Raw genomic sequence first — 72089 nt, forward strand, 5'->3', positions numbered from 1 at the left:
CTTGATTGGCCCCTGGAGTATGGCTGGATAGTAAATGATGGGTAAGATTCCTCAAGGGAGGGATAACCTAAGATAGGCACAGTTGTGAAAGACCCATCAGAGAAGGACTTAGGGGACTATAGAGAAGGGGTGATGAACCCTCACCCCTTGGCTTTGTTATAGTCTGCATCCTCATTGTATCTGTAAGAGTCTCCTAATCTCTTGGCTGCCTTGCTTCCCCCACCTGACTTAAGCCTAAAACAATGCCAGAGGTGGGTACAGCCCTGTGCTGGAACAGGTGTTTTCTGGGTAGAGGGGCAATCAGGCCTACAAAAGAATGCACAAAATCCTATGAAACCTGCTTTGCTAAGCATACCCTCAATTTAAATGATAAGGGTCCAAGCATAAAATGAGTTTGTTTCCCAAAGTTTTATGGATCTTTGACATCATTCTATCTATCTGACCCTGACTCAGAATAAGCCCTCATAGTTCTTTGAATGTTATCTATTGTTTGATCATTACTGCCTGACGATGATTGATGAGCTTTATGTATATTCCTTGTATTCCTATGCAAACTAAACCCAATAAAAGCCCACTGAGAAACAGACTCAAGGCCTTTCTCCTCTGAGAGACTGGTCAGCCTTTCCTCCCCAAGCAGATCATGTCTTGGTTGAATTATTCTCGGCTGTGGTGGCCCAGGGGAGCTCTGTGTGTGGAGTCCCCCCAAACTGGATGCTTCAGAAAAAGTTCAGAGAACAGATATGAAGTGTAGGCACACTTTTTTGACTTCTGCTCTCTTTGCCTGGTGGCCCCAGAAGGGAATCACTGTCAAGATCCTCCAATGAGTAGTCACAAGGTTGTGATTTTAGGCAGGGTGAAGGGTGTCCCATCTTGTCTTCTTCACAAGGTACATCTAGGAAGCAGGGTGAAGCTGAGACAGATAGTTGTGATGGGAGTACTTTTCTGTTATTTGTGTCTATCCCTCTCTGGAGTTGGCCATTCCAATGTGGTTTCCCAATATCCCACTCTCCTGACAGTGTAGAAGCAGTAATTTTCATTTTGACCTGTTATTTTATATTCTAAAGTAATGTTTCTTAACCTCATTAATACTGACATTTTGAGTCAAGTAATTCTGCTCTGGGGACTTTACTGTACTTTGTAAGGTATTAAGCATCTACCCATTAGATACCCATAGCACCTGTCCCCTTCCCCAGCTATGGCAACCCAAAATATTCCCAGATATTGCCAAATGTCCCCTGGGGGTTCAAATCAATGCCTGCTGAGAAACCCTCACTTAAAATCATACAGCCTGTTCTACAGTCCTTCTGATCCTCTTGTTTGGTTTTGCATTATATAAAATTTAAAAATGGAAGAAGGTTTCAAATGGTTCTACTAAACAAGAATTTGGAACAAGGATCACAGCAGGGCTCTGTGTCAGGAGACTGAATGAATTTCTAGCTGGTGTGTAGCATGAGAAGTGGCTGTGCACACTATTATCCTAAATCCTCATTGTCCAATTCTTTCAGGAGTCTCTTCCATGCCCACCAATCTCGTGGGGCAGGTCTTGAGGGTAGAAACAAATACAGCAGAAACATCTCCATACAGAATATTTACTCCATCTCATCCTGATGCCCAGGACATTATTTTACAAGGTTTATCATTAGTAGTAGTACTACCCTTCTAGGTACAGTTCTTATATCTTAATAAATCATAAAAGGACTATTTTTTTATTAGACTTCCATCTACCCTTTCCTGTATTGCATTTTGGGAAGACTTTTTATAGCATTGCTTTTCAAATTATAAATTATAATATATACTCATTTTAGAAATTCTGAAAAATATAAAGAAGATTATATTATTACCTATAATCTAACTGGCCACAGACATGCAGTTTTTATGTTTTGATGAATATTTTTAAGTGTTTTCCTTCACAGATTTCTCTGTGTGCATATGCATATGTTTGTGATTATAAACTTTTCAAAACAAAGGTGCCATGTTAGCATGTTTGTAGGTTTTATCCTGCTTACTCGCATAGCTGCATGCAATGTAATATTCCACATTACATTATCATAAAAATATGAATTTTCTTCCTCTAGTGTAAGTTTGTGCTGTTAGGACCAATCTTCTCCATCTTCTCTGTGCCACTCATTTATTCAACAACTATTTATGGCAGATTTTGGCTACTTAGGCACTGACGACACAAAGCTAAGCAAAAAAAAAAAAAGTTGCTGCCCTTGAGGAGCTTTTCACCCTGACACAAATGAAGAAACAAGTGACTTTAATGCCATTTTCATTGCTGCTACTGCCACTAAAGCAGCTGCCTTGCCATTTTTTAAAAATAGGTGTTAAGCTTCTAATTGCAAAAAGGACTTATTTAGGCAGGAAGCTAGAAATCTCAAGCAGACAAGCTGATACAGGCAGACATCTATACATCAGTGAGCTGTTCCCATCCATCAGAGGCCAAAGTCAACTGTGTTTTAGCAGAAGGCAGGGGTCAGTACCTAATGCAGAAGACAGCTGGAGAAGTGAAATGGGCACTGCAGGTCAGTCATCTGCCCAGCCAGATCCCAGAGAGGCTTTGAAGGAGAAGAGTTATAAGAGAAGGACCGACTAATAGCACCAGGTGGTGGAACATATTTTATGCAGAACATTACCTGTTGCTTTAGATTTCAATGTCTGTGAGGATTCTTAAAAATAGAATAGTAGCAGAAGTCATTTGCATCCATTTACTGCTCCCAAGCAGCCCTGCCCATCAGCCATCACAAGCAGAAATGCCTGACTTGGACTCAGATATGTGGGAAGGGTTCTGGGGTCAAAAATACAAAAGTCGAGCAAGTTGTTGAAATCTCACTGCAGTTCTCTGTATCTATGGTTTAAATTAGCTAAACAATAGTGCAATTGGCTCTTGTTGATGATGAAATTTTCTTGCTCAAAGATACCTTAAAAAATATCCTTGACAGGAGTCTTCTATCTGTGGGGAAGAACCACAGATAGAAGACTCCAGTCAAGGCTTCCTTATGTAGATCCCTGGGGTCACATGATCTTGCTTTACATACCTCCTCATACCTGCTCAGCCTACTTGCAAACTCTTACTGTAGGTGTCAGCTGGTTGCCCATCTTCCTGTTAGAATGGCCCCAGTGGAGGCTGCTATTCTTATGGTTCTGAAGTTTTTGTAGACTTCCCTCCCCTCGAGACAAAGGCTGGACTACTGCGTGAACCTCACAGTGCTCACTATAGTAGAAGCCACAGCAGTTCCCGTGCACCAGTTCTGGATCCACAAAGTTCTGGCTTTCTTAGTAGCTGCCCAGAAGGGCTTTGTACCCTAACATAAAGGTGTTGGGAAGATCATAGCCCTGTATCTCCCCAAAGTTTCGTGGACAGAACTTTGGCCTATTATTGCCAGGAAAGGGAAGGGAGTCAGTAGATAAAGTGTAGCTACTCTTCACCTTGACGGATTGTTCTTTGGCATAACTGTTCCATACAGTTTCTGTGTAACTGCTGTCATTGTGTTCTGTTGGGAAGCTGAAGCTGGGTCAGTAATACACCGCTCAATGAATGAATCTTGGTTTTCCTCCCTCTCTCCCTCACTTCCCCGTTTCACTCACTCTGGCTTCCCTAGGAAAGCATACCTCTATAAAGGTGTGAAACATTGAAAAATGTGTGAACACATTTTTTTAAATGTGCTACCAATCATGGTGGGATAGTTACATATAATTCTTAATTTTGAAATTTAATTAATTTCAAAACTTAAATAAGAAATGTACAGTCTATTTTCCTGAACATCAATGGAAAAACAACAGATTTCACCTCAAACCAACAGTGATACTATAACAGAAGTCAGTGGCAGCAATTTGCCTACAAGGTCACAGTGTCAGTGGGGTGGGAAGTACTGGAATTAAAGACTGTCTATCTGTAATTGAAGTCTCTTTAGAGATGTGTGCCATAGGATGCTGTGTTAGGTCAGTGGTATCACTGTTAGGGATAAACATAAGTGTTTATAATGGGAGAGCTCAATACACCAACACATAAATTCTCTGAGGGAGGTGGGTTTTGTGCATTCCCAATTCTTAGCATCTGTGTCTGCAAAATGAGTTATTGAAAAATGAAAAGACAAACCCATCATACTTACCAAAAGATGTACACACCATTTTCTAAACTGCCACCTGGGTATTTCCAGTAGGCTGTATCATGTACCTGTTCAACTATATTTCCCAAAAAGGAAATGGCCTCAAGAGAAAAATGTTCTTAGAAAAAACTCATTATACATATTCAATACTCAATGGGATGTTTTCAAATTTTACTAGACGAAGTAAGTTGAGGATGTTAGCTGTGAGAGACTGCCTGAAGTATGCAATATCAGTATAATCATATTACAATATTTCACTTTTGTTGAATAACTTAAAATGCTTTTCAGAAGCACTAAGTTGAATCCCCAACTCTCAGAATTAGGCCACTGCTCTATCTGTTGGGGACAGACTTCTCAGCACTAACAAATACTCTTATTCTTTGATTAGGTCTAGCCCCAAGGATTATTTTACTGTGACTTTTCTTTGGCATCTTATTTCCTTTGAGTAGTTGTTTGTTATAAAACACCAATGGGCAATGAATAATACATAAAATTTTAAAACTACTCTTTTCAACTCCCTCATTATGACCCACTGTGTTTTTAGAAGCATATGTGTTAGTGGAGAGTTTGCAGTATTCATGACTTGAACTTTGTTTTGGGAACAGAAAGCTAATTGGTTTATCAAAAGGATAGTGAGGTTTAATGAAATAAGTGCTGAAGTCTCCTTTTATTTCTATATACATTCTAATTGCCATTAAATTTGGTCATTTGGAGTAAAATACTCTGAAACTGCATATTTCAAATCCTAATCTTCAAAAATACTTGAATGTCACAGACAAATTGATAGCACTTTAAACCATGCAGCAGAGCTCATTAGTGGTCTTCCTTGGGAGGGGTACTGGCTGCATCTGCCTACTCAGTGCCAGACCAACTTCCAAAGGGGTGTTAGCTGACCTTTCCTTCAACTCACTTGTTCTCGTATGGGTGCTACTTTCTGTAAAATCTCAGAAACTTGAAGTTGCAATGGCTGATATTCTTTTTTAAAAATATATATTTTATTGATTATGCTATTACAGTTGTCCTTCTAACATAGGCAGGGAAATCTCAGATATTCCATGAAGCAATATTTTTACTGATATGTCCTCTAGAGCAAGGGACATAAAAGAAAGAGTAAACAAATGGGACTTTATCAAAACAAAAAGCTTCTGCAAGGCTAAAGAAAATATCAGTAAAATGAAAAGGGAACCAAATGTATGGGAAAATACATTTGCAAATGATACCTTGGACAAGGGTTTGATCTCCAAAATATACAAAGAACTCACATGACTCCACTCCAGGAAGACAAACAATCCAATTAAAAAATTGGCAAAGGACCTGAACAGACACTTCTCCAAGGAGGACATATAGAGGGCCCAGAGACACATGAAAGATGCTCAGCATCAGTAGCCATTACAGAGAATCAAATTAAAACCACAATGAGATACCACTTCACACTGGTCAGAACAGCCATCATAACCAAATCAACAAACAAGTGCTGTCCAGGCCATAGAGAAAAGAGAACTCTAGTACCCTGTTGGTAGGAATGTAGACTGGTGCAGCCACTGTGGAATTTCCTGAGAAAACTGAAAATGGAATAGTCTTTCAACTTGGCAATTCCATTGCTAGGACTATACCCTGAAAATCCTGGAACACTAATTCAAAAGAACCTATGCACCCCAATGTTCATAGCAGAACAATTTACAATAGCCAAGTGCTGAAAGCAACCTAAGAGTCCGTCAGCAAATGAGTGGATCAAAAAACTGGTACATTTACATGATGGAATATTATGCAACAGAAAGAAAGAAGGAGCTCCTACCCTTTGCAACAGCTTGGATGGATCTGGAGACCCTTATACTAAGTGAAATAAGTCAGACAGTGAAAGACAAAGACCATATGATCTCACCTATAAGTGGAACCTAAATAACGAAACAAATAAGCAAGCACAATATAACCAGAGGCATAGAAATTAAGAACAAACTGACAGTAATCAGAGGGGAGGTGGGAAGGGGTAATGTGGGGGAAAGGGGGAAGGGTTTTCAGGAACATGTATAAAGGACACATGGACAAAGCCAAAAGGAAGTAGGATCAAGGGGGGCAAGTGGGGATGGGTGGGGTGGGGAGGAGTGGTGGTGTAAAAATGGAGACAACTGTACTTGAACAACAATAAAAATATGTGAAAATAATAAATAATAAATAAATAATAAATAAAATAAAAACTAATATACAAGTTCTTTTTTAACTTTATTTATTTTTATTTTTATTTTTATTGTTGTTCAAGTTTTCTGCTCTTTACCCCCTTCCCAGCTCCCCAATATATGAGTTCTTAAAAGTACGCTAATCATTAGCTCAGCAACTATTAATACTGTACTCTGAGGATTTTTCTCTCCAATTCTTATTCCAGGCAAAAAGAAAACTCTTTTTTCCTAAAGATTTCATTTATTTATTTTTAGAGATAGGAGAAAGGAGAGAGAAAGAGAGGGAGAGAAACATCATGTGGTTACCTCTCATATGCCCCCTACTGGGGACCTGGCCTATAATCCAGGCATGTGCCCTGACTGAGAGTCAAACTGGTGACCCTTTGCTTTGCAGTCTGGTGCTCAATCCACTGAGCCACAGCAGCCAGAGCTCAAAAAGAAAACTCTTAAAAGTAATACTGACAACTTCAATAAACAGGTCAGGTTGGAACATGGATTACTGTCATTGATGTGTGGATGGTAGTGTACTAGACATTATTTACTATCAGAAAATCAAACCTCGCCAACTTTTAAATGTGAAGATGGTGAAGATGGTGAAGGTTTTATGGTGAAAATGGAGGTTTATGGACTCTACCAAAGGACTACAGAGTTTTGTAATCTTGGCATGAAAATGGCTTGATTACCTATTAATTCAGTTTTATTTCTTTTTATAATTATAGGAATTTATGACCTTTTATAAATGTAAAACCAAAATTTCTGGAATCTATTATATAATAATGGAGTCTAAAAGACAATTTAATATGCTAAGTTTATAGAGCTGGGAGGAAGACTGATTTCTCTGTTGGCTCTGGAGGAAAAATGAACCAAAATAATTTTAAATGGATTATATGAATTTCTCTAAGCAAATCTAGAATGTTCAGCTGCATTTATAGGAAATTCTAAGTGACTCAATGTACCCTGAATGTATCATCTTTAGCAAAGTAGACAGCTTCTCCTAAGAAACTTTGCCTAAATTACAATAAAAGTATAGTTCATTACTTAATTTTGCTTTATTGTATGTGAAACTACTTTTTTAAAAACTTTTTTTATTTTGTTCAAGTACAGCTGTCTCCATTCTCCCCCCACCACTCACCCCTACCCAACCCATCCCCACTTTACACCCTTGATACTACTCCCTTTTGGCTTTGTCCATGTGTCCTTTATACATGTTCCTAAAAACCCTTCCCCCTTCCCCCCACATTACCCCTTCCCACCTCCCCTCTGATTACTGTCAGTTTGTTCTTAATTTCAATGCCTCTGGTTATATTGTGCTTGCTTATTTGTTTCGTTATTTAGGTTCCACTTATAGGTGAAATCATAGGTATTTGTCTTTCAGCAAAGGTTCCACTTATAGGTGAAATCATAGGTATTTGTCTTTGGCTTATTGCACTTAGCTTAATGCTGTACAATTCTATCCATGTGAAGGGTAGGAGCTCTTTCTTTCTTTCTGCTGCATAGTATTCCATCATGTAAATATACCACAGTTTTTTGATCCATTCATTTACTGATGGACACTTAAGTTGCTTCCAGCACTTGGCTATTGAAACTACTTTAGAAAATGCTCCACTCAAAATATACCTCATATTTGTATAATATTCTTTCCATGAATTTTATTTTAAATGATTGCATACTAACATAAATATTTTAGGAGGCTAATCTTAAAGTCCTAATTTTAAGATATGATTAAAACTTGCTCCAATTATTTACAAAACATTATTATCATTAATAATATGCTATATGCATGTTATTTGTATGAATGAAAATACTAAATCTATTAGGAATCATTACCTGAACATTTACTTAATAACAGAAAAGTTATATGCTCTCTTCTGAAGTTATTTGCAGTTTCAGGGGATTTAGATAAATATGCTACCTTATCAAAGGTGAATTCATGGATTAGTTAGAAATTCCTGTATCTATACATAATATTCAAGTTGGAATTTTCATTCACTTCTTTGAGAAACACATTTACAGCAATGATTAAGTTGTGACCTAATAAAAGTGCCAAAATAATTTAGTAATTATGGAAGGTGACTTTCTAATCACTCAGTAGCTCAAAAGAAATGGAAAATAGAAAAATAAAAATTGTTCATGTTAGTGTCATCAAAGATAATCATTATATCTTTTACAAAGTAATATGTGTGTGTGTGTGTATTAGTTTTTATCTACACAAAGCCTGTTCTTGTTTGTAATAGTGTTGTGTTCAAATATAAAACAAAATTCCATTCTACATTATACTTATGCTATACATGTATTTCTATATAATTTTAATTCAGTAATGGTGGCATGAAGATGTCTGGTAATTCCTCCTGCAGAGAATAGTTTTAAAATATTAATTTCTAGAATTTGTCATCTGTATATCCTCTTCAGTACAAAGTCTTTCATGTCTTTTGCCCATTTCCTGATTATATGTTATTATTATCTGTATGTTCTAGATTGAGTACATTAGGAAATACAAATTAAAACCCCAATAAGCTATCACTGCACAAATTTAAAGAATGGCTAAAATAAAGAATGGTGTCAACATCAAATGTTGATAAGGATGTGTAGGAACTGGATCACTCATGCTGTTGGGAATGGGAAATGGTACAGTAACTCTGGAAATATGTTTGGCAGCTTATTTTGAAACTAAACAAGAAATTACCATATGACCCAACAAGTAAAGACTTGGGAATTTATCCCAGAGAAATGAAAATCAATGGTTTCACACAACATCAAAAACTACCACCACCACCACCACCACCACCACCACCACCACCACCACTATCTATACACAGATGTTCACAGTGGCTGGATCCATGTAAGTTAAAAACTGGAAACAACTCATGTGATTTTCAACAGGGGACTGGTTAAAGAACTGTGGCATATTTATTTTATGGAATACTACTGGACAATAAGAAGAAAATAACTACTGATATATACCAAAACTTGGATGAATATCAGGAATTATGCTAAATGGTAGGTTCAGTGGTGGGAGGTGAAGATGGGGGCCGTGGTGGGGTGAAAATGGAGACAACTCTACTTGAACAACATTTTAAAAAAGCCAATCTTAGAAGATTACATAATGTGTAATTCTATTTGCATAATATTTTGAATTGACAATATTCTAGAAATTGAATACAGACTAGTGAATGTCAAGGGTTAAGAGAGGGAGGTCGATGTGTTTATAAAAGGGCAACACAAAGGATCCTTCTGGTTATGAAGCTGTTGGGTATCGGGACTGTGGAAGTGGGAACAAAAACTTACACTTATGATAAAATTTATAGAATGAAATACAAACACACATGAATAAAAGTAAAATCGAGGAAATGTGAATAAAATCAATGTAGTACATCAGTGTCAATATATGATTCCCCTGAAATGGGACTGTACAGGGTTCCTATCAAACCTTTTATAAGACAAAATGATATTAATGCAAAGAAGCAATTACCTTAGGACTCAGGTTGCTAACAGATACACAAAATAAACTGAGATAAAGCACATATACTCACAGACCTAGTTCAAAACTATGGTGGCTTGAAGCTGACATGCTGAGTGTACTTCCAGGGGAAGGAGCTTGGCGGGGCCACTTTCTGTGCTTGGGCTGCAAATAGCCTCTGTGACAGCTCACTGCAAAATGAATGCTGACAGTTTTACTTATAACCTTCTTTCATAAAAGGAAAAATCCTCTTTGGACTTCTGTCAATGAAAGCAGGAACTAATATAGGCCCTTCATAAAAGTGAAGTGCTATAAAGTGGACTTTTGAAAATTGGGGGTGGGAGATATTTGTATCCTTATATCATACTACAGTTTTTTTTAAATGTTACTATTGAGTAAGTATACATGGGATCTTTCTTTTATATTCCTTACAACTTCATGTAAATTACCATTATCTCATTTAAAACAGCCCCAACCTCTTTTACCAATGAGGAGGTAAATGGGCAGATGATGGAGTCTAGAGGACAGAAATGTTCAACCTTTAAAGAGGACACTTTGGAAGTGAAAGAGCTGCAGGAGTCTTATATCCAAGATCTGAGTATAAACTTATCCCAAAGCTGTTGCTGAACACAAAACTATATATACTTGGAATAAAGGAGCCCAGGAAAAAAATGAACTAGACTCCAGAGGGTTAGCTGCCATTAAAATTCAGAACTACTGATGCTGCTGAGGTTTGTGAGTTTGCTGCATTTTTGATTGACTGTGCTCTCCAAATCACATCAAGTGACAGAAAGTAAAATCCTTCCTGGTCTTTCTTTTATCAGAGGTAGGAAGTTAAGGCTGGAAAAAAATAATTTGAAATTTAGAGAAACCCCCCCTAGAAACAAAAGAACCAATGAGATAGTGAACCCTAAATTCTGAATGTAAATTATTCTGAAATCTTTGCCTGAAAGCTAAACTATGCAGACATAAGGGGACAGTCAGGGATAAGCCAAATAAGCAGCTAACTGGAAGCCAAAGAAAACTGATCATGTACCCGTGGCTGATCACAGCAGGGAGGACTATTTCATAGTTTGATTCTGGGCAAGTAAATCATCTACTATAATGACACTAAAAAAATAAAACAAACTAAGAATCCTCAGAATATTCCAGAATCACTACAAGGTATAATCTACATATAGTTTCAAACCAAAAATTACTAGATATATGAAGAAGTAGGAAAGTGTTTCTCTGTAGGACTATAAGTGATAATCAGTAGAAACTAATACTAAAGGACACTGATGATGTACTGATACTGATGATGTACTAATGTACTGATACTGATGATGTACTGAGCAAATATTTCAGGTGAAATATTAAATATATTCAGATAATTAAAGGAAAATATAATGATAATGAGTAAATAGGAAATTTCAACAAAGAAAAGTAAACTATAAGAAAACATCAAATAGAAACACCTCACTGTGTGAGCTCAACAAAAAATCTGAAATAGCAGAAGAAAAAATCAGTGAAATTAAGTTATATCTTTAGAAATGACCAAATATGACCATGGAGAAAAATATTTAGCAAAAATAAACAGTCAGAGAGAACTCTAAGGCAATCTTGAAATGTCTAATAAATGTGCAAATGCTGTTCCACAGGCAAAGGGAGGGAAAACGACAAAAAACTATTTGAAAAAAAAAGGTCAAACCTTTAAAATTTTCTAAGGAAAAGTCATTAACTTAGAGATCTAAGTTCAATGAAGCTGATAAGATACATACATACACACACACACACTAATCCAATCTCAGTATACCATATTAAAACATCTGAAACACAAGAAATATAGAAAAAATCTTGAAAGCAGCAAGAGAAAAACAAATACACATCACATGGAGTGAACTAACAATATGATCAACAGCTGAATTATTACCACTACTTACATAGACCAGAAAAGATTGGGCTTATATATTAAAAATGCTGAATAATTTAAACAAACAAACAAAGATCTGGTAGCCAAGAAATCTATTCCCAGTGCAAGTAGTCTACAAATACAAAAATAAAATATAATTTCTTGACAAAAACTACAAAATGCATTGCTACTATACTGGCACTATAAGAAATACCAAAGTAACTTTACACTCAAATGAAATGACAATAGACAGTTAACATGGATATTCAGAAAGAAACAAATAGCACTGGAAGAGATGCATATGTGGTGAATATAAAAGATTATACAGGTAGCCTTGGCTGGGTGGCTCAGCTGGTTGGAGCATTGGCCTGTACACCAAGAGGTTGTGGGTTCGATCCCTTGTCAGAGCACATACCTAGGCTGTATGTTCAATCCCTGATCAGGGCACATATAGGAGGCAACCCATTCATGTTTCTCTCTAACATTAGTGTTTCTCTCTCTCTCCCTTCCTGTCTCTCTAAAATCCATATTCTCTGGTGAGGATTTTCATAAAAAGTTTATATGAGTAATTTTTATTTCTCTTCTCAAATTTAAAAAAGGCAGTGTAGGGTTTATAAGGCACATTGATATAGATGACAAAAAAGCAGAAAAGAGGTAAACAGTTATACTGTTTCAAGATTCTGTATTGTAATACAAATAATATTAAATATAAGTAGATTGTTACAGATTAATAATGCATGTTATTCCTCAGCAACCACTAAAAATAATGCAAAGAAATATAGTAAACTCTAATAAAAAATTAAATGACATGCTAAAATATTTTTATAAAGCCAAAGAAAAGAAGAGATAAATAAAAGACATAAGACAAATAGGAAATAAATAGCTCAATGGCAGACACAAATCCTGTCATATAATAATCTCATTAATGATAAATAGATGAACTATTCTAATTAAAAGACAAAGATTTTTGGATTGGATTTAGAAATAAGATCCAACTCTATGCTGTCTATAAAAGATTACTTTAAATGCAGATATATAAATAAATTGGGAATAAAAGGGTAGAAAATGATACAGTATTAAAATAGTAAGCATAAGAAGAAAAGGGTGGTTAAGTTAGAGTATTAGTAGAGACAAGGAAGTATTATATCCAAAATACTCTCAATACAACAGTGATACAAAACAATAATAGAAGTATATGTAATTAGCTATCTCCACAATACATAAAACAAAAACTGATGGGAGTTAAAACATAGACAATGTAACAACTATTAGCGAGTATAATTGGAATTTCAATATTTCTTTCTCAATAACTGAGAGGACAAATAGAACATCAGTAAAGTTAAAAATAGACTTAAACCAACTTGACCAAATTGACATTTGTAAAACACTACACACCTAAACAGCAGAATACATATTCTTTTCATGAACACATGAAACATTAACCAAACAACAAAAAGCACAGGGTCATTAAATAAATACAAACATTTGAAATTATACAGAAGATGTTTTCTAACTATAGCAAAACACTCAGAAAAGGAGAAATATTGTATAATTCTACTTGGATGAGGCATGTGGAATAGTCAAATTCATAGATACATAGAGTAGAATGGTGATTTCAAGGGTCTGAGTTGGGGGAGAAATAATAGTTACTGTATAATGGGTATAGAGTATCAATTTGGGACAACAACATAGTTCTAGAGATGTGTGGTAGTGATAGTTGCACAACAATGTGAATGCCGCTGAACTGTACATTTAAAAATGGTTAAAATGACAAATTTTGTGTCATCTATAATTTACCATAGTAAAAAGAAGAAATTATAAGAAAATTAGACAATATTTTAATAGAATAAAAATTAAAATGAAACATTAAATTTTGAAGAATGTAGCTAAAGCAATGCTCATCAGCACTTTCATAGATTTAAGTGTTTCTGTTTAAAAGAAGAAACATCTCAAATTAAGATGCAAACTTGAATAATAGAAAGTTAGCAAAAAAGAGCAGATTAATACAACTAGAGATGAGGAAATAATAAAAATAAGAGCAGAAATTAATAAAAGGGCATATTATAAACAAGTTTCTGCCAGTGATTTTGGAACTTGTGATAAAGTGAACAAATATGTTAAAAAATAATTTACCAAAACAACATCAAGAAGAAATAGAACACTCAAATAACCCTATGTCCATTAAAGACCTTTAATTAATAATTTTTAGATGTTTCAAGAAAAAAAAACTATAGAACCGTGTGACTTCATTAGTGGAAATATATCAAAAATTTAATGAATAAAGTATACCAATCTTTCCTAAACTTAGAAAAGAGAGGAGTCTACACTCCAACACATTTTTTATGGAGCCAGCTTTGTACTGATATCAAAACCAAGAAAAGAATCATATAAACCAATATCTGTCATGACATAGATGCAAAAATCTTTAACATAATATTAGCAAGTTCATTTAGCATTGTATAAAAATAACAGTTTATCACAAAAGTATTTAATACTAGGAATTCAATATTTTTAACATTTAAATTTAAATCAATGTAATTTATCATTTTAATATAATAAAGGAGAGAAACTATTTGATCTTCTCAATAGTAGAAAATACTTTTTGAAAAAATTGAATACCCATTCATGATAAAAATTCTTACAAAAATACTTTAAAATTTGATAAAGATCATCTACAAAAATTGACAATAGATGTCATATTTAGAATATAAAAAACTTAGAATATTTTGCCTAAAATCTGGAATGAATCAAGAATATTTGCTTTCACCACTTTGATTTAATATTGTATTGGAAGTTCAAATCAGTGAAATAAGACAAAAAAAGAAATAATGGAAATCTCTACTGGAAAGGAAGAAAGGAAATTATTTTTATTTGCAGATGACGTTAACATTTATGCACAATCCTAATAAATATATTTAAGAATCTATTAGAATAGGTCAATTTAGTAACTTCATGGGCCATGAGATCAATATACCAAAAAGCCCCTGAATTTATAATACTAGTAATAATTAAAAATGAAATTAAAAATATAGTTGCATGTAAAATAACACCCAAAATAATTAGGAATGAATTTAACAAAGACTGATTTGTAAGAACTGCATACTAAATATCACAAAAAATTGCTGAGATAAATTAAAGATCTAAATAAATGGAGATGCCATGTTCACAGATCAAATACAATATTAAGATGTCAATTCTCTCACTAGTATGTAGTTCCAAAGCAATTCCCACCAAAATTCTTTCTAATTTTGTAGAAAATGACAAAATATTTCTAAATTTATAAGGAAATACAAAGGGCCCAAATTGCCAAAATAATTTTGAAAAGGAACAAAGTTAAAGGAGTTACATTACCAGATTTTAAGACTTAGTATAAATATCAGTATAAATTTTCAGTGAATAAGACAGTATGGGCATATTTAGAAGTAAACAAATAGATCAGGGATTCCAAGTAGAGTCCAGAAATAGAACTACACTTACGTGGCCAACTGATTTCTCAACAAAGGTTTCAAGATAATTCAATGCGGGGAAAAAGAGTCTATTCAACGTTGATGCTAGGCATATTAATGACACCACACCACCTAAGATGTCTGCATCCTAATCTCCAGAAGCTATGAATATGCTTGGTTACATGGCAAAGACTAATTAAAGTTGCAAATAGAATTAAGTTTAATTAGGTGACCTTAACATAGGAAGAGTATGCTGAGTTACCCAGGTGGGCCCAATGTTGCTGGTTTTGTTTTATTTTTTTCATCCCACAAGAAATCATAACTTTACTGACAGAAACAGTACAAATTTCAAACAAGGCTGCAGTTACTCTTTTGAAACACAAAAAGTTCCTCATTTTTAGATGACTACATTGTTAATTCCATATAGCATTTACAAAATAATTATTACTGTTCTTCAGGGCTCAGAGTGCCTTTGCTCTCTATACATTACCTTGTGACATGATCAATTCTATGTCCTAACTTCTACACCTCTTTCATCAACCTCTTTCTCTTCACTCTCCTCTTATAGAGTTGGAGTTGATGTATTTTCTTGAATGTTTGAGACAGCCTTATCTTGAACTTTGATTTTTTCAGGAGCTGTTAGTTGTGCTTGCTGTGCTAAATCCCCAATCTTGGTTTCCCTCAAAACTATGTAGGTATATGAAGTTGGGCTCTTGTAGACATCTGGTTTTGTGATGACAAAGAGGATATTTTTAGATTTCTGGATAGTGACTCTAGTAACCCCTGGAAACTATCAAAGACCCGGTTTGGGATATAGTCTTTCATGACTTATTTTCACTCCAGCTGTGTTTTGCTTTGCTGACTTGTTCTTCATTGATTTCAGCTGTTGCTACTAGCTGGGCTTATTGTGTGGTTACCTGCATGGAATCTTGCCCCTGGAGCTCTGGTACTGATTCATTACTGTCAGATTCTGTTTCAGATCTGGTCTCAGCCTGGGGCTGAGGTAACTCCTGCTCTATAGCAGGGATGATTTCTGTGGCTTCACCCTGGCATTTTATGCAAGGAATGTGGAACCAAGATGGTGGCAGAAAGATAGGCAGTGAGTGGTAAGTTCAATGCCACTGGTTTTAAATATGGAGGAAGGGGCCATGAGGCAAGGAATGAGGGCAACTTCTACAAGCTAGAAAGGGCAAGGAAATGGATTCTCCTCAAAGTCCCCCAGAAAGGAAGTCAGACCTGTTGTCAACTTAATTTTGACTTAGAATTGTGTTGGACTTACAACCTTCAAAACTATAAACTAGTAAATTTGTGTTGTTTTAAACCAGTAAGTTTATGTTCATTTCTTACAACCATGAAAAAGTAATGTAATCAAATACAGTATAGGAATAAAAGGGTGTGGAATCACAACACTTATTATAGTCCAGGGGTGTCAAAATCATTTTCACTGGGAGTCACATCAGCCTCACAATTGCCTTCAAAGGGCCGAATATAATTTTAGGGCTGTATAAATGTAACTACTCCTTAACTAGTGGCAAGGAGCTTGGCACTGCTGCTGGGTAGAAACAAGGTGTCACGCCAGATAAAACAAGGTGGAGGGGTGGATTTGGTCCACAGGCCTTGTGTTTGCCACCTGTGTTATATACCATTTACAAATGTAAATGAATCATAAGCTTAAATGTAAGGCCTAAAACCATAAAACTTATGGACAAAAACAGATAAATATCTGTTCTCTTGATTTCACCAAAGATGTCTAAATTTTGATACAAAATTTATGAATCACAAAAATTGATAAATTGGACTTCATCAAAATTTAAAAATAATTTTGAGAAATTATTAAGAAAATAGAAAGGTTATTGACAGATTTGTAGAAAATATTTGCAAAATCATATATTTGATCAAGGACTTATATCCAGAATATGTAAAGAACTCAGAAAATATTTAATCTAATAATAAATGAGCAGAATTTTGAATGGACATTTCACTGAGGAAGATAGTTGATGAACAGTAAGCGTATTATGAAGGGAGACCCCCCAAACTAGAATTTATTTATAAAAAATTGTGTATTTATTCTTACATGTTTAAACTTCAGTCACATTCATAGTTCTATCCAGCTGATGCAATATAACTATGAAGATATTTTTTTCCACTGCTCAAAACAGTTTCTCACTTCAATTTTGAGATCTTTTAGTACTTCTGCTGTTTTTTGTTTCACCTCTTCCACATCAGCAAAACATTTACTTTTGAGGTCTTTTTTCATCCAGGGAAACAGCAACAAAAAAAGTCACTTGGGACAACATCAGGTGAACAGGGAGAGTGGGGCATGAGGGTCGTACTGTTTTTATCAAAAACTGCTGAACACTCAGCATGATGTGGGCCCATGCCCTCATAAATCATCCATTTTGAAGTGGGTGAACACCTTGAAGGAGTCTTCAAAAATATTAACTGAAGTCAAACACAGCCTTTCACAAAAATGCCAGCCAGTACACTGATACAGATAGGTTCCTAAAACTTTCTCAGTGGGGGAAGCCTGCACTACAAAAGGCCCACCCTCCAGAAAATAATTCCATTTTTGGTGGGGTCTGTTTCAGTGGACATCAGGGAAATGAAAATTAAATTAACAAAGAACAATCACTTGACACCCACCTGAATGCCTAATTTGAAAAGAGTAAGGATGCTGAACCTTGGCAAGGATGCAAAGCCAATGGAACTCTAATTCATTGCTGGCAAAAATGCAGAAATGTTACAGACAATTTGAAAATCATGTTGGTAATTCTCATAAATTTAAATACACACTTATTTTATGACCCATCATTTCCTTTTTTGGGTGTCTACCCTAGAAAAATAAAACATAATTCTACAATAAGATTTGTAGTGATCCATAAATATTCATAGTAGCATTACTTGTAATATCCAGAAAACAGAGTAAGCTACAAGTTCCAACACTGGCTGAATAGAGAAACAGAGTGGTATATCCTAATGATGAAATAGTATTCAGCAATGAAAATGAGCCCACTACTGATAGATGCAATGGTATAGATGGCTTTCAAATCATTATGCTGAATGATAAAACTTGGATAGAGAACACTATATATTTTATGCTTCCATTCATATGAAATTCAAGAAAAGGCAAAACTATACTGACAAATCTTTTTGGTAGTTGCCAGGGATGAGGAAAGAGATGGGTAGAACAGGAACAAGAGGGAATGTACTAAAATGGGAAAATGCTCTCTGTCTTAGGTGTGTGGTAGTTATAGCACTGTGTATTTGGGTGAAACTCATCAGATTGTGCACTTAAAATGAGTGCATTTTATTACATGTAAATTATACATTAAACAATTGAAAGATCATTAAAATTAACTTTCAGTATTTGCTATGTCTATTGCTCTGGTGAAATTAACACAAATAATGAATAACATTTACTGAGTTTTTACTAGTGGGTTTTTCCTTACTCCATTTACCTTTTTTAATTATGTGATTGCATGAGTCTCAGTTGCCTTACAGAAATATTAGAAATAACCAAGACTGCTCATTCAAAATACATCAACCGTATGTATGGGAACCAGAAAAATTGAAAGGATGCCAGGGCAATTATACAGAGCCCTAACATAAATAACTGATACAGGTAAATTGGTACATATTATGTATCATTTCTGGAAATAATAACAGTAATGTCTACCACAAATTAGTTACAAGGATTGATTGAAGCAAGGCATGTGAAATGCTTAGCACAGTGCTAGACACATAATTAGCCCTTGATACCCAGTACCTGTTACCTTCACAAAATGTGAGCATTCTCATGAAGAAGTGTGGGTCAAGCCAGGCCTTGTCAAATACTATTTCTGCCTGTCCACTATATCTTTCCCTTTCTTCAAGTAATGAAACATTCTCTCTTTTTTTTTTCCTTTGGGCAATTGCTTTTACCCAATCAGCAGAATCCTAGTCAGGCAGTTAATCTCATAGGCTCTTAGGGGAGATTTTCTTTGCTGTGATTGGATAAGGAAATGGACAGAGGTCCAAGCCAGGCTAGTTAGAAATTTACTGAGATTTAGTTATTCAATGATGAAAGAGAATGTTGGGGTTACTTGCTGCTGTTTTCAGTGCCCTGCAGAAAGGTCAGCCTCAGAATGCAGCCATCATGTGGCATAAGATTTAGAAACTGAGTGCAGCAGAGCCCAGGAACATTGTTCTAGAGTCAGTTGAACTTGTGTGTTTACAGTTTGATGAATGAATAAAATATGTCCTTCTCACCCACTCTACCTAATCTAGCTTTATTTGAGTTTCTTGCCATTTACAACCAAAAAAATCCAGAGTTTCAAACACTGATTTTAAAAAGAATCTGTTTTCTCATCTCTAAATTAGGAGTGATAATTGTCCCTATTTTACAAGAAGGTTGTAAGATTAAATTACATAAAAATGTAAAGGGCTTAGAACAGTGCCTGAAACAACAAGTACTGCATATTTTTGCCATTTTTATTGTCATCTATTTTCCTTGTTGAAACTATGTTTACATAGGGTGAGAAAGTATATAAAAATAGGTTTAAAATTTTTCTAGCAGCTATTGTCATTAGTGACTGGATTAATGAATGAATTAAATTGAATGGATGATAAATTGAACTAATATGTACAATAAGGTCACTCATTCTGCATGCATCTTCCTTGGCATGCACCTTTCCAAGTGTAGTGACTTAATATGGGTCAGATGAAATCAATTTCTGATAGCTCATAATCAAGCACACAAGATAACCTTGTTTACCTTATGGAACTGGGAAGTCTGAATCCTCATAGGTGGCTTGCTTAGCTGATTATAGTACTCTCTGTGAGTAAAACCTTAACAACAAACAGCCATAGAATGAAAGCCTTTCTGTAATGAATTACAGCTTTCTCAGTCATCTTAAATAGTATTTTCAATAGGTTTTTGTATTTTGTGTAAGATAACTTATGGTTATCTTTTTTGCTATTATTGAGCCATGTGGACAGCTGTATTTTTTTAATACTTGTGCCAGATGCTATATCATTCTGTGTCCTTTCTCTCAGTGATAGACCCTGCATTTTGCTAAAAGTTCCCCTTCTCTTTCTTATTTTTAATAGCTCATTTTTATTGTACTGTTTCCCATTACCATTTATATCCCTAAACCCTCTTCCACTTCCACCTAGCTCCCTTCCCCAATTCTCTTTTTTTTAATAATAGCTCATGCACAGGAAAATAAAATAACTAAAATTTTTCAGACCATGTCTAAAATGAGATAAAAATAATGTGAGAGTAAATAGGTCATTAGTGAGTATACTTTTCTAAGGATAAAATACATTAGTTGATCTATTTTATATATTTCAGGGCCTCAGGGTTCTGGAGTCTCATTTACCACAACCTCAACCCCAAGCTGAATGCCACATATGTGTTTGCCTAAAAAGGTTCTCCACCTGAATGAACTATTGTCATAAAGAACTCTGATAACTCCATGAGCTCAACTGGTTGGGTTATAGTTCATATTATTTTTAAAAACAGGTACTATGAATAATATAACTTTTCTTGAATTATGTAACATTTTTTACCGGAAAACCCTTTAATTTAAAGGTAGAAGTTCCTAAATTATATGTACATTATGCCACTTGAATATTCTATGGGTTTTTAAAAAATGTAAAAATTTAGTTTTGATTAGAATTGTCTAAGTATTATGGTCTTTGCTAAATATGCCATAGATGTTCATAGATAATAAATTTGCATTTATATTTTGCTAAATATCTAAAATAGTTTGTATTTTCAATGATCTAATCTCAAGTTAGGATTTAGGGTAAAATCTTCATTACGTCCTTCTTCAACAGCAATAGGAGATAATGAGAAAAATAAACTATTACTTGTGGTCAGCTATATATGAGCAAAGTGAATCTCCTTTATTATGAAATACAACAAGCTGTTATTTAAAATAAAGAATGAGGAAAGTTCAGTGACAATGACATGCAGACTTGATATAGAGCTTCTTTTAATTTTTTTCTCACAGTGTGGGCTCCAGGCTATAGTTATGGGGGTTATAATGGCATTTTCATAAATGCTGGCATGCCTTCAGAGAGGACTTTCACAAAATGGACAAATGACAACTTTCACCATTAGTTTAAACTAAGGGGTCTGATCATGTCTCCTCTGTCCCATAATTCTCATTTTATGTTAATAGAGGTTGTGCGTAATTATCAAGGGAAGAGTAGATTTCTAAATTATAGTCTCTTCTAGAAGAGTTATGAGTGTAACCTCCATTAACACTGTGGAATGTAAAGAAGGCAACTCTTCAAATGTTGAGATAAAAATATGTTCCTCTAGTGCAGGATTATATTTTATCTATAACTGAGTAATTTTGACTCAAGTGACCTATATTGAGAAATAGATTTAATAGTGGAAAAGCTGTGGATTGATGGATCCCTGCCAGGCAGGAACAGAAAGTTGAGAGCATTAATAGTATGGGAGGAATATAGGACATGATGATATTCCCAAAATTATAAGGAAGAGAAAATATAAAGGAAAAAATAGTATAAACTGTTTTCCACCCCCACCTTCCGGATATTTCCTTGAATGGAGTTTTTGTTTCAGATTTCTCTTTGGAAACTTTCACTGTTTTATAGGCTCTTGTCTACTGAGAAATAAGCCTAAAGCTTTTGTTATTTTTGTAGCCATCACCTTGTCTGCAGTGTATAGTTCTCTGAAGTCCATTTGTTTGTGTTCTAAGAAAATTTGCTGCCTCATCTGTGACAAAAACAGCATACACAGTAATTTTCCAGTTGAAAGTGGAGATAAGAATATCTTCTAGTGCTCAAAAGCAAGCTAAAGATCTCTCTCTAATAGAGTTGCTTCTTCATGGAGTTACTAGTTTTAGGAGTAAGATATCTTGGTTCTCTTCCTTCTTCCCTGATGCCTTTCCCTCTCACCCTCATCTTGCCTGCTTCTTCCTCTCCGCCTTCCTTTCCTCCTCCTTTCCTCTCCCCTTCTTCCTCCTACATTAGTTCCTGTAACATTGCTAAAAAAATCTGTCCCAGATATCAAGCTCTTTGAAATTTTTATGATAGAAAATGCACCCAGAATTTAATCTGATTATTTAAAAAAAGAACTGAAGATTCAATTTCTTATAACTTGCTACTGTTTTATTAACTTTATGTCTTCAGAACTCAGCCATCACTATCTGAAGGAGGTGGTAAAATGAAAAAACCAAAGAAACCAAAACAAGCAAAAACAAAAACAATAAAACAACCTATATATTTTTCAATATCATAAACAGATTGAAAACTGTTTAAAAAAACTTAGGAAATCTATTACTGATATTTTTCTGTACTGGGTGCTAAAATGAATTTAGGTGAATTTATGGTACATTACACAATTTTTAAGGGTTGTTTCAAGAAGGGAAATTATCAAGCCACAAACTTTCCTCTAAAGGTGCAGAGTTCTTAGCTGTGTAAACTTCACTACTGAGTAAACATGGCTTTAGATTTTTGGACTCAGGACTGGTGTACCCTCATCTGCATGATCTGTTTCTGGGGTTTGGGTCTATACCTCAGACTCAGACATTTGATAGTTCAGCTGCTTCCTTTAGCACTTAACTTTCTTTTAAGGATATAGATTGATTCTTCACATAGGCATCCTTAGAAAATATAAGACTTGCTAATATCATTAAGGCAAAAAAATGATTTTTTTTTAAAAAAGAATTATACACTTAAAGAATTTGATCCAAATTGAAGTTCACTTTTCTCTGTCCTAACAAACTTGGGGGCTGATTTTATTTAAATCAGTGACTACTAGAGGGCTAAGCATTGCATGAATTCATCAAATGTTGGTGTAAATAGAGGGAGATAAATGGTGTCTAATGGACCCTGACTTTCTGGCAATCATATCCTGTCTCTTCATTGAAAAGAATAAAAAGAGTGAAATGTGAATAGAAAATCTGAAGCTTTAACAGTGTTCCAGACACTGAAGATTTGTGATCGTAGCTGCTCAATAGCATTAATAACTGTGTACATTGACTTGCTTGTTTTGTTTCAGGTTCTGCCTTAAAATCTGTACATATTGACATGTTTCGATTTCCAAAATAAACTAATGAAAATTAATGCGAAATTTACAGGAGCAAATATGCATACAAGCACACAAATATACATATCATATATTTAATTTTGCTTGTGCACATGATGTATACAAACAGATTCAATATCTCTGAAAGGGTATGTAAGAAATTGGCTATTATATTTCCTTTAGAATGAGACAGAGAAAGAATATGAATTTAATTTTTACTATATATACATATAAATTTACATCTTAAAAGGAAGAGTAACCCTGGCTGGCATAGCTCAGTGGATTGAGCACAAGCTGTGAACCAAAGAATCTCAGGTTCTATTCCCAGTCAGGGTACATGCCTGGGGTGCAGGCCACGGCCTCCAGCAACCGCACATTAATGTCTCTCTCTCTCTCTCTCTCTCTTTCTCCCTCCCTTCCTTATCTAAAAATAAATAAATAAAATATTTATAAAAAGGGAGAGTAAAGTTGATCTCAATTAGATGTCTCCTAATTATACATCAAATCTTGAATAAAGTACTTATGCCAATACCTTGACAAGAATCTTGTATATGCATGTTGATTAAATAATTTATTTATAACACAACAGATAGACAATGACTGAATTACACTATTAATTAGGGCTTAAGTTTGGCTTTGTCACAGTAGGTCTACAGAAGCTTCATTGAGAAACAAATGTAGAAGATTCTGATGCAAGCCAATGAGAGATATTTTTATGGAACCAACTATGGGTTTGTGTGTACATATGTCGCACTGGAATATTATGGAATGTCTGAACATATAACATAATCTACAGGAATGTTGTATCTATACTTCATATTGCAACTAATGTTCTAGGGTTAAAAAAAAACTTTGAAGGACCGATGAGAGACTACTTTGTTGTTTGTATTAGTTAAGTATGACTGTGTTAAAAAAAAACAAACACCCAAGTTGTGATGACATAAAATAACAAGCATTTATTTGGCTCATGATTCTTCTGGACAATTCTAGTGTGGGCTGGTCTCCCTCATGTGTCTGTGGCCATTTGGAAGTGACCACAATAGAGCTGCAGGGTGGCTTTGCTCATTAGTTGGGGTTTTGTACACATCTGGGACCTCAATTAGGCTGACTGGTCACTGACTCATGTTGTCTACCCTGTTCCTTCAGGGTAACCTGAGGTTTTTCTTATGACTGAGGCAGAGTACCCAGTAGCAACATGACAGCTTATACAGCCACGTGAGGGCCAAGCCAGGAATGGTTACTGCACCCACATCTGCTGCACTCTACTGGCCAGTCCTGCTCCAAGCCAGCCTGAATCCAAAGTGCTGGGAAACAGACAACACCTGCTGTGGGAGGGCCTTTTAAACTATATTCCAGGGGAAAAGATCCTGGAAAGGAAACCACTGTGGACACATAGTCTTGAGCTTCAGGAGGATCCTAAGTTGGGGGAAAAATATAACTAAAATCACAATTTTTTTCCCAACAGTTTGAAAAAGGGTAATTAATTTTAAGTTAACTTTGTTTTGGAAATAGATGATAATAATTCTGTGTCTTTTATTTATTTTCTTATTATCCCATTATAGTAACAATAGTTGTAATTTACTGAGCACTCACGATGTACCAGATACTATACAACACATAAGGTATTTCATATACATGTATCTCTCATCTTTAGCACTACAATGTAAGATAGATATTATTTCCATTTTCAGTCAAGGGAATTAAAGTTTATCAATAAGTAGTAAGTGGCAGATTTAGCCATTAATTCCAGATCTGTGTGGCTATAAAATTCGAGCCTTTTCATAGTACAGTAGGGTCCTATATCTGGAACTAATTTTTGTGAATTCAACTATGGGTGCACCACATTGGGGCCAGTGGTGGAGGTTGGAAGAGAATGAAAGAGAAAATAACTTAAATAATAAATATAATTCAGGTAGCCACATCATCCAATAGGTGTATGTCTTACAGGAACTCTGAATTGGGCACTATAGATCAACTGTTACCTCAGGTAAGTACAGCTCCCAGGTGCCTCTGAGGCTGATGTGATTCTGATATTTGTGTTTCCTTTTAATAATATGCTTCTAAATGCAGGCCAGTTCTTTTATCTCATGTTTAATTAGAGAAAAAATGACCAAATTAATATTAAAGGAAAAGTCATTTATCTTGTAGGGACTGTGAGTCTAAACTCGATATCTGGTGTGCACTTTATTGGGGAATTTTCAAGAATAATATTGACTTTACATACTTATTGTTTTAAGGACAAAGTTATGACTTTGAACTTCAATAGGATGCAAATTTAGTTAACTATGTTGTATTCTCTGGAGGAGTGGATTTTAAAAAAGCTTTTATTGATTTATTTTTAGAGAGAGAGGAAGCGAGGGAGAAAGGAGGGAGAGAAAAATCAATGTGTGGTTGCTTTTCATGCATCCCCTACTGGGGACCTGGCCTGCAACCCTGGCCTGTACATGCCCTGACTGGGAATCGAACTGGTGACCCTTTGTTTCACAGTCTAGCATTCAATTCACTAAGCCACACCAGCCAGGGCTAGAGAAGAGGATTTTAATGTTTATGAATACAATGACTTTTTAAACTGTGGTATAAGGTATTTATTCTGTTCTCTTCAGGTGTGTTGATCTAGTTAAGCCTATCAGGAAGAATAGTGATATCACTACAGCAGTGCTGATGCCATGCAATGAAACTACACTGTAGACCTCAACTTTGCATCCTGTTCTAGGAATGAGTAGGTAGTTAATTTATAAAAATTATCTGCAAGGAAGATAATGGCTTTCTTGTTAAGTACAATTAATTGCTGATTATCATAACATTAACATGAAAAACTGTATATGAACTAAAATGAACAAATGAAATTATCTTACTGGAAGAACTTTATTTTACAATACAAATTTTTATTGAAAAATAATTTACATAGAGATATGCACATGAATGTATACAGCTCACTATGTCTTCACACAGTATACACACACTTGTGAACAACACCTACAAACAAGCATAACAGAAACTCTTTCATTAAGATGGCAGTGTAGACAGACATAGCTCACCTCTTTACACAGCCACATCAAATTTACAACTAAAATATAGAAGAATCATCACTCAGAACTGTTAGAAATCAAGTTGAATGGAAGTCTAACAACTACAGAATTAAGGAAACCACAGCCTCCAGAGTGATAGGAGGGATGTAGATGCAGAACAGGCTGCTCCCATATCCACATGTAGTGGATAAAAATTTGGGAGGGATACGAGGGATACCTCAGCAGTGATAAGTCCCAGCCCCACACTAAGGCCTCCAACCTAGGGTTCCAGTGCCGAGATGATAAGTCCCACAACTTCTGACTGCAAAAATCAGCAGGAATTGAGTCGATGGAAGAAACCTCTGGAGCCCCAAGCAGTTTCTCATAAAAAAAACCATACACGGTCTTACTTAGATTCACTTACTCTGAGCTCCAGCACTGAGGTAGTAGCTCAAAAGGCACCAGCAATGTACTTGGAGGAAATGAAGTATCTGGCAACAAGCTGAGCAGAGGCCATTTTGTCCTTTCTGAGCCCTCTCCCCACAGAGCAGTAGACCTGGCTGGCTGGTACCATAACTGACACTCCATCAAGCTGGTAAACACTGTTTGACTCACCTTGGAGAGCCCTAAGACTCTGCCCCACACAACTTACAGACCCAGCAAAACTGTTAACTGTGACTTTGCCATATGAATGGCTGGTCTTAGCTCATGCTTCACAACTTCCAAAATCCTATCAAATAAGTAACAGCTGGCCTCAGTGAGCTGGAGGCCTGGCATAGGCAGCAGCCAGCTAGATTCACAGTGTGGCTCTACCTAGGACTCTCCAGGGCCAGCACAAGTAGCAGCCATCTCAGATCACTTTATACATCAGGCAGGGTGGTCCATGGCAAAACAGTTGGGGGCTGATATTGGCCTGTACCACCCAGGAAAGCCTGGGACCAACACACCCATTGGACAGCTACAGGCCATGTTGGAGAACCACCACCTTGCCCCTGCACAGCTGGTCCTCCACAGAGGATGGAGGCTGGTGGTAAGTGGTCACAGCCAGTGCTTGCAGCTGACTGGCCTGGGTAAATCCACCCCATTGATATGTTAACAGCATTCAAGGCTCAACTACAAGAGGAGGGTGTACTCAGCCCACATGAAAGGCACATCTTGAGTGGGGAAGCTGTGGCACTGAATGCTACAAGGAACCTACTTCATTAGGCTGCTCTACCAAGTTCAGGAGATATAGCAGCTCTACCTAATACATAGAAACAAACACAGGTAGGCTGCCAAAACAAGAAGACAAAGAAACATGGCCCAAATGAAAGAACATATCAAAACCCCAGAGAAAGAGATAAATGAAATAGAGATTAGCAATCTATCAGATACAGAGTTCAAAACATTGGCTATTGGGTCCTCAAGAAGCTAGTGAGGACCTCAGCAGCATAAAAAAGATCTGGTCAGAACTGAAGAATGCAGTGATTGAAATAAAGAACATTTTACAGGGAAATAACAACACAGTGGATGAAGCTGAGGATCACATCGATGATTTGGACCATAAGGAAGCAAAAACAACCAATTAGAACAAGAAGAATAAAAAAGAATCCCCCCAAAAGGAGGATAGTATGAACAGACTCTGGGACAACTTTAAGAAGTCCAACATTTGCATCATAGGGGTACCAGAAGAAGAAGAGAAAGAGCAAGAAATTGGAAATCTATTTGAAGAGTAATGAAAGCAAATTTCCCTAACTTGATGAAGGAAATAGACACACAAGTCCAGGAAGCACAGAGAGTTCCAAAGAAGATGAATGGTGAGACCCACTCCAAGACATATCATAATTAAAATGCCAAAGATTAAAGTTAATGAGAGAATCTTAAAAGCAGCAAGAGAAAAAAGTTACTTATGGGGGAGTTCCCATGAGACTGTCAGCTGATTTCTCAAAAGAAACTTTGTAAAATAAAAGGGGTTGGCAAGACATATTCAAAGTCTTGAAAAGCAGGGACCTACAGCCAAGATTGCTCTACACAGTAAAGATGTCATTTAGAATGGAAGGGCAGATAAAGCAGCTTCCCAGACAAGAAAAAACTAAAGGAGTTCGTCATCAGCAAACTATTATTATATGAAATATTAAAGGGACTTATTTAAGAAAAAGATGATAACTATCAACAATAAAATGGCAAAAATGCATATTTATTAGCAATTGAATATAAAAAAAACAAACTAAGCAAAGAAGAAGAAGAGAGACAAAATCATAGATACAGACATCATTTTGATGGTTACCAGATGGGAAATGGTGTGAGGGAATGGGGGAAGAGGTGAGGGGATTAAGAAGTACAAATAGGTAGTTACAGAATAGCCATGGAGATGTAAAGTACAGTATAGGAAATATAGTAGCCAAAGAACTTATACACATGACCCATGGATGTGGACAATGGTGTGGAGATTGCCTGAGGGAGTGGGGTGTACTAGGTGGAAAGGGGCAAATGAGGGAAAATCAGGACAATTGTAATAGCATAATCAATAAAATATAACCAAGAAAGAAGCCCCTTCACTTCTCTGTTCTAGACACAATTTGTCCCACCCCTAAGAGAAGCTACTGTTCTGACTTTTGACTATATGGAGTAGATTACTTTTGTCTACATTGCATTTTAATTAATGAAATCATATCATATGTACTTTTTTGTGTGTCTGACTTATTTTATTTAACATTGAGTTTGTAAGTTGATATGTGAATTTGTGTGCCCTTTGAGGTAGTTCATTCCCATTGCTGATGAGTGGCTATTCCACTGGAATGAACATTTGGGTAGTTCCCAGTTTGGGGTTATTAAAAATAATGCTGCTATGAATACTTTAATACATTTTTATGAACACATGTGCACATTACTGTTGTGAAAGACCTAGGAGTAAAATTTTGGGGTCGCAAACCATGTGAGTTTTCATCTTTGGGAGAAAATGTTAGCTTTCAAAGTTGTTGCCAGTTCACACTTGCACCAGAAATACATGAGGGCTCTTAACGTGGTATATTCAACCTCTTTAATTTAATGTATTATGGTTAATTATTACCTAAAACAATGTAATGATTGATGTTTCCTATAATTAATATATCTTTATATAATATCAAGGTTTCAAGTTAGCAAGTCTGAGAAAATAATTATTTTTTAAAAACCCTCTGATTATTACAGGGAAAATATTGTTCTTAACAGTTACACTGAAATTCACCTTTAAGAAAACAGAACAGAGAATAATTGTAGAATTAACTGAAAAGTGATGGTAGTCAGTTTGGATGTATTTTATGGCCTTCTCCCTTATATTATAAACCTGTTTGAAATAACTAACCCATGCTTTGTATTCATTAAAAGAGCTGGACTTTAAATGCAACACTCTTTTTTTACTTATCTTTTTTTCAAAATGATTAAGGTCTGATGAAAGTTAGAGAAAAATCCTTTTGAAGCAGTCTTGTGCATTACAATCTTAAGACAAAATTCTATGTAAAAGAAATACCTGTGCTTTCATTTTCTTAGTATATACTTAAAGAAGACCCTTTATATATGCAAGTTTCCATTTTGCATCTCAAAACATAAGCATTTCTCTAAACAGTAAGTCTCTAAAGAGCATGTCATTTTCAGGGAATTTAAATTTTTTTAAGTATTTGGTTAGGAACCTACGATTTATAAAGTCAATAATAGCATTTTATGAGTTGCTTAATAAATTATTAATAGATATGAAAAAGTTAAAATAATAAAAATTATAGAAGACATTATCACTCTACAAAATCAGTGGTGGGACATTAAAGTTGGTGTTTTCTGTTTGTAAATTTTGTGTTGCTAAAGGCTTTATACAATCATTTACAAATAACTATACATTTTGACTTGATTGTATGAATTGGTTTCTTTCTGGTAAGTATTATTACAGTTTAATCACTATTTTTATTGTTCCTTATGTGAAGATACTATTTATCCTCATATGTAGGTCATGAATTTTATGAAGGATGTACTGTAAGGTTATGAATAATGGCAAGTAGTTTGTCTAAGCAAAGTTGGAATTATTAAACAACAGAAAAGCCACCTTTTAACCTAACTAGATGTTCAGTCAGATGAAGGCAAACTAAACATGAATGAGGAAAGTGGCCATGATGAATGTATAAAGATATACAAGAGGGGGTGACATTAACAAAGAAAAACTCATATTAAAAACTCTTGGAGATATTTCCTGACATTGAAAGCTCAAAGATAAAATGTTGAAAGGTGATTCATACTTAAAAAGGAATATGACTATTTGCAAAGGCATAGAGAAGATGCTGGCTCAATATCAAGTTCTATGATGAGAAGAGGAAGGCAATCACTGTTTAAAACTACTCTTGATATAATTATTTTTTATGATGAAATAAAACATCTTGTCTTATCAAGCTTGGGCTGCTATAACAAAATACCATAGACTAAATTGTTTAAATAATAGAAACTTATTTTTCACAGTTCTGGAGGCTCTAGGACCAAGGTACTAGCAAGGTAGATTTCATTCTGGTTCCACTTTTCTTGCTTTGTAGGTGACCATCGTCTCCCTATATGTGCACAGGATCTCTTGTTTGTGTGGTTGCACATAGGGAAAAAAATGCCTTTCTCTTCTTCTTCTTATAAGACCACTAATGCCAACAGGTTAGGGCTCAACCTAAGCTATCTATCATAGGAACGGGGACACATTTATCCACATGTTCCCAGCTCCCTGTGGTCAGAAGTAGCCCCAGGAAGTTTAACTATCTCACACTTCCAGGAATTAAGCAGCTTGTTATAGGTACCCAATGCCATGATCTCTTAGATTTTGGGTAAGAAACTAAGTGGGACATGGAGTGTGACAAACCACATTAAAGGGACTCTTGGGGCTATTTTATGACATTGAAAGTGCCAAAGCAAAAATGTTGGAAATTGATTCAACCTTAGGCAGTGTAGGTAAATGTGGTACTCAGAACCTCCCACACCCATATCAAAATCACAACAAAACTACAGAACAACCATCATGTAGTGCCAGACAAAATCTAAGAGAATAGAAGATCTACATCTAGGGATTTAAAGATGAAGACACATTGGGCCCTAGCCAGGTGGGTCGGTTGGTTGGAGTATTGTCCCATACACCAAAATATTGTGGGTCTGATTCCTAGTCAGGCCACACACCTAGATTGCAGGTTTGATCGCTGGTCAGGGCATGTATAGGAGGCAGCTGATTGATGTTTCTCTCTAAAAATCAATAAACATACCTTCATATAAGGATGAAAAAATAAAGAAGCCACATTGAGACTGGTAGGAAGGGCAGACACAAGGACCAGGCAGTTCTCACACCCATATGTGGTGGTGAAAAATTGGGAGGGATATCTTGGGCAGCAGAGGTCCCACCTGAGGAGAGATGGGTATCAATCCAACATCATGCCCCCAAGCCCAGAGTTCCAGTGCTGAGAAGAGAAGTCCCAATAACTTCTGGCTATAATAACCAGCAAGGATTGAGGCTGAGTGAGATGGAGGGCTTCTGAAGTCCTAAGTGGTTCCTCTTAGAGCACTTACAATTCAGACTTTCCTAAAATCTTTCATACAAACAGCATCTGGCCTCAGCATGCCCCCAAACTCTCACTAAGTGGCTCCAGGCTGGGCACTAGGAAAAGCCAGTTGCAGCTTAACTTCAAATGAATTCCTCTAAGCTCAGCAGAAGTAGCAGCCATATGCAGATTGCTTTGTAGCTCAAGCCAAGTGGTCCTGGCCTGAACATAAGTGGTGGCTGACCTTGACCTGCACCTACTGGAAGACCTGAGAGCCAGAACACCTGGTGGACAGATTCAGACCATGTTGGAGCACCACCCAACCACCTCCACAGAGACACACTTAAGGGCAGGATTTAGTGGGCACCAGAGCCCCACTGAAGTAAGTGTTGATCTTTGGAATGGGCCCCTGCACAATTGATACTCCACAATGGTTGGTGGTCACAGCCAGTCCTGTAGTGAGTTGGCCTGAGGGTAAATCTCTCCCATTGGGATTGCATGCCAACAGCAATCAAGGTTCAACTACAAGAGGGTGCACACAGCCCACATGGTTGGGGTAGTGTACCTGGAGTGCCCAGCTTAGGTGATTGGGGAGGCTATGCCACTGGAACTTGTAGGAAACCTACTACATTAGGCCACTCTACCAAACCCAGGAGATATAGCAGCCCTACTAATACATAGAAACAAATACAGGGAGGCTGCCAAAATTAGAGACAAAGAAATATGTGCCAAATTAAAGAATGAAACAAAACTCCAGAAAAAGAATTAAACAAAATGGACACAAGCAATCTATCAGACACAGAGTTCAGAACACTGGTTATAGTGATGCTCAGTGAACTTAGGGGAAGAGTAGATGAACTTAGCAAAAATTTCAATAGAGAAACAGGAAACAAAAATGAAGATAGAAAAAAATAAAAAAAGAACTACTCAGAAATAAACAATACATTAACTGAAATGAAAAATATCTTACAGGGAATCAATAGTAGAATAGTTGAAGCTTTGAATCAAATCAGCAACTTGGAATATAAAGAAGAAAACATATCCAATCAGAAGAGCAGAAACAACAAAAGAATTTAAAAAAATGAAGACAGTGAAAGGAGCCTCTGGGACAACTTCAGACACATCAACATTTTTATCATGGGGGTGCTAGAAAGAGAAGAGAGAGAGCAAGAAATTGAAAACCTATTAAAAATAATGATAGAAAACTTACATAACATAGTGAAGAAAATAATCATACAAGTCCAGGAAGCACAAAGAGTTCCAAATAAAAGGAACCCAAAAAGGCACACACCAAGACACATCATAATTAAAATGCAAAGGATACAGACAAAGAGTAAATTTGCAACTGGAGAGTATTATGTTAAGTGAAATAACCAAGGTGGTGAAAGACAAATACCACATGATCTCAACTATTAGTGGAACCTAATCAACAAAACAAACAAGAGAGCAAAATAGACCCAGAGACATGGAAATAAAGAACAAACTGTCAGTGACCAGAGGGGAAGGGTAAGGGGAATAATGGGAGAAAGAAAGGGAAGGGTCAAGTCAAGGAACATGTATAAAGGACCCATGAGCAAAGACAATGGGGGGATTGAATTTGGGAGGTGGAGGGTGGATAGGGCAAGAAAGAGTAATGGGAAAAAAATGGGGATAACTGTGACTGAACAATATTTTTTTAAAGTGGCAAGAGAGAAAAGCAGTTAGTTACTTACAAGGAAGCTCCCACAAAATTGTAAGTTGATTTCTCAACAAAAACTTCATAGACCAGAAACGATTGGCAAAAATTATTCAAAGTGATGAGAAGCAAGTACCTCCTACCAACATTACTCTACCTAGGAAGTTATCATTTAGAGTAGAAGGACACTTAAAGATCTTCTCAGACAAGGAAAAGCTAAAGCAATTCATCACCACTAAACCCATATTACATGAAATGTTAAAGGATCTTAAGAAAAGAAGAAGGAGAAGGAAGGGGGGTGGAAAAGGAGGAGGAGAACAAAGATTAAAAATATGAATAATAAAATGGCAAAAATACATATCTATCAAGAAATGATTCTAAACAACAAAATAAATGAATAAACAGAAGAGAAAGAGACATATAGATACGGAGAACATTTTGATAATTGCCAGATGGGAGGGGGTTTGGGGGATAGATGAAAAAGTTTGAAGAGAATAAAAAGTATAAATTATTTGTTGCAAACTAGTTATGGGGATGTAAACTACAGCATAGGGATTGTAGTCAATAATATTCTAATAACTGTAGGGTGTCAGGATGAATACTATATTTATTGGGTTTATCACTTAGTGAGTTATATAATGTCTAATCACTGGGGTGTGTACATGAAAATAATATATTGTATGCCAACTGTAATTGGAAAATAAAAAGTGATTTAAAAACATTAAAAATGGAACTTCCCTATGACTCAGCAATTCCATTTGTGGGAATATATCCAAAGAAACCCAAAACACTAATTCAAAAGAATGTGTGCACCCTTATGTTCATTGCAGCATTATTTACAATAGCCAACATTTGGAAGCAGCCTGACTGCCCATCAGTAGATCAGTGGATAAAAAAGCAGTGGTACGTTTACACAATAGAATAGTATTTGGTTGTAAAAAAAAAGAAAACTTACCTTTTGAGACGACATGAATGGACCTGGAGAATATTATGCTGAGTGAAACAAACCAGTCAGAAAAAGACAAGTACCATATGATTTCACTTATATGTGGAATCTAATGAACAAAATAAATTAACAAACAAAATAGAAACAGACTAATAGATACAGAGCACAGACAGACAGCTATCAGAGGGGAGGGCTACTAGGAGCTGGGTGAAAAAGTTAAAGGGATTAAGAAAAAAACCCTCATAGACCAGAAGGAAAAGTGGGTGGGGTGAGGTAGAAGAGGTCAAAGAGGGATAAATGGTCAAATGAGGAGACTAGACTTGGCATTGTAAAAAATAAATAAATAAAAAGTGAACCATTGAGAAAAGAATACCAAAATAAACGAAAGAAAAGAAATTGATTTAACCTTAGACATGAGTAAGCCACTGTGAGCTTGCACCAGCCAAAAATTGGTCAAACTTAGAAAAAATTGTCATGTGAGTGGTTGGATTGCAGTGGAACAGGAGGATGTAGTGCTGTAGAACAGGTGCCTGTTACACTATAAGAATTATGTGTGTACATACTTGTGTATTGTTTATCTCTACATTTCACAAGAACATGACTGTCAAGGATGATTAGTGAGCAGAACATGAGGTTCCTACATTAGGCTTGTGGACTCTGAAAGGTTTACAGTTATCTTACACTAGTAGCATTCCTTGGCTCTCAATAAAAGCCAAAACAAATTCTCAGTTGTGCAAAATCCTTAACATAGTCACCCAATTCTCAGTTCATTAAAGTCAAACAATAGAAGTTCATCAACCACCATGAACGAGAGTCAGCAAAAGCAAGCTAGCAATCAAATTTAAACATCTAGTTATTTTATATAAGAACATTACATACAGAGTATATTTTACTGCATAAACTATTTAAAGGAATAAAACATAGAATAAAAATGAGCAAGTACATTTTGAAGTTATCAAAAATAATCAGATATTTGACAAGTGAAAGTCTGGTTTTGGATCTTGGTGGCTAATTCTGACATTAGGACTGTGCTAGAATACAAAGATGTATCATTCAATGTGTAAATATATACTGAGCAAATTAATAAAAAATATTAGAGATAAAAATTCATTAAATAAAATGTCAACTCACTGGGAAGACATAATAATTATAAACAGGTATGCACTTTACAAAATAGCCTCAAAAATATAAAGCAAAAATTGTTAGAATTATAGAGACAAAAATAGAAACAGTCTCTAACATCACAGCAGAATATTTTGACAGCATTATCATTTATGAAAGAGCCAGAACATATCCATCTATTAGAAGCTGTCTATTTTATTAATCTTTTCAATATTACTTATTCCTTGAAAGTGTTTGAGCCTTGTGTTTGGCCTAAAACATGGTAACATTTTACAAAAGTTCCATGTTAGTTTAAGAAAAAATGTGACTCAATCTAGAGTTTAGGCTTTAGCATGTATCATCTGTAGATTCAGGATTATTAATTGTACCCTCCAAACCTTGTAAAAGTTTGTAAATTTACTCACATAATAAAAGCACCGACCCAGATGGTTATATAGGACAATTTTATAAGACTTACAAGGAATGAATCATTCTAATTTCATATAAATTCTTTCCAAGAATGCAAAAGGAGAGACTACTTCACATCCATCCTCTGAGCCAAATTGGAAGCAAGGGCTAATCTCACCAATAAACATAAATGTAAGATATTAACTAAAATATTACCAGATAAATTCAGCAACCTATACAAAACATATGCATAGAAAGTAAGTTCAATTTATTCCAGGAATTCAGAAGTGAGTTAACATTAAGTGTTTACTTAATAATTTGCTGTATGTTACAACAAAAGCACAGACAACAAAAGCAAAAATAGACAAGTGGAACTATGTTAAGCTAAAAAAACTTTTTCACAACAAAGAAAAAATCAACAAAGCAAAAAGGCAACTTATGGAATGAAGGAGAATATTTTCAAACTACATATATGATAAAAGATTAATATTTAAAAATGTAACAAAGTCCTACAACTGAATAGCAAGAAAACAAATAAACCCATTAGGAGTTCCAGCCAAGATGGAGGTGTAGATAGAAACCCTTTTCTTCCTCACACAACCAAAAGGAGAATAACAACCAACCTAAAAAACAATAAACAACCAGAAGTTCCAGAAAAACAAGCTGCATTGAACTCTGACAATGAATGAATTAAAGAAAACTTCACCCAGACCAGTGTGCTCAGTCAAAGATATATAGCCCAAATGAAAGAACAGATCAAAACTCCAGAAAAAGAGCTAAACAATGAAGAGATAGCCAAGCTATCTGATGCAGAGTTCAAAAAACTGGTAATTAGGATGCTCAAAGAACAGATTGAACTTGGTTGCAAAATGAAGGAACAAATGAAGGCTACCCAAACTAAAATAAAATAAAAATACTCAGGGAACCAACAGTGAAGGGAAGGAAACCTGGACTCAAATAAATGATTTGGAACAAAAAGGAAGAAATAAACATCCACCCAGAACAGAAGAAACAAGAATTCAAAAAAAAAAATGAGGAGAGGCTTAGGAACCTCTGGGACAACTTTAAGTGCTCTAACATCAAAATGATAGGGGTGCCAAAAGGAGAGGAACAAGAGCAAGAAGTTTAAAACTTATTTGAACAAATAATGAAGGAAAACATCCCCAATCTAGTGAAGAAAATAGACTTCCAGGAAGTCCAGGAAGCCCAGAGAGTCCCAAAGAAGTTGGACCCAAGGAAGAGCACACCAAGACAAAACATAATTATATTACCCAAGATTAAAGATAAGGAGAGAGTCTTAAAAGCAGCAAGAGGAAAAAAGAGAGCTACCTACAAAAGAGTGCCTATAAGACTATCAGCTGATTTCTCAAAAGAAACCTTACAGGCAAGAAGGGACTGGAAAGAAATATTTGAAGTCATGAAAGGCAAAGACATACAACCAAGATTACTCTATCCAGCAAGGCTATCATTTAGAATGGATGGGAAGATGAAGTGCATCCCACATAAGGTCAAGTTAAAGGAGTCCATCATCACCAAGCCCTTATTATATGAAACGTTAAAGGTATCTATTTAAGAAATTGAAAAAGGTCAAAAACTATGAACAGTAAAATGAGAGCAAACTCATAACTATCAACAACTAAACCTAAAAAAAGAAGAACAATGAAAACAAAAACTAAGCAAACAACTAGAACAGGAACAGAATCAGAGAAATGGACACCACATGGAGGGTTTTCAGTGATGAAGGGGCAGGGAAGAATGAGGGGCAAGATACAAGGAATAAGAAGTATAAATGGTAGACATAAAATAGATGGGGAGAGGTTAAGAATGGTATAGGAAACAGAGAAGTCAAAGAAATTATATGTGCAACCCACGCACATGAACTAAGGGCAGAGAATGCTGGAGGGTTGGGGGATGCAGAGCAGAGGGGGGATAAAGGAGTAAAATTGGGAAAACTGTAATAACATAATCAATAAAATATACTTAAAAATAAATAACCCCATTACAAATGGCCAAAGGAACTGAATAGACATTTCTCCAAAAACAAACAAATGAACATACAAGTGGCAAATAGGTATATGAAAAGGTCCACAACATCACTAATTATCAGGAAAATGTAAATCAAAACTACAGTGAGTTATCACCTCCCACCTGTTAAGATGGCTATTATTTAAGAAAAAAAAAAGATAAGTGTTTGGCAAAGATGTAGAGAAAAGGCAACCGTTGTTTAGTGTTGGTGGGGATGTAAATTGGTAGAGTTACTATGGAAAATATTATGGAAGTTCCTTAAAAACACTAAATAGAACTACCATATGATACAGCAATCCTACTTCTGGGTATATTCCCAAGAGTTGGAATTGGGATCTTGAAGAAATATCTGCCCTCCCATGTTCAATGGAGTATTATTTGGAATAGCCAAGACACAGAAGCAACCAAAATAATGGTCTGTGGATCAATGGATAACAAAAGCAGTATATGTACATACACTTAAACATTACTCAACACTATAAAAGAATGAAATCCTGTCATTTGTTTTTTTAATTGGTATAGGTGTAATATTTATTTCTAATTTTCTGAGTCAGCATGAGATGGCTTGCCAGATTAAAATCAATGTCAACTGTTTCAAGGTTATTGACCCAGCATTTACAAAATTTATTTTGACATTGTGAGGCTGTCATCAGTCAATCACAAAGCACCTTAGCAAGTTCACTGTGAATGTATGTATTCTGAAACAGAAATACATCAAGGTGGACATTTTCAAAACCTTTTTCTTGTGGGAGTTAATATGCTAGGAAGTCCTGCCATTTGTGACAACATGAATAAAGGACATTGTGCTAAGTGAAATAAGTCAGACACCGAAGGCCAAGTATCACCTAATACCACATACATGAAGAATTTAAAATAGGTAAACTAATAGAAACAAAGAATGGGATGGTGATTGCCAGGCACTGGGAGAAGGGAAAATGAGAAGGTATTAGTCAAAGGATACAATGTTTTACTTATGCTATATGATTAAGTCCTAGAGATGTTGAGTACAGCATAGTACCTAATAATACTGTACCATATACTTAACAATTTCCTAAGAGGATAGATCTTATATGCTGTGTTTTTATAATGTGATAAAGAAAGTAGGAGAATATTTTTGGAAGTGATGCATATGTTTATGGCACAGATTGTGGTGAGTCTTTCATAGATGTATTCTTATTTCCAAACTCATGGAGATACACGCATGAAATATGTACAGCTTTTGGTATGTTAATTATACCTCTCTAAACTGCTTTTTAAAAGTTTATTCATATAATATTCCACACTAATGCAACTAAGGATAAAAAACACATTTGAATAGATTTCAACAATGTCAAATAAGGACTTAAAATATTCCATATCTGTTTATGATAAAACTTTTAGTAAACTATGAATACAAAGATTATCTTTAATATAGTAAAGAGTATCCCCCAAACCTACACCAAACATAACATTCTTAATAGCAAAATAGTAGATTACCTTTAAAACTAGGGACAAGACAGGATGTCCACTTTTACTGCTACTGTACAGCATTATTATAGAAGTGGTCCCAGCCAGTGCAGCAAGCAGAGACAGATACAAAGAATACAAATATTGGAAAGAATGAAAGCATGCTCTCATCATTTTGGCATGTGATTATCTGCACAGAAAACTGAAAGATATAGGGACTTCTGGCCAAGACGGAGACATAAGTAGATATGCTTTGCCTTCTCACACAACCAAAACAAGAACAACAAATTAAAAAAAAAAACAAAAACAACAAGAATGGCCAGAAAATTGAACTGTATGGAACTCTGACAACCAAGGAGTTAAAGAAGAAATATCCATCCAGACTGGTAGGAGGGAAAGAGGCAGGCAGCCAGGGTAGAGGACTCACAGAAAGGCAGTGGCTGGGGGACCAGGGCAGGTAAGGCAGCATTTTGCAGACCTGGTGAGGTGGCGACTGGCAGAGCGGGTGGTCCCACATTTGCATGCAGATAGACCAGAAGGAACAACTGGGGAGTGAGACAGACCACACAAACAAAAGCTTCCAGTGTGAGGAAATAAAACCTCAAAACCTTTGACTAAAAAGTCCTCTGGGGGTTTCAGTGGCAGGAGAAACTCCCAGCCTCACAGGAGAGTTTGTTGGAGAGATCCACAGGGTCCTAGCACATTACACAAAGCCACCCAGAGTCTGGTGCTGGTAATCAGCACCAGAAGGGCCCAATTTGATTGTGAGTATGCTTGTTGGTAGTGGAGGAAGTGACTGAAAGCTGGCCAAGAGCTGAGCAAGGGCCATTGTTCCCTCTGAGACCCCTTCCCCACATACAGCACCATAACACAACAACATAGGTTGCCCTGCCCAGGTGAATACCTAAGGTTCTGCTCCTTACTACATAACAGGCATGTGGAGACAAAAAATATGGCCCAAATGAAAGAACAGATCAAAGCTCCAGAAAAAAATACAACTAAGTGATGAAGAGATAGGCAATCTATCAGATGCAGAGTTCAAAACACTGGTAATCAGGATGCTCACAGAAATGGTTGTGTATGGTTGCAAAATAGAGGGAAAAGTGAAGGCTATAAAAAGTGAAATAAAGGAAAATATACAGGGAACCAACAGTGATGGGAAGGAAACTGGGACTCAAATCAATGGTTTGGACCATAAGGAAGAAATAAGAATTCAACCAGAACAGAATGAAGAAACAAGAATTCAAAAATTGAGGAAAGCCTTAGGAACTCCTGGGGCAACTTTAAACACCCCAACATCCGAATCATAAGGGTGCCAGAAGGAGAAGAAGAAGAGCAAAAATTGAAAACTAATTTGAAAAAATAATAGAGAACTTGCCCAATCTGGCAAAGGAAAGAGACTTCCAAGAATTCCAGGAAGTTTAAAGAGTCCCAAATAAGTTGGACCCAAGAGAGCACACACCAAGGTACATCATAATTACATTACCCGACATAAAGATAAGGGGGAAGTTAAGAATAGTACAGGAAATGGAGAAGCCAAAGAACTTATATGTATGACCCAAAGACATGAACTGAAGTGGGTAAATGCTCGTGGGAGGCGGGTTGCAAGGTAAAGGGGAATAAAGGGAAGAAAAAAAATGGGACAACTGTAATAGCATACTCAATAAAATATATTAAAAAAACAAAACTGAGAAGTATATATAAATAAATTAATATAATAGTAAAATTTTGCAAAGTGTATATAATATCAACAGTCAAAATTTACACTTATATACACCAAATATAATTTATGAAACATGATTTTAAGAATATATTATTAACAACAAAAAATATAAGGTAGTTAGGAATACATTGTACAATAAATGTGCAAGACATGTGGAGAAAATTATAAAACTTTAATACTTAAAAATTATAATACTATACTTTAATTGCTTAAAAAACAAATAAAGCTATACAATCATTTCATGAATAGGGCAGTTTAATATTATAAAAATGTTAATTCCCATAAGTTAATCTATAGATTAAATAAAATTTTCATAAAAATCCCAACTATCACAAGATTTATGAAGAGCTTTACAAACATTTTTAAATTTTAATGGAAGGTCAAATGCTCAAGAATAACCAACACACACCTGAAAAAAAAAGTGGAAGATAGGGAAAATATTAGCTTAACAAACACAAAAACTATAGTAATATTACAATAATTAGCATTGAATAGGGTAATAGATTGATCAATGCAACATACTTAAGAACCCAAAAAGAAACATTTTCATATATGGTGGAGCTTTTGCAAATTAATGGAGAGAAGATTAAACTTTCAATAAATGGTCCTGGGAAAACTTATTATTCAAACAGAAAAAAAATCCCAAAAGAAGCAAACAAAAAAACGCCAAAATGTTATTGATGCAGACACCAGCAAGCAGTGTTTGCGGTGTTGTGGCTGAGATTAGAAAAATTCACATGGGCTACCAAGTCCTGTGGAGGAAAAGGGACCTCATAGCCACTCTCTCAAGAGGAGAGCATGCTAACCCTTGCCTTGACAAGCTTCTATTGGCTTAATTTGCATAGAAATGGGGCATATATGGAAAGTTCATCAACCATTGTCAGGCAGTAATAATCAAATAGATAGCATTCAAAGAACTTTGAGGGCTTATTTTGAGTCAGGGTCAGATAGCTAAAGGACCATAAAACTTTGGGGAAACAAATTCATTTCATGTTTAGACCCTTATCATTTAAATTCAGGGTATTAGCAAAGCAGGTTTCAAAGGATTTTATGCATTCTTTCATAGGCCTGATCACCCAGGGAAACTGGCCCTTTCCAGCACAGGGCTGCACCCACCTCCAGCATTGTTTCAGGCTTAGGTCAAGCAGGGGAAGTAAGGCAGCCAAGAGATTAGGAGACTTCTTGCAGACAGAATGAGGACTCAGGCCATGTCAAAGCCATGGGGTGAGGGTCCATCACCCCCTTTCTCCATAGCCTCCCAAATCCTTCCCTGAGGGCCCTCTCATGACTGTGCCTGTGATAGGTTGTCCCTCCCTTGAGAAATCTTACCCGTCATTGGGTAACTGGCCATGCACTGGGGGCCAGGCAGGGTGCAGAGGCAGTGCTTCTGCCAGGGGAATAAGCTTTGTCTCATTAGTGGCTTAGGGTCCCGAAGTCTCTCACTCAGCCTTAGCCATGGGGTGTTATAGCTTTTGAAACCAGGCAGGGTGGTTCCCAACATAGTATCCCTAATTTATGCCCATAAACAAATGCAGTATTCAATGTGCTAAAATCTTAAATGCAAAGGCACATATTTAAAATTTTAGTGGACTATATATAGAGTATCCTCAATTTTAGGATTAAAAAGTTGTCATAACAAAAATTGTTTATCGTGGTATTAATTTCTTGCGGTTGCTCCACCAAATTGCTACAAATTGGGTGGCTTACAATACAGAAATTTATTCTGTCACTGTTTTGAAAGTCTGAAATCATGGTTTCTGCAGGCTCATGTGGCTTCCGAATGCTCTAAGGAAGAATCATGCCTTGACAACTCCTACCTTCTGGTGGTTGCTGGAAATCCTTCATGTTCCTTAGCTGTAGCAGCCCAATCCCAATATCTGCCTTTCTTGTTAGGTGGCCTTCCTCCTTGTGTCTCCTTTCTCTGTGTCTAAATTTCCCTCTTATTAGAATAGCAGTGACTAGATGTATGGCTTTCCCTAAACTAGCATGACTTCATCTTAACTGGATTATATCTGCAAAGATGTTACTATCAAACATGCCTATATGCAGGCTCTAAGTGGTCATAAATTTAGGAAGGAGGGGCACTATTAAACCCAGTACAACCATGAAGGAAATGATTGATCAAAGAATGAAAAGACAAGACACAAACTGAGAAAAGACATTAGCAATATGTAAAATGGACAATATTCATATAAACATACTATACATAAGACATGAACAACTGATATGTGCCAGTAAGGAAGACAAATACCCCAGTAAAAAAGTAGGCCAGGGTCATGAATAAACAGTTCACACAAGAGGAAATACATTTGGTAGATTTGCCTAATGAAAATGTGCTAGACTTGCTTAGTAAGCAGAGAAATACAAATTAATATCAAATAAAATATTATTTTGCTTCCTCTTAATTATGGGCCTGATAATAGCAAATATTTGCAATGATGTAGCATAACAGGAACTATCATACATTACTAGTTAGATTGTTCACACAAACATTATTTTTTAACAGCAAAACTTTAGACACAGCCCAATATTTGTTGGTAGAATAATTGATATATTGCATATATTTACTAAATGAACTATTATACAATAAAAATGAATTAACTAGAGATTTATATGACAGCATGGTTGAAGTTCAACCAAGTAAAGCTATTTAGCATATGATTGATGTATATTTAAAAAAGCAAGAGAATGATAAATATAAAATTCAAGATAGTGGTTACCTTTTGGGGGATACACAAAGTTGATACAGAGAAGGAATTTATGATGACATTGGTCATATTTTAGTTCTTGGGTGATAGATTTCTATGTGTCCATTTTATAAGACTTCATATGGTAGGTGAATGCTACATAGACTTTAGCATTAGCATAGCAAGTATTTTGTGATCTAAATTAAACAAAATTCACATATTCATAGTTTTAAAGTGTCATGGTCTGAGAACCCAAATATATACAATGCTTTGAAACCAGCCCCATTTCAATGTGGTGCTGAGGACTGGGATATGAACAGTAGATAGAATGTACTGGCAAATCTATTGTCCCTAAATTCCTGCTGCCTGTACTGGAATCTACTAGGTTCAGAATTTTGGGAAAGTTTCTTAATATCTCGTTACCTCCATTTCCTTGTTTTTAAAATGAAGATTAAAATGGGCCCTCCTTCACAGGAAGATAATATGAAAGAGTGTAGGTAAAATTCTTAGTATGTGGTTGCTTAACACATAGTAAGTGGCTAGTGAATATGACCTACATCAATTTGATCAGAGGACTGAGATGTGATTGCATGCAGGCTTTCTCATACTTCTGCCATTGCCCTGAACAGGCCTTGCCTCCAGGTACCTGCTGCCCTCTCTGCCTGTGTTGCAGAAAGAAAACATGTGAGCCCAAATCACAATGAGAAGCCAAGGCCAAATGGGCCTGCAGTCTAAGGCTGAACTGCCTATCAGAGTCCAGTCTGGATGAACCAGTCTCCAGCTAATATGAAGCTAAAAAATTGAAACTAAATAATTATTTTTAAGCCTATGAGTTTTAGAACATTTATTTCCAAAAGTAGTTGACTGATACACGAGATGCTATTATTGTTGTTGTTATTATTATTGGAATTAAAGACTTGAAAGATAGTTGCTCTAGGTCTGCAAAGTTTATCTCACTCAAATTGTACCTAGGTAGGTTGAATTAGTGCCTGAAAACATTGAGACTTTTCAGAAGCTCTCCTGAGCAGCTGCCTTAAGCATAAACAACTTACTATCATGACCTTGTCTCTCCTCCAGCTCCAGAACACATAGGCTTGAATCACCTTTGCTTCAGCACACTGTCATTGTCAAAAAGATCCCAGGATAGAGAAGAGACACACTATCCATAGTTCAGTAGTCAACATTGTAATTAGCTGTTTGACATCTCTGTTCTGATGTCTCCCTTTGCTGTCAGAGCACAGTACTGGCCATAAACCACCCAAGCACAGAGTGTTTTGTTGATTTGCACTGCAACCTTCCTGGTAGTCAGGGTCAGGATTATGTTACCCCCTACATAATGAAGACCCCTAGTCTTGAAGAGGCTACAGTGACTTACCCAAGGCCAAAAAGGTTGTAAATGATAGAACTGGACTCAAACCTGCAAATTCTGGAGCGAAACACTAGCGTTCTTTCATTATTTCATAGATGCCTTTTAATAACTCCAATTTTCTTGAGCATACACACTTTTTAACAGATTGGGTCACCCAAAATTGGACCAGTCTCTTCTGTCAAAGTGGTGCCATGAGCAGTGTGCAAACACACAAACATGACAGTGTCTCATCCCTATGCCATATATCAGTGGAATTCACACAAATACATAGATTCCAAAACAGTAGCTTCTGGGACTCTAGATCTCTGCTAATTTCTAAATGTGTTTGGTTAGAAGATCTGAACATGAAGGTTGCAGATAATGTAGAAAAAAATCTTTACCTAAAGTAATTTGGAAATGCCTGAACTTATTAACTATCTTATGCATTAAAAAGAGATTGCAGAAGCAACACACCAAGTTCTTTTTTCATATACTGTACTTATTTGGAAATTAATTTATCATGTGAAATAAAGTGATAAATAAACTTATTGTATTTTTTAAAAAAATCATCTGCATAAACAAAAAAATAGTGGAGGCTTTCCACCAGATTGCCTCACAGGGCTATCCAACCTTTTGGTATCTTTGGGCCACACTGGAAGAAGATTTATTTTAGGCCACACATTAAATACACAAACACTAATTAAAAGTGATGGGCCAAAAAAAAAGGTTTTAAGTAAATTTATGATTTTGTGTTGGAAGAAATTCATAGCCATCCTGGGCCACATGTGGCCCATGGGCTACAGGTTGGATACCCCTAGATCAGATATCCTTATTTGTAAATGCTTTAAATAATGTTGTGCAATTTTAAATAATACAACTTATTTATATTAATAAGATCAAAAGAGTTTCTAAATAAGTTCCTTGTTGTTGGAAGATAGTTGGGTTCTATAGTTTAGTGCTAGGACTGAAGGCCTCTGTATTTAACTGCTAAATTACAATCTCAATTTCACTGCTTGCTGGTTCTGTGACTTGGGGAAAGTTACTTCAGATATCTAAACTTCAGATTTGTCATATATAAAATGAGACAACTAATAAGACATTTTCAAATGTTCTTGTGGAGTTCAAATAAGTAAATTCATATACAGTACTTAGAAGAATAAATGGCACTAAGAAGGTGTTCCAATACTAGCAATTTATTACCAATTATTTCTCAAACAGACATTGGTTATATATGACCTCTGGCAAGTGATTTCATCTTTGTTAGTTGTTTCATCTGAGTAGTCTATGGAATTGATTGTTTTACTTGAGTGTTTTATGCTGGTTAAGAGATTAGACTTGAGGCAGACTGCTTAAGTTTCAGATTCTTCAGGTAAGCAACAGAACATCTCTAGGTTTAAATGCCCATTTTTATAAAAATATAAAATGCTGAAAGTAAGATAATCTATCTCATAAGATTTTTCAGAAGATTTGATGAAGAAATGAATGCAAAATAGAACAATGCCTTACACACGTCAATACTTAAAAAATGGTTATAATAAAACAACAATAAAGAAGTTGGAATAAAGGGCTCATTGTGATTATCCTTGTCTCCAATGATCTTGAAGTGTTGACCCTGTAAATTTCTAACAAGAATATTTTAGAATCAAGCCAATGATATCTTTGTTATTATGGTAGTCACCTATCCCTAGGTTGTTGGTCTCCAGCTCACCCTGTACTTGGCTTCAAGCCACCCTTCCTAATGGGCTCTGTTTGGGGCTGAGCCAGAGTCCATAAACATGCAGTAGGTCCTATAGCTTACAGCTGCTGCCAATCTGTTGCCTAGAACACACTCTCCTTGAAAGAGAGCTCCTCTGAGTTGTCATCCCTGTGGTGGCAGGAGAAAAAGATGTCCCTCAAAAGTCCCTTCTTCCTGTATTACAATCTACATTTCTGAAAATCCTTGAAACCCATTCCTGTGCATTGCTTGCCCCATCCCAGAAAGGTTTTATCACCTGTGACCCCCTATCTATACCAGGAATATTTCTGTCTTTGTCCCAGACTATAAAAATTTAGGCCTATGTACCTTTAAAGGTCTACCTAGAAACATTTTGCCCTACATAACTAAACAGAAACTCTCTTTACTGAAACTTTTTATAACATTAAAAAAATCCTGAAATTACTATGGACTATAAGGCTTCTGTGATCTTATGATCTGTTTTTGTCTGCTCTCTGGTACAATCTCTTACTTCTGTGCTTTAGCCACACAAGCCTTCTGTCAGTTCCTTTAGGATTCCAAGTTTATTATCACCTTATTGCCTTAGTACTTACTGTTCAACTCTGCCTGGAATGCTTTCAACCAAAATATTTCCTGGTTGGCTTTATTTTTCTTTCATTTTTAAGCCTGCAAAGAGGTCTTTCTTAAACATCCAATACAAGAAGAAAGCCCCCTAAATATTCATTCTGTCATTCAGGTCACTCTTGCATAGCAGCTCTCAACTGGGTTGATTCAGCTCCTCTTCCCCAGAGAACACTTGTCAATATCTGGAGTTATTGTTGACCATCATAGCTGAGAAAGTGCTCATGGAATACAGTGCATGGGAGTTGGGGCTGCTACTAAGCATCCTACAATGCAAAGCACAGCCCCCACAATAAAGAATTTTCTGGCACAATGTATCAGTAGTGCTAAAGTTACAAAATTGAATTTAGCACAGAGTCTTATGTTATTTTTGTCAAAGAATTTGGCATTCTTTGAAACTATTTCATTCATTTATTCTTTTCTTGATTTTGCCTGTGTCCCAAATTAGGATGCAACCTATATGGAAGCAAGAATCTTATCTGTCATGGTCAGTGTCACATTTCCAGTATCTATTATAGGGCCTGACAGTTGGTAAAAACTTTACAAACATTAGTTGAATTAATAAGCCATTCAGTGAATACATTTTGGCAGAAACTTCTACTAACCACATTGAGTACTTAACCAAAAAAGGTCGGGCCATGCATGGTGTGCATGAATGTGTGTGTCTCTGTTGGTTATTTGTTGGACTGTGCCAAGAAAATGGATTATATACTTGGCAGCAACAGTATGACCCCGCAGTGACTAGCAATAATAGGCAATACCCAGTGTAAGAGTATTTTGCTTTCCCTGGGTGTCTAAGTAGCCATGGAGTAATCTTCTGTATCATACTGGTGGTTTTCTTAACTGTACTCTGCTGAGAACCCTTCATAGGTCCTTAGTACATTTGATTATGATTTTATTTTGAACTGTATATTTAATTACTTAAAAATAATAAAATATTCCCTGGCTGAGTGGCTCAGTTGGTTAGAGCATCATCCCATATAACAAAAGCTTGTGGGTTTGATCCTGGTCAGGGATGTATACAGGAGGCAATCAATTGATGTTTCTTTCTCTCTCTACCTTCCTCTCTCTCTCTAAAATCAATAAACATATCCTTAGATGACTATTAAAAAATTATAAAATCCAACATACATTCTCATAATACCTGTGAACAAGTTTTGAGCACATTGACATTTCTAACATTGAACTTTTGTGATCAGGTTAACACACTCCTTTTGTGTAGATTTTGAAATACCACCCCACCCCCCAAGATATACACCTTATTTTCATGGACATACATTACTTGAAAATCTTGAGAACATTTTAATGAACATTTAACTGTGCACAGTGCCATTTGATTAAAATCCAGAAATGCTTTTCTCTGTTTATTTAAAATAAGGCAGATGAGAAATACCTCAGTGAAATGCCAGTGGTGTCTCTGGCATAGTTCTCCTAAGGATAGAATAGCACACGGAACAATGAGAAAAATGTGTGCTATATGTACCGGAATTGTTTTGTTTTGGATAGCTTCAGCAATTATTTTAAGCATGATAGAATGTAGAATTGGTTTTGGGGGGGCAAGATGGCAGAGGAGTAAATAGAAGCCACACTAACCTCCTCACAGGATCAATCTGGAATTACAACTAAATTGTGGAAAAATTACCCAGAACAAATAGCCGGAGAGTGAGAGAGAAGGCTTATAATCTTGGACAGATAGAAGAATCAGCTTCAGCACAAACTCTCTGGTAAGAAGTACAGTGGAGACTCAAGAGGACTGGCTGTGGGCACACAGGAGGCAAGCCAGAAGGATAATTAAGCAGCCTATTGGATCCCCCTAAGAAGAATGGAGTTTAACCCCTAAGCTGAGATCCCTAGACTAGAGAGAATATAGACCAAAAATACACAGATAACAACCAGCAGCGAAAAGTGGCAGGGTTGCTCTCCACTGTTTGGACATCTGGAGATGCAAAGAGTCATTTAAAGAGCTAACACACAAATCTTCATTTGCTGTTACTTACCAGGGGTTCCAGCAGAGATGGGAGTAGAGTGGGCTAGAGATGCCTGACGGGAGAATGGGGACAGAAGCTTTGGGGATAGAGTGGAGAGAATAGCTGCAGGGATCCTGGTGCTGAGTCATGCCCCAAATGGTGGCAGCTCTCGAGCTCAGACAGACCACTCCTCAGAGCAGCAGCAGCCTGAGGGGAAACAATAGCTCCAACCCCAAGAGAGACTCTGCCATGGCTCTGGGGTGCTTAAGCCTGACTGCTGAGTGCAGAATGACTAGATTAACTGAAGGAGATAGCCACAGACAATACATACCTGACAAAGGGAAGGGAGAGTATACTAGAGATGCTTGAGGACAGACTGGGGATGGAGGCTTGGGGGAAGGAACTGGGAGAGTGGCTGCTGGGATCTCTGTGCTGAGCTGTCACCCATACTGCAGCAGCCATCCTGTTCAGACAGACCACTCCCCTCTGAAAAGCTGCAGCCTGAGGGAAAACAACACCCCCAACCCCAGAAGGAATCCTGCCCCACCCTATAGGGCTTAAACCTGACTGCTGAGTGAAAAGTGACTAGATTAATAACTGAAATAAACAAACATAGGCAGCAGATCCCTGGCAGTCTCAGAGCAGGCTTCCTAGGGTCAGATGAGGTCAATATCTGACATCACCAGAGGTGGATCCAGAAAGAAAACACAGTGGTAAATAGAAGAGGCTACTGAGATGAAATCCACCATCGTCTTCTTCATGATTAGTGATATTTTTGTTTCCTGCATAGCTTCTTAACATTCATATCTTGTCCAGCAACTTTGTGCTTTTAAGTCACTAGAATTTATACTATAGTTAATTTCTTCCCTTTCTTATAATAGTCTTTATCTATTTACACCCTTATTAACACTGGTTCTTTTGTAGTTGATACTGAGGTTGTGGGGGGAGACATTTTAGCAAATGTGGGTTTGTTCCCTGAGCTTTGTGGTTTTGTTCTGGTAGCACATACACAACAGCATACAAGATGTAGCGTGGAGAGCGACTCTCAGTCAACCATCTGGATGGAAGGACCCACCAAAGAGTGACCCAACAACAATCAAAATCCAATTACATTCAGAGAGCCAACATAAATGGTATCCCAAGAGCAGCAAGTTCAGGACATCGAGGACACTGAACCACTGAATCTCACAGGTCTCCTACCATAGAAGATCACACCACAAACTCAGGGAGTCAGAGCAGATCAATTTAAGAATCAGAGGAAAACAAAAAGAGTCTCATAAACAATGGAAGACAAAGAAACAAACCCCAGTGAAATGAAAGGAGGAAGCCTCAGAAAGAATGCTAGGCAAGTCAACTATTAGATATTGAGTTCAAAGCAATGGTTATAAGGAAGCTGAATGAGCTCACTGAGACATACCACAAACTACAGGACAACTATGATGAACCTACTGCGAACTATATCAACATGAAAAGGGAAATAGAAACTATCAACAAGAGCCAAGAGGAAATGAAGAATACAGTTTCTGAATAGAAGAACACAGTAGAAGGAATTAAAAACAGGCTGGATGAAGCAGAGGATTGAATATGTGAGCTTGAGGACAAGGTAGAAAAAAACTGAAAAGAACAAGAAAAGGAAAAAAAGACTCAAAAAGAATGAATAGGTGTTAAGGGAACTTCAGGACAACATGAAACATAATAATATCCGTACAATAGGGATACCAGAAGAAAAAGAGCAAGGAATAGAAAACCTGTTTTAAAAAGTAATGATAGAATGTAGAATTGGACTTTAATTATTGTCATGGGATTGGGGCAGTATGCACCCCTATGTTATTATTGTAGTAGTTTTATATATGCCATTATTATTTGTATGAATTATTTTTGTCTTAAACTCTATTTTATCTAATATTATATATATACACACACCTATTTTCTTTTAGTTTTTGCCCACCTGATATATCCTTTGTTTTTCAATCCCCCATATTTAAATTAGATATACCTCTTATAATAGCAGATAGTTGTTGGATTCTTAAAAACCAGTAGAGCAATTTTGTAAAATTAGATCAGAGAGCTCACCAGAGTTTAGCCCATTTATGTTCCTATGATTTTTAATGTATTTGAAATTATTGCTATCATCTTATTTATGTACTGTAGGTCTTCTCTTTCTTTTCTCTTATTTTAGATGCATAAAGAATTTTTTTCTCATTCCATTTTATCTCTTTACTTTTTTGTAACTTCTATGTCATTTGTCTATTATTTTAGTAAAGTATTGTAACATACCTATCTATCTTAATGACATCTGAAGTTAATCAATATTTTTGTTATACTGCAGAATCATACAGAACCTTATAGCCATTAATTCAGATCATCTTCTCCCAAGTTAAATATTACTATTATCCAGTGTTTTAGTTTTAATTCCTCCCAAATCAGACAATTTTATATTCTATATTATTAGTATTTTATTTACCCATATATTTGCCAGTATTTTTTCTCACATTTCTTCTTGCAATTCAGTCCTTTCATGTGATATAATTTTCCTTCTACTTGATATACATCCTTTAGAGCATCTGTCCCTAATCTTTTTGGCACCAGGTACCAGGTTTGTAGAAGATAATTTTTCCATGGACTAGGGGATAGTATGATTTCTGGATGAGTCAAGGGCATTATATTTATTGTGCACTTTATTTCTATTATTATTACACTGTACTATATAATGAAATAATTATACAACTCACTGTAATGCAGAATCAGTGGAAGCCCTGAGCTTGTTTTCCTGCAACTAAACAGTCCTATCTGGGGGTGATTGGAGACAGTGACACCCAATGTGTGTTGCTTATGTCCACTCTACTCCATAATCTTGTTTTAGTTGCTGTCACTGCAAAAAACCCTCCTTCTCAAAGATAGGAAGTTGGAAATGGAAGCAACCTTTTCAGTGCTTTTATGGCAATCTGAGGATATTCTACCTTGAATTTAATCCAGAACATATGGAGATTTGAAGTTGTCTGAAACATACTTTTAAGGCCACCATCATTTGTAATCTCAACTCAAGCAGATGATTCTCTTCTAGCACAAAGTCGATTTACCTGTCTCATTTTCAAATGGGTCACAGATCCATTCCTTCCTAGTTCAGGGGTCTTTGTGGTTGAGAAGTAATTCTCAAACTCTTTTGAAAGCAGAGATAGGTGATCATGCACCAGCTGGGAAGAAGAAGGCTCTGGCTCAGTCTCTGTGAAAATCTCTGCTAATGTTTGAAACATGTCAAAAATCCCCATGTTCACTTGTTAACCCCAAAATTCTAGTCTGGCCTTGAATAAAGCCACTTTATCTGGTGACACCTCCAGAATTTCATATGGTTTATCCTAGTAGTTGTAGCTATTCACATATAAATGTACAAACACAGAGAATGAAATGCCAAAATTGATAATACCTTAAAGTTGTATAATATTTTAAATATTTTAACTTATCAAACTGCCTCATGTTGATTGGTAATAACAAAATATAAATTTGAACATAAAATTAGCTTGCACTAGTAAAATATCACTTTGGTTTGTTTTACATATTGGAGTTTCTGCAAAATATTTCATTTGAGAAGAACTCTTTGAACTAAACCAAACGAAACGATGAAGGATGCATTTTGTTCTTAGATATATTACCCTTTACCTGTTTACTATTCTGATATAGATTCTTAAAATATGAGGTCTGTCTGGAAAAAGTCCAGCCATTGTCAATATAATGAGCATGGTTTGTGGGACATTGATGTAACCTGGCAGCCAAGGAGAGTGGACTGAAATGCAAATAAATGAATAATGACAACTTCACTGTATTGGTCACTGGGGGAAGTAGACATTGTTAACTGAGCATGTGTACTGTATGGTCATCACATTCAAAGTGACTGAGTGAGTAGAGAAATGAATCTGCAACAAATTTTTCACTAAACTTGAAAATTCCTCCATGGAAACTATTTTGATGATTCAGAAGGTTTTCAGGGATAATATAGTGAGTGCAATACAAATAAAAGTGTGACACAAAATACTTCAAAGATGGTCAAGAATCTGTTGAAAGTAATCCATGTTCTGGAAGGACTGCAACCAGCAAAATATCTGAGAATGTTGAACATGTATGGGCTGTAATCAACAAAAATCAGCAACTGAGTGTGAGAACTAGAAGTTGATTTGGGGGTTCCAAAAACAACTGTGTCTGAGATATTGATACAGGATCTAGGCATGAAACATGTCATGGCCAAACTTGTTCCACAGCTTTTGCTACCAGAGCAGGACATCATGATGCACTTGCTAATGACTAGATTCAAATTGCTACCAGTGAACCAGATTTCCTTAAGAAAGTCATAACTGGAGATGAATTGTGGGTCTATGGCTATGACCTGGAAATGAAGGTCCAGTCATCCCAATGGAAGTTGCATGGTTCTCCATGCCCAGAGATGGCACAACAAATTTGTAGCAAGATCAAGACCATGTTAACTGTGTTGTTTGATTGGAAAGGTGTCTGTCACCAGTATGCTCCTCTAGGTCAAACAATTAATTAGGAGTACTACCTCAGTTTACTTTGTCAATTTAGAGATGCAATGTAATGGAAACGGCCCCAGCTATGGGCAACTGGTGATTGGTAGCTTCATCACAACAATGTAGCCATTCATGCATCATGTCTCATGCAGAGACTTTTAGCTAAACATGAAATCACCCAGGTAACTCATCCCCTGTAGAGCCCAGATTTAGTGTTCTGTGACTTACGACTTTTCCAAAAGATAAAATCACCTTTAAAAGGGGAGAAATTTCAGGCCATCAGTGAGACTCAGGAAAATATGAGGAGGCACCTGATAGAGACTCCACCAAAGAATTTTGCACAGTATTTTGAACTAGAAGAGATGCTGGAAGGACTGTGTTAGATCCTAAGGTGCCTACTTTGAAGGGAACTGAGGCATCATTTTCCTATGTACAATGTTTCTTGTATCTTCTTCAATAAACGTCTCTATTTTTCATAGTACAGGCTGGATGGTTTCTGGACAGGCTTCATCATATACTGTTGTTGTTTTTATTTTTTTAACTTTTTAATTTTTAAGATTTTATTTATTCATTTTCTGAGAAAGGGGATGGGAGGGATAAAGAGAGAGAGAGAAACATCAATGTGTGGTTGCCTGCCACATACCCTCTACTGGGGGCCTGGCCTGCAACCCAGGCATATACCCTAACTGGGAATCAAACCAGCAACCCTTTGGTTCTCATTCTGGCACTCAATCCACTGAGCCACACCAGCCATGGCTATTGTTGTTATTTTTAAAATAAGAGTAAATATTCTCTGCTTTACCTTGACTAATAGATACAAATCTTTTGAAAAAACTTCTATCAAAATGTGAGTTAATTCAGACTTTCCTCTTATACATCTAGCCTAATGCCTATCTCACCAAAAGTGAAGGCTAAATACAAAATACAATTTAAAATCCATGCTTTTTATAGAATTAATTACTTCTAACATGCAATTATATACTCTTACAAGAGGATTAGAGGATATTTGTGCTAAACAGATCTAGAATAAATTGTTATCAATCCAGCTGACAATAATTAATTACACTGTTTCTTCTTAAATTTTCCTGCTTCCTGGTAAAATATAATATCTTTCTAGTTTACCTGTTTTATTGACACAAATATTGATATAATATTTATTATGATAGCATAGTCAAAATAACTTTTCCTTTGCCTATAATAGTCTTCCATTTCATATAACTCCTGGAAATATAACTTACTATTCTTATTATGTTCTTCATGCGTACCTTCTTTATCTCTTGCCATAGTTTTAGAACTAAAGATTTAATTTTTGTGAATAACTTAAGGCAACTGTTAAGCAAATTCAATAATTATATAACTGGTCAATAATTCTAGATTTAATGATTTAATAATTCAATGCTCTGTATTTTAGAATTTTTTTTCTTTTGGAAGAATTATTTAATATAGATTATAGTTTAAAAGGAACAATGATGTTGACATTATCATCATCACCATCATCACTGACACTATCACAACAACAATCACAGTTACCATTCTTTGTATTGTAGTATTCTCTACAAGTTCACTTAAATTATTTCATTCAATCCTGAAAATAATTCAGGGAAGTAGAGAATGTGTAACAGGCCACAATTTAGAGATGAGGAAAATTAGCTTCACGAATTGGCATGAAATAACTGAGCCAAGCCAGGGCTCAACTCCAGGCCTTACAACTCGGCCTTTTGTTCTTTCCTCTCCTTTGTGCAATCCCAATGTTTGTGAAGCCCCAAACTATCACCTATAGCAAGCAATCATTCTTATGTAAGCTAGAAATACCTTATCAAAAACAATTCTTATGCTCTGCAGGTCCATTCATACTGTTGCAAAGAGTAAATTTTTCTTCTTTATTACTGCTGGGTAGAATTCCATAGTGTAAATGCCCCATAGTTGTTTTATCCACCCATCTATTGGACTCTTGGGCTACTTCCATATCTTAGCAATTTTAAATAATGCTGCAATGAATATAGGGGTACTTATGTTCTTTTCAATTAGTGTTTTGGTTTCCTTTAGTTATATTCCCAGAAGTGGTATTGCTGGGTCAAAAGGCATCCTTTTTTAACTTTTTGAGGTATATCCAAACTGTCTTCACAGTGGCTGCACCAGTCTGTATGCCCACCAACAGTGAAAAAGGGTTCCCTTTTCCCCACATCCTTGCTAGCACTTGTTCTTTGTTGATTTATTGATGATGGCAATTCTGACAGGTGTGAGATGGTATCTCATTGTGGTTTTTATTTTCATTTCTCTGGTGATTAATGACATTGAGCATCTTTTCCTATGTCCTTTGGCCATCTATGTGTCCTTTTTGGAGAAGTGTCTATTCTGGCCCTTTGCCAATTTTTTTTTAAATTGGGTTTTTTTGTTTTTGTTTTTTTTTTGGTGTTGAGTTTTGTATGTACTTTATAAATTTTGGATATTAATTCCTTAACAGATGTAACAGTGAATATGTTTTCCTGTTCTGTGGGTTGTCTTTTTATTTTGTTGATGATTTCCTTTTCTGTGCAAAAAGTTTTTAGTTTGATGAAGCCCCATTTGTTTATTTTTTTCTTTTGTTTCCTTTGCCTGGAGAGATATAGCTGATAAAAAATTTCTATGAGCAATGTCCAAGATTTTGCTGCTTTTGTCTTCTTCTAGGATTTTTATGGTTTTATGTCTCATATTTAAATCTTTGATCCAAGGAGGGGGAAGATGGCAGTGAAGTAGGAGGGAGTGGATTCCACTTTCTCCTACACATGGGGGAAAAACCTAGATGATTTATGGAGTAACAGAGCAAACAGAAAATAATCTGTTATATATGAAGTATATATGAAGACAGGAGACCAAAAATTATAATGTACATTGAAAAAACAGATGATGAGGAGAGTGCTTCAGGACAATAAGTTCCCAGGCCCAGCGCCCACTGGGTCTGTCACAGGGTTCTTGGGAGAGAGCAGAGTCAACAACTCCCTTCCCATCCAAACAAGATTTGAGCAGCACCAGGAAAGACCTGGTTGCTTGAAGTTGCAGAGAGGGGAATAAGGACTAAGTGGCAAACACACAGGGGCGGTGAACACCCATGGAGTCTGTGGATGCCAGCTGAGGAGAGTTGAGAGTTGGGCTGTGATGGGCCCTGATCCTGATAGTCCCCTGACTCATTGGTGAATATGGCTGTGTGAGAGGCCAGGCCTCTGTATGGAGCAGGAGGCTTGAGTAGGAGGAATTTCTCAAAAAGAAAAAGTGAAAAAAGAGACACTGTTTGAGGAATTCTCCTGCAGAAGCTGCTCCGGCCTCCTCCCCACCCAGCTGGGCAGCACTCCCAAGGTGGTGAGGAAGGCCCTGTGCACCCCCATAGGCCTGGGAAGAAGGTGCACCCAAATCTGTGGGAGTAGAGGTAGCCTTGCTGAGTGCATATGCCCACAACCCAGGGAAACTGTGCTCTGTGGAAAGCCCCAAGCCCACACCCATAACCACGGGGAGAGTGGCTCTGAAGAAAGCCTGGATCCAACACCCAGAGTCCAGGGGAGAGGCACCCAACTAGTCCTGGGGATAGTGTGCTCCAGAGGCTTACTGAGTGTGGGTAAGGAAGGGAGAAAAGTGAAATGAATCACTCCTCAGCCTGCTGCAGGCAGCAAGACCAGCAAAACCAGTTTGGTCAGTTTGAAACCAGCAAGAGGCTTTTTTAAAAGTAATTCTTTATTTTTAAAATTATTTTTTAATTTTCTAACTCCTTTTTCCTCTCTTTTTTCTTTCTTGTTTTATTCATTCTTCCTTTCTTTGCCATTTTATCTCTTCTTCCTTCCTTCTTCCTCTTTTTTTTTTTAGTTCCCACAAATGAGACAAAAAAACCTGGAACTGTGAAAAGACCAGAGCTGGACCCAAAGAGGTGTCATCCCAACAGCTGAGACAGTGAGACAAATTTCAATTTGCTATTACAGAGAACCTGAAAGTTATTGCATATTTATATTATTATGTTTTTCATTATCCTTACATCTTTTATTTTAACAGTATTTTTGTATTCCTCTTCTTTCTGTTTAGTCTTCAATGCTTGGAGGGTTAAATTGTATCACTTGGCAGGTTTCTCTATTCTATCTTTCACAGTGTATTGTTAATTTATTGTCTTTCACTTCACTTGTGTTCCATTAGCACACTACTCAAGGCCCTATACTTCCTATTCTTGTTATCCAGATCACATAGATTCTGTCATAGGATTCTTGCTTCATTATTATTGTAAATAATAGCTGTTCCATACATTTGTAAATACTACACAACATCATTGCCAGATTTTAGGCCACTCCATGATTTCCTGAACTCTATTAGTGTAGTGGTTAACTCTATTCTCTCACACAATACATTTATTCACTATCCTTTACTCTCACCTTACCTCAGAATCTCACCTCCCAGAAGCTCACTGCTTTCTAGGTTCAACTCACAATCCTTCCCTCCCCAACAAGAGTCTTATCTTCTTTCCATACTTTCTAAAAAGTGGATACTTGGGTGGAATATCACAGTTAACTGATGTGGACCCCGGTTTGTGGGGTCTGCCACATTATGGATGGTGGAGAGATATTCACATGCACTACTGAGTCTTCTGGAGGAAAAGAGCAGGCAGCTTCACTCTCAAGGGGAGACAAAAGCCATAGCTTCTGCCATGACAGCCTTTATTTCTTTTTTTTTGCACATTACAGGATGATCCTCATTTACTATGCACCAGCTTGCTTTTGGCTGATACCTTTTACAGAAAACAAAGGAGCCAATGCCACTAATCACATTACACAAGAGGAATATTTGCAAATGAAAAGGGAAAAGTAGTTGAACTGGTTATACTTATCCTTGGAAGGTTTAGCATGGATATTAGGAAGTTATCATAAGCATGTGCTATCTCAAAGCTCCCTAGGTACATAGCAGGCTTGATTCCCCATGGGAGAACCTATCCATGGGTGTGAGTCCTATGAATATGCTAGTGGGAGCTGGGCCCATGCCATGCAGAATGGTCTCCTACATTTAACACTATACATAGCCAAAGGATCTCCACTCTTTCCTCAATGGGATGCTACTGTAAATATCATAGAATAACCTCTTGTTGTCTTAAACCATCTTGCCTTACCCCTCCAACTGGTCACAGAAAAGAGTAGGTGGAAGCTGTGAACACCAGGATACCTGCTGGAAGAGGAAATCCAACAACAAAGGAACCACCAACAGATAACAACAGAAGAAGGTGAATGAGAGAGTGGAAGCCACACTAAACTCAATCTAGGAAGCATCTGGAAATATAACTCAATGGTGGAGAAAATACCCAGTACAAACAACTGAACAAGGGCAAAGGATATTCCTCAAAACCTTGTACACACAGAAAAACCAGCTTCAACACAAGCTGCCCACAACAGCACAACAAAATACAAGAAGGGGTAGACAGAGTGAACCTCAGTTAACCAGCTGGTGGGAAGCACCCACCAATAAAAGATGCAACAACAATCAAAACCAAAAGACAAACACAGAGTCAACTTAAATGACAGCCCAAGACCAGTGAGCTCGGGAGATCAAAGAGCTGGCACATTTGAATGTCACGGGCATGCTACCATAGAAGTTGACACCATAAACCCAGGGAGTGAGAACAGATAAATTTAAGAAGCTGATATTGACAAGAAGAGTCTCACAAACAATGGGAAGACAAAGAAACAATCCCCAAATGAAAGGAAAGGAGTAAGGCTCAGAAAGAATGCTAAATTAAACAGAAGCGACTCAATAATCAGACACTGAATTCAAAATAATGGTTATCAGGAAGTTCAATGTGCTCATAGTGAATTACCAGAAACTACAGGGAAACTACAATAAACTCACTGCAAACTATATCAACATGAAAAAGGAAATAGAAACTATTGAAAAGGGCCAAGAGGAGAGGAAGATTACAATTTCTGAACTGAAGAACACAGAAGAAGGAATCAAAAACAGGATCAATGAAGCAGAAGATTGGATAAGTGAGCTGGAGGACAAATTAGAATTAAAAACACACAGAAAGAGCAGGGCAAGGAAAAGAGGATCAGAAAGAATGAAGAGGGATTAAGAGAAATGTAGAACAATATGAAACAAAATAATATCCAAATAATAGGGAAACAAGAAGAATAAGGAGAAGAGCAAGGGATAGAAAACCTATTTGAAAAAGTAATGACGGAAAACTTCCCTAATTTGATGAGAGAAAAAGTCACACTAATCCAGGAACACAGAAAGTCCCAATCAAGAGGAACTCAAAAAGGGCCACCTCAAGACATATCAGAATTAAAATAGCAAAACTTCAAGACAAAGAGAGAATATTAAAGGCATCAAGGGAAAAACAGGAAGTAACATACAAGGGAGTCCCAATAAGGCTAGCAGCTGACTTCTTAATGGAAACGCTCCAAGCCAGAAGCCAATGGCAGGAAATATTCCAAGTAATGAGAACCAGAGGTCTGCAACCAAGGCTACTTTACCCAGCAAGGCTCTCAATCAAGATAGAAGGCCAAATAAGAAGCTTCTCAGACAAAGGAAGTCTAAAAGAATACACCTCCACCAAACCAGCTCTGCAAGAGATGCTAAAGGGACTGCTTTAAAAAAAAGGAAAGGAAAGGGAGGGGGCACAGGTACATAAATGGCAATGAATAAGTACCTATCAATAATAACTTTAAATGTAAAATGATTAAATGCCCCCATCAAAAGACATAGAATAGCTGAATGGATAAGAAACCATGGCCCACACCTATACTGCCTACAGGGGTCCAACCTCAGGACAAAAGACCTACACAGGCTGAAACTAAAGGGCTGGAAACATATTTTCCAAGCAAATGGACAGTTAAAAAAACCGGGATAACAATACTCATATCTGACAAAATAGACTTCAAAACAAGGGCCATAAATAGAGACCCAGAAGGTCACTTCATAATACTCTAGGGAAGAATCCACCAAGAAGACATAAACATTATAAATATATATGCCCCCAACATAGGAGCACCCAAATACATAAAGAAAATCTTAGAGGACTTCAAGAAAGATATTGATAGCAACACAATTATAGTAGGAGATTTAACATCCCACTGTCAAAAGTGGACAAACCTTCCAAAAAATACCAACAAAGATATTGTGACATTGAAAAATGCCCTAGATGAAATTGATTTAACTGATATATATTGAGCCCTTCATCCCAAAGAAGCTAAATACAAATGTTGATCAAATGCACATGGAGCATTTTCAAAGATACATCGCATCAAAAGACACAAAACAAGCCTGAAGCAATTCAAGAAATTTGAAATCACATCATTTTCATTGACCACAAGGCCTGAAACTAGAGACCAATCCCAAGGAAAAAATCCCAAAACACTCAAAATCATGGAGATTGAATATCATACTATTATATAATGAATGGATCAAGAATGAAATTAGGGAAGAAATAAAAAAGTTTCTGGAAACAAATGAAAATGAAATCACAACAACAGAAAATTATGGGACGCAGCAAAGGCAGTCCCAAGAGGGAAGTTCATAGCGATACAGGCCTACCTAAAAAAGGAAACATTTCAAACAAACAACCTAACCCTATACTTACAAGAACTAGAAGCACAACAACAAAGACAGCCCAGAGCAAGTAGAAGGAAGTAAATAACCAAGATCAGAGTAGAGTTAAATGACATAGAGACTAAAAGCACAATCCTAAGGATCAATGAATCCAGGAGATGGTTCTCTGAAAAGATAAACAAAATCAATAAGCATTTAAGCAGGCTAATCAAGAAAAAAAGAGAAAGGATCCAAATAAACAAAATCAGAAATGAAAGAGGAGAGATTACAACTGATACCACAGAAATATAGAGGATTGTAAGAAATTACTATGAAGGACAGTATGCAAACATATTTGAAAACCTATGTGAAATGGAAAATTTCTAGAAATATATAATCTTACAAAACTGAATGAAGAAGAAGCAGAAAGCCTGAAGAGACCAATAACAGCAAAAGAAATTGAAGCAGTAATAAAAAATCTCCTAACACACAAAAGCCCTGGACTGGATAGTTTCACAGGAGAATTCTACAAAGCATTTAAGGAAGAGCTAAACCCTATCCTTCATAAACTTTTCCAAAAAATCCAAAATGATGGGAGAACTTCCAAACTCTTTTGATGAAACAGACATCACCCTAATTCCAAAACCAGATAAAGACATAATAAAGAAAGAAAACCTCAGGCCAATATCACTCATGAAGATAGACGCTAACATCCTCAACAAAGTATAGGCAAACCACATCCAACAATACATTAAAAAAATCATAGACCATGACCAAGTGGGATTCATCCCAGGGATGCAAGGATGGTACGATATATGCAAATCAGTAAATGTAATACATCACATAAACAAAAGCAAAGTAAAAATCACATGATCATATCAATACATGTGGGAAAACCATTTGATAAGGTACAGCACCCATTTATGATAAAAACGCTCAGCAAAGTGGGAATAGAGGGAGCATTCTTCAACATAATAAAGGCCATATATGAGAGACCTACAGCCAACATCATACTCAATGGGCAAAAACTAAAATCTTTTCCACTAAGATCAGGAACAAGACAAGGTTGCCCACTTTCACAACTTCTATTCAATATAGTATTGGAAGTTGTAGCCTCAGCAGTCAGACAAGAAAAGGAAATAAAAGGCATCCAAATCGGAAAGGAGGAAACAAAACTGTCATTGTTTGCAGATGGCATGATAGTGCACATAGAAAATCCTATAGACTCAGTCAAAAAACTCCTAGACCTAATAAATGAATTTGGCAAAACAATATGTACAAAGTCAATATCCTGAAATCAAAGGCATTTTTGTACACCAACAATGAAACAGCAGAAGCAGAAATCAAGAAAATATCCATTCTATATAGCAAAAAGAAAAATAAAATACCTAGGAATAAACCTAACCAAAGAGGTAAAAGACCTGTACTCAAAAAAACACACAACACTGAAGAAAGAAATCAAGGAAGACACAAACTAATGGAAGCATTTACCATGTTCATGGATCATGATAATTAACATTATCAAAAAGTCCATACTACCCAAAGCAATTTACAGATTCAGTGCAATACATATTAAAGTACCAATGGCATATTTCCCAGAAATGGAACAAACACATCAACAATTTATATGGAACATAAATGACCCCAAATAGCTGTATCAATTTTGAGAAAGAAGAGCAAAGTAGGAGGGATCATAGTACCTGATACAAACTATTACAAGGCCACTGTAATCAAAACAGCCTGGTACTGGGTTAAAAACAGGCACATAAACCAATGGAACAGAATACAGAACCCAGAAATAAACCCAAGTCTTCATGGTCAGTTAATATGTGACAAAGGGGGCAGCAACATAAAATGGAGTAAAAATATTCTCTTCAACAAGTGGTTTTGGAAGAGCTGGATATATTCATGCAAAAAATGAAACTCAATCACCAACTTACACCATATACAACAATAAATTCAACGTGAATAAAATATTTAAATTTAAGTCATGACACCATTAAAGTCCTAGAGGAGAACATAGGCAGAAAATGCTCAGATATTTCACGCAGCAACATTTTCACTGATATGTCCTTTAGAGCAAGGGACATAAAGGAAAGAATAAACAAATGGGGTCTCATCAAAATAAAAAGCTTCTGCATAGATAAAGAAAATAGCATTAAAATTAAAAGAGAACTGATCATATGGGAAAACATATTTTCTGATGATACCTCAAAGAAGGGTTTGATCTCCAAAATATATAAAGAGCTCACATGACTCCACTCCAGGAAGTCAAGCAACCCAATTAAAAAATGGGCAAAGGATTTGAACAGACACTTCTCCAAGGAGGACATACAGAGGATCCAGAGACACATGAAAAGATGCTCAGTATTGCTAGCTATCAGACAGATGCAAATTAAAACCACAATGAGATACCACTTCACACCAGTCAGAATGGCCCTTATAAACAAAGCAACAGACAACAAGTGCTGGAGAGGTTGTGGAGGAAAAGGCGCCCTAATGCACTCTTGGTGGGGTTGGAGACTAGTACAACCACTATGGGAAACAGTATGGAATTTTCTCAGAAAACTAAAAACGGATCTGCCTTTTGACCCAGCAATTCCACTGCTAGGATTATATCCTAAGAACACTGAAACACCAATTCAAAAGAACCTATGCATCCCATTGTTCATAGCAGCACCATTTACAATAGCCAAGTGTTGGAAGCAACCTAGATGCCCATCAGTAAATGAATGGATCAAAAACTATGGTAAATTTACACAATGGAATTCTATGCAGCAGAAAGAAAGAAGGAGCTACTACCCTTTGCAACAGCATAGATGGGACTGGAAATTATTATATTAAGCAAAATAAGCCAGGTTGTGAAAGACAAATGCCATATGATCTCAACTTTAACAGGAACCTAATCAACAAAACAAACCAGCAAAATATAACCAAAGACACTGAAATAGATAACAGGCTTACAGTGATCAGAGGGGAGAGGGATGGGAATTCATGGGAAAAGAAGGGTTTACAGGAGCAAGTACAAAGAACACATGGACAAAAATTCAGGGGGGATGGAAGTGGCCGGGGAGGTGGGGAGGGCTGTGAGGGTGGGCTGATATGGGAGTAAAAGGCAGAAAACTGTGCTTGAACAACAATTAAAATTTAAAAAATATTTGATCCATTTCAATTTATTCTTTTGTGTGTTGAAAAAGGGTAGTCTACTTTCATTTTTCTGCATGTATCTGTCCAATTTTTCCAATACCATTTATTGAATAAATTATCTTTAGCCCATTGTATGTGTTTGCTTCCTCTGTCAAATATTAATTGACTAGAAAATTATGGTTTTATTTCTGGGCTTTCAGTTCTGTTCCATTGTTCTATATGTTTGTTTTTATTACCATGGTCCTATAATATAGTTTGATATTAGGTATCATGATTCCTTCAACTGTTTTTTATTTTCAGGATTGTTATTACTATGTAGGACCTTTTGTGGTTCCATATAAATTTTTGAAATATTTGTTCTAGGTTTCTGGATTACATCATTGGAATCTTGATAGGAATTGTGTGGAATATATAGGTTAATTTGGGTAGTACGCACATTTGAATGATGTTAATTCATCCTATCCATGAACATGGTATGGGTTTCCACTTATTTGTATCTTCTTAAATTTCTTTCTCCAGTGTCTTGTAATTTTCCAAGTACAGATCTTTTACATCCTTGGTTAGGTTTATTCTTAGGTACTTTATTCTTTTTGAAGCAATTGATAAATAGGATTGTTTTCTTAATTTTCCTTTCTGTTAGTTCATTATTGGCATATAAAATGCAACTATTTTCTGAATATTAATTTGTGGTCTGAAACTTTGCGGAATCTATTTCTCAGTTCTGGTAGTTTTTTTTTTTTTTTTGTGGAATCTTTGTGGTTCTCTTGGTAAAGTATCATGTCATCTGCAAATAAAGATAGTTTCACTTCTTTTTTTCCAATTTGGATGGCTTTTATTTCTTCTTCTCTGATTGCCATGTTAAGAGAGGTGAAAGCAGACATCCCTGTCTTGTTCCACAGTTTAAGAGGGGGCATATTTGTAGTTTTTTTCACATTAAGTATGATGCTGGCAGTGGGTTTGTCATAAAAGCCCTTTATTATGTTTGGGTATATTTCCTCTATTCCCACATTGCTGAGGTTTTATCATAAATCGGTGCTGGATTTTATCAAATGCTTTTTCTGTATCTATTGATATAATTGTGTGTTTTTATCCTTCTTTTATTTTATGTGATGACTCACATTTATTGATTTTCAGATATTATACCATCTTTTCCATCCCAGAATAAATCCCACTTGATCATGGTTTATATTCTTTTTGATACATTGCCATATTTTGTTTGCTAATATTTTGTTGAGGATTTCAGCATGTATGTTCATCAGAGATATTGGCCTTTAATTTTCTTTCTTTGTAGTGTCCTTATCTGGTTTTGGAATTAGGATAATGTTGGTTTTGTAAAATGAGTTTTGGAGCCTTTCCTCCTCTTGAATTTCTGAAATAGTTTGAGGAGGAGAGATGTTAGTTCTTCTTGGAATGTTTGGTAAAATTCACGTGGGAAGCCATTTTTTCCAAGGCTTTTTTGTTTTTGTTGTTGGGACACTTTTTGGCTACTGCTTCAGTTTTATTAAGTGTAATCCGTCTATTCAGTTTCTCTGATTCTTCCTGATTTACTTTTGTAAGATTGTATGTTTCTTGGAATTTACACATTTTATCCAGGTTGTCCAATGTGTTGGTGTATAATTGTTCACAATATTTTCTTATAATCCTTTGTATTGCTTTGTTGTAAGTTATTATTTCTCCTCTTTCATTTCTGATTTTATTTATTTGGGTTCTTTCTCTTTCTTTTGTTTATGAGTCTGATCAAGAATTATCAATCTTGTTTATCTTTCAAATTACTGGATCTTGGATTCATTGATCTTTTGTATTGCACTCTGACTTTAATTATTTCCTTCCTTCTACTCACATTAGGCTTTATTTGTTGCTCCTTTTCAAGTTCCTTTCAGTGTGAAGCTAGATTGTTTATTTGAGATTTTTCTTGTTTTTTTTTTTTGATAGACCTGTAATGCTTTGAATTTCCCTCTTAGGATTGCCTCCCCAGTGTCCCACAGATTTTAGATTATTGTGCCCTCATTTTCATGTGTTTCAGGGTCTCTTTTGATTTCTCCCTTGATCTTATTGTCGACCCATTCATTGTTTAATAATATGTTTTTTAGCGTCCATGTCTTTGTGTGTTTTTCAGTGTTCTTGTGGTTGACTTTTAGTTTCATAGCATTGTTGTCAGAGAGGATGCTTGATATGATTTCAATCTTCTTAAATTCATTGAGGCTTGTTTTGTGTCCTTGCATGTTGTCTATCCTAGGAAAAATTCCATGTGCATTTGAAAAGCATATATATTCTGCTGCTTTGGGGTGAAATGCTCTGAAGATATAATTTAAATCCATTTGCTCGAGTGTATGGTTAAGCCTACTCTGTCCTTGTTGATTTTCTGCCTATAAAATGTATCCATTGAAGTCAATGTGGTGTTATAATCCCCAACTATGATGGTATTTCTGTTGATCTCTACTTTAATGTCCACCAAGATTTGCTTTACATATTTAGGTGCTCCTACATGAAGTGCATAATTGTTTATTAGGGTTATATACCCTTATTGGATTGTTCCCTTTATCATTATGTAGTGTTCTTTGTCCCTTATTATAGCATTGGTTTTACAGTCTATTTTTTCAGATGTAAGTACTGCTACCCCAGCTTTTTTTCTTTTCCAATTGCATGAAATATCATTTTCCTACCTTTTACTTTTAGTTTGTATGAATATGTCAATCTTAGATGGGTCTCTTGGGGGCAACATATATATATATATGGGTCTTGTTTTCTTATCCATTCAGCTATCCTTTGTCTTTTAGTTGGATCAATTAAGCCATTTACATTTAAAGTGATTATTAATAGATATATATGCAATGCCATTTTATTGTTAGACTGTTTTCCTCTCCCCACTCCCCACCCGGTTTTCTTTTTCTTAATCTTCTTAAAGCAATACCTTTAACATTTGTTGAAATATTGGGTTGGTGTTAACAAACTACTTTAGCTTTTTCTTATCTGGGGATCTCCTTATTTCTCCTTCAATTATAAATGATAACCTTGGTTCTAGGTGCTTGCTTTTCATTATTTTGGATATTTCATCCACTCCCTCCTGGACCGAAATGTTTCTGTTGAGTAATTTGATGACAGCCTAATTGGTGCTCCCTTGTAGGTAACTACTGACTTTTCTTTTGCAGTTCTTAGGAGTCTCTCCTTATCTTTAAGCCTTGTCATTTTAATTATGATGTGTCTCAGTGTAGTCCTCTTTGGGTCCAACTTATTTGGGACTCTCTGAGCTTCCTGGATTTGTGTGATTTTTTTCTTTACCAGATTAGGGAAGTTTTCAGTCATTATTTCCTCAAATAAGTTATCAACCCCTTGCTTACTCTCTTTGCCTTCTGGTATCCCCATAATGCAGATGTTGTTACATTTCATGTTGTCCAAGGTGTTTCTTAAGCTATCTTCATTGTTTTAAATTCTTTTTTTTTTTTTGCTGCTTTGCCTGATTATTTTTTCTACCTTGTCTCCCAAAACACTGATTTGATCTTCTGCTTCATAGAACCTACTGTTTATTCCTTCTGTTGTATTATTTACCTCATAGATTGCATTCTTTTTAAAAAATATTTTATGTATTTATTTTTAGAGAGAGGGAAAAGGAAGGAGAAAGAGAGAGAGGGAAACATCAGTTTGTGGTTGTCTCTTGCTCATCCCCAACTGGGGGCCCTCGACCTGGCCGGAAACCCAGGCATGTGCCCTGACTGGGAATTGAACCAGTGACCCTTGGTTTGCAGGCCCAGACTCAATCCACTGAGCCACACCAGCCAGGGCAGAGAGATTTCATTCTTTATTTCTGACTGATCCTTTTTTATGGTTTCTATGTCTTATTTCATGCTGTTGAGTATCCTTATAATCATTACTTTAAATTTTCTATTTAATAAATTGTTTGCTTCCATTTCATCTAGCTCTTCTGAAAAATTCTCTTGTTCTTTCATTTGGGGTCTATGTCTTTATCTTCACATTTTGGCTGCTTCTTTGTATTTCCTGCCTTAGATGTTAAACTAATCAGCCATTAATCTGATCAGTTGTTAATCTAAGCAATCAAATCAGTAATCAGCAGTCAAGCTTAAGCACCACGTGGTGGGGCAGAATAACTCCTTCAGTTGGGGTTATTGCTTCCCCTCAGGCTGATGTCATTCATAGAGGAGTGCTCTGCCTGAGAGAGATGGCTCCTGTAGTATGGAGAATGACTCAGCATATGAATCCTGGTGGCTGTTCTCTCTGTTCTCTACCCAGAGGAACCAACCCCAGACTTTCCTCAAGCATCTCTAATCCACTCTGCCCACCCTTTGCTGGTACCAAGGGCATGTGGCTTTAAATGAAATTTTGTGCTTTGGCCCTTTAAAAGGCTCTCTGCATCTCCACTGGTCACTCCCTAGCTGATTGAACCCCTGATGCTTTTCACAGCTGGATGTTTTCTGGGTTCTTTTCTGGCTCTGGTGGTATAATCTTGGGAGCCAAACTTGGGTTTTGGACCTCACATGTTTCAGGGGGACCCCCCCTGCTGCTGAAATTTTCTTATGACACTTCAGCTGTTTTCTGTCGGAGCCCAACCAGACCTCTCATGTCTCCTCCACCCTCCCTACAAGTCACATTGTGATGAAGTGTTTTCTTCTGTCTTTCCATGGTGTAAGGCTTCTCTAAAGCTAGTGTTCAGTTTTTCATTCAAGATGATTTTTCTACAACTTAGTTGTAATTCCAGATTGGCCCTGAGAGTAGATTAGGGTAGCTTCCACTTACTCCTCCACCATTTTGGCTCCTAGTTATTTGTTCAGGAGTGATTGCAGTAAAAGGCAGTTTTAGAAATACATCTCATTACAGTATTCCCCTTCCATATTCTTTTACTTAAATATCTTTTTACTTTTGCAACCATGCAGTTTGTATTTCTAATATTTCAATTGTTATTAGCATTGTAGGATTTTACTACCAAAGAAGAAGTGATTAATTACTATAGTAAAATTCCCAACTTAACTGGTGAGAGAAAATGCCACCCAAAGAAGTTAAGGAATATGTTTTGCATTCAAGTAATTATTATAAAAATGCACAGGTCATAGTGGAATTTTATTGAATAATAACAAGGCTAAGGGGAAGCTTTGAAGAGAATATCTCATTTAATTCTCATGACAAATGACTAAAACAAGTACTGTACTTTTTCCCTTGCAAAGGTGAAATAATGGGAATTGAGGAGGTTGAGTTAGTTGTCCAAGGTCAGGGACATCTGGAGCCAGTGTATAAATTCCAGTTTCAGTCTAAAACTTGTGACTTTCACCTTCTGTTATACTGCTTTTCATGTTACTTTTGTTTGTTTGTATTTAAAGCAAAGTGATAAAACAAGGGAATACAAAGAGATGTTCTCTTTCAGATCATTCTTTTTTAAAAATTACTTTTGTCTAATAATTTTGTTTAGTTACTTTTTCTCATCTTTACAATTTATTATTTTTAATTAATTTATTTATTTTAAATACTTCTGATTTTCATTGCAACAATGCCTTTTGAATTTCATGCAATAATGCCTTTGAATTATTTTTCTGTGATGGTTGTGTGTCATCACTGGTATTATTCATTCAATCTTACCATATAGGTCCTGCTACTTATAGAGTTACCTTGCTTAATCTTTGTTTCTATTTCGCCATGTATATATAGTTGTCTGCAATATCTGTGTATAGACATACACAATATCTGAATGTTTATAAAGACACACATATATAATTATATGTAATTTATGGACAAAAATATTTGGCAAGAACATACACACTTAAGAGAAGAATAATATCCAGCATTTGTACTACAGATTCAGAAAGTTTGGAAGATAAATCATATGAAATCAGTTATAGTGAAATTATGTAAATAGTTGTCTCAGGAGACAATGTTGACAGAGGATCATTAACTCTGTACAAATAGCAAACTTTGGTCTCTGGGACCTAGACAAGTTTCACTGACAGAAGGTAAATCTTATTGCAAGATTCTAGGAATATTCAATCAGCAGTGAGTCAGCCCATAGAAGCAATGCAGTCTTATATAGATCATTACTTGTGAATTAATGGTAGACACTGAGTGTTATTTTACCATGTATTTTACCACTGAATATAAATCATGTTGTGAAAGAAATAAGTCCATAAGTGTTATATTCAGATTCAATAAGTGGTAATTTTTCCTGTTGAAATTTGGTAAATCTCCTACCAGAATCCCATGGAATTCCAAATAAATCAGCAATTTTCAGTTTAGCTCTTTATTACTCATAATGAATCCTTAATGTATAACAGCATGTACTGTTTACATTTGCCTGTGGTCTCTAAAGCATTATGAGATGAAGTGATTTTCTGGTGCTTGGTATATGACTGTCATAGAATTAAAGTGCTTCATGAATTTCATGTTTGAGCAAATGACTTCCTTTCTTCATTCTTGAGGAAAAGGAGAAATAGGCAGAGCTGCATGGAATGGCATGCTGCCTTGTATAGACTGAGTTTGTTATGAATTCATGGCTCTCAATTGTACCCTCATGCATCCTTAAAACAAACCACAAATTCTATGGGACACATATTTTGTTCTTTGTTAAACACTGAGAGTGTATAAATGATGATTTAATGGCCATGAAACTAAACTTGTTATAAAGTTACAAAGAGTATGTTAATTTTTTTAGAAACATAAAGAAAGCTTGCTTTGAATATCCTTAAAAATTTAATAAGAATTCTTTTCAAGGCACTATAGAAAAGCAGCTCTACAGAAAAATAAATATGTATCCATTAGCCTTTGCTACATGTACCCAGATTTCCAATTATAAAATTCTTATAAAGCCAATGATTTTTTTGTTTTTAAAATCTCTTAAAATAAGTGGTAAGAACTATATTGTTATTTAAATAAAAATATTGATGTATACAGAACAAATTTCTGTCTAAATTTAAGATTACAAGAATGAAACACGATTTTATTTGAAGAGTTTGGAGAATTCATCAAGACAAATCAAAACAGTATAGAAGAGTGAGTTAGCTGGATGGGGTCTGGGGAACAATTGGTCACTAACTTTTTCTGTGAACTCAGATAATTAAGTTCATTCAGACACTTTCCACTGAGGTCCTGTTAGAGCTACATTTGTCCTAAGCACTGGACATATTAGACAATGTCCCTGCTTTGATGCTATTTATCATTCATTGGGGTGACAGTCAAAATACACAAAAACTGTTATGTCATATACTGTCAAGTAGTTATTTACAAGTTATATAAGACAAAATAAAGCAAGACTGGGGACAAAAATGGTAAGAATATAACCTACTTGTCCCCAGTTTAATTTTTCTCAAAAAGAGCTTTACTTTATGATTTGGATTTGCACAGGAATATAAAGAAACAAAATACAAGACACATAATAATTACATAAATACTGCAGGAAGTTGGCCATAAGGTTAAGTAAACTATTATGTTTCAGAGCTAAATAAGATCACAGAAATATAGATCTGATTGTGGGAGGCCATTCTGTGTGGCGTGGGCCCAGCTCCCACTGGGAGATGCACAGGACCCACACCCATGGATAGGTTTTCCCGTGAGGAATCAAGCCTGCAATATACTTAGGCTGCTATGAGTTTTGTTTTTTGCTAAGA

General features: G+C 36.1%; 1 pseudogene; it reads right to left on the reverse strand.

Moving 5' to 3' along the window:
- Window positions 1–15487: 15487 nt before the first annotated feature.
- Window positions 15488–52563, reverse strand: LOC123814345 (annotated as a pseudogene).
- Between the last annotated feature and the right edge of the window lie 19526 nt (window positions 52564–72089).

Source organism: Phyllostomus hastatus, unplaced genomic scaffold, assembly GCF_019186645.2.
Source record: "Phyllostomus hastatus isolate PE091 unplaced genomic scaffold, TTU_PhHast_1.1 phas_contig_16, whole genome shotgun sequence".
Taxonomy (NCBI): Eukaryota; Metazoa; Chordata; class Mammalia; order Chiroptera; family Phyllostomidae; genus Phyllostomus; species Phyllostomus hastatus.